The 71573-nt window shown below is 30.6% G+C and overlaps 6 protein-coding genes and 3 non-coding genes across 17 annotated transcripts in view; 4 read left to right on the plus strand and 5 right to left on the minus strand.

Annotated features, from left to right (window-relative positions):
• Window positions 1-1791: 1791 nt before the first annotated feature.
• Window positions 1792-4103, minus strand: LOC113860080 (transcription factor bHLH19-like). Its single transcript, XM_027492705.1, has 4 exons — window positions 4068-4103; window positions 3100-3645; window positions 2284-2652; window positions 1792-1866 (listed from the first exon to the last, which is right to left on the minus strand). Exons 1-4 carry the CDS (start codon window positions 4101-4103, stop codon window positions 1792-1794), a joined length of 1026 nt encoding a protein of 341 aa, XP_027348506.1.
• Window positions 4104-9398: 5295 nt separating this feature from the next.
• Window positions 9399-11252, minus strand: LOC113859206 (protein PLANT CADMIUM RESISTANCE 3-like). The gene is made up of 4 exons (XM_027492021.1): window positions 11113-11252; window positions 10885-10956; window positions 10561-10773; window positions 9399-9491 (listed from the first exon to the last, which is right to left on the minus strand). Exons 1-4 carry the CDS (start codon window positions 11162-11164, stop codon window positions 9415-9417), a joined length of 414 nt encoding a protein of 137 aa, XP_027347822.1. The 5' UTR covers window positions 11165-11252; the 3' UTR covers window positions 9399-9414.
• A 4973-nt stretch (window positions 11253-16225) lies between these two features.
• Window positions 16226-19722, plus strand: LOC113858444 (L-galactose dehydrogenase). The gene is made up of 5 exons (XM_027491105.1): window positions 16226-16395; window positions 16489-16717; window positions 16964-17263; window positions 17774-17902; window positions 19143-19722. Exons 1-5 carry the CDS (start codon window positions 16226-16228, stop codon window positions 19272-19274), a joined length of 960 nt encoding a protein of 319 aa, XP_027346906.1. The 3' UTR covers window positions 19275-19722.
• Window positions 19723-22705: 2983 nt separating this feature from the next.
• Window positions 22706-32523, minus strand: LOC113860240 (probable protein S-acyltransferase 23). 4 transcript variants are annotated; one of them, XM_027492944.1, is made up of 13 exons: window positions 32080-32523; window positions 31710-31850; window positions 30886-30998; window positions 30384-30463; window positions 29914-30077; window positions 28910-29048; window positions 28724-28823; window positions 25438-25495; window positions 24786-24863; window positions 24556-24654; window positions 24201-24279; window positions 23953-24101; window positions 22706-23344 (listed from the first exon to the last, which is right to left on the minus strand). In XM_027492944.1, exons 1-13 carry the CDS (start codon window positions 32302-32304, stop codon window positions 23249-23251), a joined length of 1521 nt encoding a protein of 506 aa, XP_027348745.1. In that variant the 5' UTR covers window positions 32305-32523; the 3' UTR covers window positions 22706-23248. The 4 variants fall into 4 exon arrangements, with proteins under 4 accessions (XP_027348745.1, XP_027348744.1, XP_027348746.1 ...); XM_027492943.1 differs by having other exon boundaries at window positions 22706-23071; window positions 32080-32515; XM_027492945.1 differs by having other exon boundaries at window positions 22738-23313.
• Window positions 32524-42322: 9799 nt separating this feature from the next.
• Window positions 42323-42442, plus strand: LOC113860498. The gene has a single exon (XR_003503949.1). It is a non-coding gene; the product is annotated as a U5 spliceosomal RNA (small nuclear RNA).
• A 2218-nt stretch (window positions 42443-44660) lies between these two features.
• Window positions 44661-44775, plus strand: LOC113860279. Its single transcript, XR_003503734.1, has one exon. It is a non-coding gene; the product is annotated as a U5 spliceosomal RNA (small nuclear RNA).
• A 3331-nt stretch (window positions 44776-48106) lies between these two features.
• On the plus strand, window positions 48107-48223 carry LOC113860266. Its single transcript, XR_003503722.1, has one exon. It is a non-coding gene; the product is annotated as a U5 spliceosomal RNA (small nuclear RNA).
• A 1021-nt stretch (window positions 48224-49244) lies between these two features.
• LOC113860242 (probable sphingolipid transporter spinster homolog 2) lies at window positions 49245-57580 on the minus strand. 2 transcript variants are annotated; one of them, XM_027492946.1, is made up of 16 exons: window positions 57509-57580; window positions 57045-57176; window positions 56299-56400; window positions 55090-55194; window positions 54897-54972; window positions 54024-54098; window positions 53488-53590; window positions 53356-53418; window positions 53047-53128; window positions 52767-52864; window positions 52490-52566; window positions 52168-52281; window positions 51197-51316; window positions 50173-50301; window positions 49766-49844; window positions 49245-49557 (listed from the first exon to the last, which is right to left on the minus strand). In XM_027492946.1, exons 1-16 carry the CDS (start codon window positions 57559-57561, stop codon window positions 49418-49420), a joined length of 1548 nt encoding a protein of 515 aa, XP_027348747.1. In that variant the 5' UTR covers window positions 57562-57580; the 3' UTR covers window positions 49245-49417. The 2 variants fall into 2 exon arrangements, with proteins under 2 accessions (XP_027348747.1, XP_027348748.1); XM_027492947.1 differs by lacking the exon at window positions 54024-54098.
• Window positions 57581-65356: 7776 nt separating this feature from the next.
• The window catches only part of LOC113858933 (K(+) efflux antiporter 3, chloroplastic), a 10106-nt gene continuing 3889 nt past the window's right edge, over window positions 65357-71573 (minus strand). For 2 of the 5 annotated variants that reach the window (XM_027491736.1, XM_027491734.1), the window contains 13 exons: window positions 70922-70990; window positions 70659-70709; window positions 69826-69939; window positions 69621-69722; window positions 69381-69515; window positions 68636-68817; window positions 68407-68542; window positions 67924-68001; window positions 67743-67844; window positions 67117-67278; window positions 66588-66677; window positions 66324-66485; window positions 65361-65902 (listed from right to left, as the gene is read on the minus strand). In XM_027491736.1, the coding sequence (XP_027347537.1) occupies window positions 65609-65902; window positions 66324-66485; window positions 66588-66677; window positions 67117-67278; window positions 67743-67844; window positions 67924-68001; window positions 68407-68542; window positions 68636-68817; window positions 69381-69515; window positions 69621-69722; window positions 69826-69939; window positions 70659-70709; window positions 70922-70990 (1677 nt within the window). In that variant the 3' untranslated portion in view covers window positions 65361-65608. Of the gene's footprint in view, window positions 65903-66323; window positions 66486-66587; window positions 66678-67116; window positions 67279-67742; window positions 67845-67923; window positions 68002-68406; window positions 68543-68635; window positions 68818-69380; window positions 69516-69620; window positions 69723-69825; window positions 69940-70658; window positions 70710-70921; window positions 70991-71573 lie in introns of all 5 variants that reach the window. The other 3 variants (XM_027491735.1, XM_027491737.1, XM_027491738.1) reach the window with 3 other exon arrangements.

The raw sequence follows: 71573 nt of genomic DNA on the forward strand, positions 1-71573 counted from the left end.
ATTTGTGATTATTCAAAATTACATAATATATACTTTTAAAATATATAAAAATAAGGACACTTTTATAACAATATTATAAATGCTTAATTTTAACAAAATTTGAAACATAATCTAGGTATATATATATAATTATAATTCAACCATTGAATTAATAAAAAATATTTTTTATATTAAATCATTAATTTTGTAAGTTATAAATATAACTTACACTTATATAATTTGATATATATAATTATTTGAAAAAAATATAATTGTTTATTTATTTATTAAATTCTACACATATTTATTTTAAAATAAAATATTTATATATTACACAAGAGTGTTAACTAGTTTTTTAAAATTCTTATGCTATTAATATAAACAAAAGAAATTGTCTATACTATAATCTCATTCTTTTTTCATTGAGCATTGTGTGCGTAGAAACGTAGAGGATCTGCATAAACAAAACATTTGGAATATAAAAATAAAAATAAAAATTAAAAAAATTAAACTTAATTATATTTTTAGTCTCTATATCTTAATATATGTACAATTTTAATTTTTTTAATTTTAATTCATCACATTTAATCTTTATGATTTTTCAATTGTTCAAATCAAGCTTCTCAACCTAAAATTTTATCTAATTATTAAAAAAATATAATAAAAATATGATATATCATTAATTTGCAAAGATTAATAATAATAATAATAATAAATAAAAAGTAAAACAACTTAATATAGCTTATACATTTCATTATAATTTTTTTAATTACATATTTTATTTAATAATATGTCATATCTCTATTATATTTTGTTAATTAGTTATTACGTAAAATTTTAGGATGAAAGATTTAATATGAATAATTACAAGCAATTAACCTTAAAGTATGGAGTAAATTTTGGTTTACGAAATATTTAAAAAACTGAACTAGCTAATATAAACTCTGAGGCATATTTTAATTTGTTTGATCAAATAATTTAATGATTAAAGTGGAAAAGATAATAAAAAATAATTAAACCGAAGACATAATTGATTCACTGTTTAACCAACACTGTCTGTTGGTTTTAAGTTTTAAAATTAATTTCAAACTAGTTAACATAATTGCGATGGGTGATTAATTAATTTTAACAACCAAGTTTACCTTAAAAATAAATATGTCAGGGATGTAATTCTATGCTAACCAAACAACTACTGAATTGTTCAGTTTAACCAGGTTTTTATAGCACTGTTTATGAGAGATCAATCTAACTCACATTTCCTCTATATATCATTGAGTTATGATAGAATGGCATTGATAATATTTGTTTTTGCAACATATCAGGTTCCGAGCGTCCTCCATCAATGTGACGTGTATAGGAAAAGTTTAAATTATACACATTTTGTAAGAGATACAATTATTCCATTAATGTCGATCAAAGTTCTATGAAGTATATATTTTTTGGTACAAGAGTTGCACGAGGTTTCGACTTAAAACCTCCTGCGAACTATTCAGACTCTTCACAACTTTTACCAATCATATTTTGTTTGAACAAAGAAATATCAGATTTAGGTAAGAAAAGTACACAAAACAGACCGGTTGAACTTTTCAACCTCCTGCCAAAAAAATGTCTAACCAACTGTATAGTCACTGTTGATACTCGAAACGGAGCCAATGAAATGGTCAACGAGTTAACCATGCATAAAGGAGAATATGGTTGAAGTAGATGAGATAACAGACATATATTAAGGTAGAACTTCAACTTTAAACTGCTATAAACTTGATCATAAACTTCTGTTCTTCTTATGTTTTAATATTAGCTAACCGAAGTTCCTCACATGAAAGATGTAAAAGTTGAGCGTAGGTTTCTCACAAGATCCTGCACTCCCATGCAAAATTCCATATCCATCTGCAAATTGCAGAAATAATTTCCATATTTAGAGAAAATTATAGTTTTGTGGGGGAAAAGATCATGAAAACTAATGCGTAGATAGCAATTGACAGTATGCGTATTCTACAGTGTCATAAACAAATGTTTCATGACTACTTCAGATATCACTGCAACGTAAGGAACTTAATTGAATAGTTTAAAGAAAAATGCTAACATGTGATACTAATTAAGGAGTTAAAAATAAAAATATTTGTTAAAAAACATAAAAATGAACTTATGTCTGTTTTTTCAATGCATTTTAACTTAATTTTCAAGAAAATTTTACTATTTACTGATTCCTTAAAAATAGTGAGATCCTACTTTTATTTTTATTTTTATTTTTTTGTTGATTTATTTGAACTCCCGGCTTTGAAATACAATACGTAGAAAAATTACCTGAGCAATAATTGTTATATCAAGGGCGCACCGCCCAAATGTCATGGCACTGCTATTGGTGACTTTCAAATGGACTTTCTCAATTGCATGGATTATGTTTTCTACAACTCCTTTGCTCTTCTCACAGTGAACTCTTATGAGGACATTTCTCTCACAAAATCTTGCTTCAATTTCAGGCAGTGCCTCATCAAATAAACCATCAGATTCAGAAAATGAGTTTTCAGCATCATTGGATAGTTGAGATTTTTTCACAATTACCACAGATTCCATATTTTTCTTCATGTTTTGTTCCTCCTCAAGAGCCCTCACTTTATCTTGCAATTGCTTCAAGTACTTGATAGCATCTCCAAGAACAGAAGCTTTGTCTGTCTGATAGTACACATTGAAAAATGAGACTAATGTATATCTGTTAGAAGCCTAAATGATAGACACAAATTAATAACGCAAGTACAACTATTATTAATCTATTTTCTTTTATGTCATTGGAATATCTAAAATTAACATTGTAAGTTATAATGGATACAATTATCTATATTAGTTTCAAGTTGAAATGAATATAGATCCATATTTACTTAAAAACGAGACAAATGTGTATCTGTTAGAAGCTTACAGGATGCACACAAATTAATAATCCAACTACAACTACACTATTAATCTGATATTAGTTCTGTGATTTGATCAATATCTAAAAATTGATACCGTATGTGACACCGTACACTATCTCTCTTATTTATTATCTATTTTGTATATATATGCAACTCAAAAATATTCTCCAAAATTAAAAGACCAAGATCATCATTGTTTTATATTTAATACCTTTTGTAGTCCAGGAACTAGAGCAGATAAAGCAATGAACCGCTGGCTGAGCTTCTCTCGCCGCTTCCTTTCAGCTATTATGTGGTCTTGAGGTTGAGAAAGTTTAGGACGTGTCTCAATCTTTTTGGTTTCTTGGCAGGTTTTGAAGACACAGTTTTGATTACACAAGGTTCCTTGGGTGATCATGTCTGGAGGAATTGTGTTATTGGTTTTAGGACAAACCATCTCATCCTTAGGCTTCAGAAATCCCAATGGATTTATGTGATTGGAATCCACAAATGAAAGGAGATTTGGAAAAGAAACAAATTGTGTCTCTGATGTTTGGGCAGTTTTGCTGGGATTCCAGCTGTTATTTTTGAGATGTTTTGTGGGTCTATCCATATCAACAAGTGCAGTTTCCATTGAAGTTTTGGGGTTCGAGTTTGGGTAAGTAAATGCATGATGTTGTAATGTTTCTCCAAAAGCAGCAGCTATTGGCAATAAGCTAGGCTCATCAATAGAATTCAAGTGCCACTGATGGAGAAAGGTAGGATCCTCCATTATTTCCTGCTCCTGCAAAATGAAAAAAACTCCATACTAACCGTAAACAACTTTCAGAATGTTCATAGGCAATTCATAAACCAAGCTCCAGCCACAAAGGTTAGTATATCCATCTCTTGCTAATTGCTATATTAGATATTTGCCTTGTTCCAAATTTGTTTTAGGCTCAATTTAAGTAAGTTTTCGCACGAAAACTTGCAGGACAAAAAGTAAAATAAAATAAATTCTTATAAATTAAAAATAAACTTATGCTTCTTTTTTTTTTAAAAATATTAATAAGTTTCAATTTAAAAAATGAGATGCATAAATTGATTTTAACCTATGCAAAAACTAATAAATGGCCCACAAGACCAGTATCAACTGAATGACCATGAATTAATTTACCTTAGACTGATCAACAATAACTATTCAAAAGACCTAATGCTTACCATATCAAGTAACCCTCTGATCGATGGAATCTCCATAAGTAAACTAATTCTGCAATCAAAAGAGCTCAAGGTTCCTGGAGAAGAGAAGTCAAGATCACCTAAATGCTGATAAGCTTTGGTACTTAAATTTCAACTAGTTGATGGTAACTTATGTAAATGACCATTAAATCAGAAATCATGATCAAACCACAACACTTCCCATACACGTGTCTAGATCAATTACATTGTTTGGCACATGCACTCATAGACTATAAAGATCTTAACCAATAATGTGAAAGGTTGATGGTGATAAGAAGCTTACTCTTTAAGCAGATATAGCAGCATTCAGTGTTAATTGCTGGTCCTCATCAATGTGAGGGTACTATGTCCCGGCAGCTGCCGCTTATATATTTCGTTATTGTGATAATTTTGTCCTACTTGACTTTCCTGTATCCCAACTTATAGAACAGTTACATTATCATGCTCACGGGTTTTATGATGTGAATCTGCTTAGACAACCTTAGATGCCTAATATTTTCAATCAGTGAACATAGATATAACTCATTTTATATTTAGAGGTTGCCTTCAAGATGGTAAATTAATTCCTCTAACTTCTGTTGTTTTGTGGACTTTGTGGTGTTCATCACCCACTAGTCATTGAAATCCTGATCAAAAGCTTGCAAATTAAAGGATCATTGTTGAGCAAGTGGTCCCTCACCATGTCCAAAGCCTCAAGGTACGTACGTATTTATTTGCTTGTTTCCTTAAGTTACTTTCTCTGCCCCTTCCTTCTCATCTTTCGTTTCCTTGGTCAAAGATCATTTGCAAGATAACAAAGAAGCCAGCAATTAGAGCTTGCTGGCCAACCCAATTAGCTATTAACAAAATAATAAAAGTCTATGTGATAATGTGAGTAGATACCCGTCATGGATAAGCATTGATTATTGCATTTTTCAAATATGAATTATGAGCTTAATTAATTATTCATTCAGCAATTTTGAGTGAAATGCAACAGTTTCCATTGACTTGTGAAGTTTTTAGCCAATTCCATAGTAGCATGTGTGACGGTGAAAAACATATCCTTGGATAATGGTGTGGCCCATTGAAATAGGCATATTAAGTGAACACACTTCAACTAAATGATATTCAATATTGAAATTATTATACTTTGTCTTTTGCTAGGAAGTAAGAAATGACGTTAACCAATTATTAGACAAGTACTATAATGATCATAGGCCATAAGAGAATACTAAAAAAAAAGAGTTTTCAAATATTTCTTGCATTGAGTAGATGTTTTTGTTGAATTTAGTTTTAGATAAATAATTTTTTATTTCTTATTTTTTAATTAATAAAAATGAATATTTTTGAATAATTTAAACTAAATATCCGCTAACTTGAAAGGTTTAAGATTGTTGAAAAATTATTCATTTTTATTAACTTTTAAAAAATTAATAAACATTATATTCAAAACAGAAAGACACAAATAAAATAAAATTTACAGAAATAATGGCGGGATCTATTGTAATTACAAAACCGTATACAATCACAATTGCATTTGATAATGCCATAAATTTTGGATCAATACTGAGACCTAATTAGGATCATTAAACCTTCACACCGGTAAACTGAGTTTCAGGCAAAAATATACAAAGCAAATAAATTAATGAAACATCTATTACACTTTGAATATGTCATTAGTTAGACTTAGAGGCTATATATTTATAGATTTTAGCAGTATAATAAACTTAATTTAAGACTTCAAATTAAAGGAAATAAAATTGAATGATACAAGTAAAAAGACTTCTAACACAGTTACAGTAAGTACTTAATCATTTAACATTTAATAAAATTCTTTTAATTTAGAAATATTAAAGCTTGATAATTATTTGCGGTCTTAGCTTAGTCTTAGAGAGGACAATAGATTATTTATTTTTAGAAAAATTAAAGTTTAAAACAATTTCTTTTAAGATATACTTTTTTAGAACAGCTTGTTTTAACAAGGGTTTTTTTTTAAAGAATTTCTTAGTATAAGGAACCGTTCCATCAAAAGTTTTTAGGATTAGAAGTCAACTAGGATTAAAGTAATATTAGCTAGCACAAATAATATGCAACCAATAACCATACATATCTTGCACAAGCAATCGTTTTTTATAAGATAAAATGGGTCCAATGATTTACCATATCTCACAACAGCAGTAATAAAAAATAAAAATAAAACAACCCCAAAAATACAATCAGAAATCGTCACCACAAATTGATTCCAAAAATGGTGAAATTAATGCCACAATTTATTTTGAAAAGGAAACCATAATTTCGGCTGTGGAAGAGAGGAAGAGGGTTACGCAGAGAAAAATACAATGTCATCATCGTCTCCATCATCAACACACACACTGCTGACAGAATAAAACAGTAGAAATATGTTTAAGATTAAAATACATTTTTAGTTCTTATACCTTCTTTTGAATTTGGTTGTAGTCTCTATATTTTAATAGTTTAATTCTAAGCCCATGTATTTTTTTAATAACGTCTTGGTTTAGTTCCTATCATTACTTTTGTGGTGTCAATTTTTTTGCTAGCATAGCTAACGTTGCCTATGTGACATTTAAATGAATAACCATGTGTCCTACTCACTTAAATTGATGTGGAAAAATTATATCGTATAATTCACCTTCCAGTATATATGACTCTCTTGTCATCTATTTAGCACATTTTTCTTATCCCATTGTTATTCTAGTTAAAGAACACAATTATCAAATAGCAACAATATTATGATGGGCCCAGGAACTGCATATGATAGTCATGTATGTTCTCAACTGATTTTTTATTTTCTCAATTGTTCTCTGTTGTCCTTGTATAACATTCCTTGAATGTTCATGCAGTGGACGATCTATGATCCATTGAAAAAATTTGGCCAAACTATGATTCCTATTAATAGGAACATATGTTAAAAATTTAGAAATAACACTTTCAACCATCAACCAAAAAAATTGTTATACGCTCTAAAGTTTGGACACCCCAAAACCTTCTTCTTAGATTTGTATCATTATTTGAGATACAAATCCTCCTCCACAACTATAATATCTTTGGCAAAGTGAATTACTTCGATCATTGTTACTATTCATATGCAATTGTACTTCTACTATGAACCTTAAGTCTTACCTTTTTTAAAGAAGAATGTTATTAGAACTGCAATGAATCTCTCAAATAAAGATTCATGGAACCTACAATTTACATAATGAAGTTCGAAAAGAAAGATGAGGAAGTTGTGGAGGAAAATGATGTGAATGACCAAGGACATTAGGGTAGATCACATGATTGTCTATGTAAGCGCCATATAGGTTAGCCACGTCGGTAAATAATTAATGTCGTTACAGACAAGAGTGTAGGGATTGGGAATCAATTTTTTAAATTACAGGGCTGAACCTAAAATTGAAGGAAATATAGGGACAAAAAAGTATGTTTTAACCTATTAGAAAATTTCTAAATATTTGGTAAAATAGTAGAAATAAATTTGTTGTTTTTATAATATACTAATATATGTTTTATATTTTTATTGATTTAAAATAAAAATTAAATTAAAAATTAATAATATGAAATAATTTGTGAGACTCATTTAATAGATTTTGTAAAGTTACGCCAGAGAAGAAAATTTATTATATTATATAAAGTAAAAAAAATGTGTCATGGTGAATTCCTCAAAAAATTATAAAATATAAAATTATTGAACATAAACATTTCAATAATTAATATAAGAAGAAATGTATCAAAATAAAACCTTAAATTTAATTAGTAAATAATACTGTAAGTACCTAAATAATTGCACGTAAGTTTTTTTAAAATAATATAAATGCTCTTGCATTATATTAATAAGGGTAATAGCCAATTAAAAGTTAATGAATATTAACACCATAACATTTAAATAAATAAAATTACATATTAATTTAGAAAAAAAATAAGATTATTTATTCAAAGGTTTTATATAAGAAAGAAAGTAAAGTAGTAGAGGAATAGGTCAGTTGAGTAATCATTCAACAAAAACCAAGTTCAGAATGCTCATAATGTCTAATATATGTTCATTACAGAAGCACATAATGTGAATTATTGCTTGTCTTTCATTCAAACTTATATTAAAAATCAAATAATACTGACTGTATTTTTTTAATTTTTTTTTGCCTATATGAATATCTTGCATTCAGTTTCATTTTTTGTCAAAAATAAGCACAATTTTTTAAAAAAAAATTTACTTAAGTAAATTTAAAACTCGCTTAAACTAATTTTCTCCAAGTCACTCATCTTCTCAATTGATGGATATTTTTAAAAATGTTAGAAAATAAATTGATGAATATTTATAATTTTTAAAATTTAAACAGTTAGTTTTAAAGAAGTTTAGAGATTTTTATCATAATTTTACAGGCTGAATTAACGGTTTCAATAAAACCATTAATTTTTTATAATTTAAAAACATTAGAGAATAAAATAATAAATATATCATTAAAAAAATATATAACATATTACTTTAAAATGAGAAGGTCTCTACTTGCCTTTCAAGTGATGGAGACTCTGTTTCGAGACTTACGATTTATTTATTTCTGATTTAGTTTTAAATTTTTAAAAATTATATTTTAAAATTATTTTAAAAATTAATGAAAAATAAAATTTATGTTAATAAATAATTTTTTTTACTTTTAAAAAAATTATTTTTAAAAACAGAAAGCCAACAAAATCTTGTAATCCAACAATCACGCTTCTGTCACTTTATAACTTAACAATTTACCATTAATTGCAGGGTTAAAAATAAAATATTAAAAAAACTGTTAGATAAATTTTTTTTACAAAAAGACTAAATTAAAGGGTAATATATTTATAAAAAATAAAAAACAAGTTTAAGTAAAATTTATAATATATTAGGCAATAATGACACGACATTTCATTCGTGGGAGTCATCGCTAAACATATTATTATTGTATTAACATGAAAACTAAAGACACACGTTAAAAAAAACACTTAGACTAAAATTAAATGAAAATTATAAAAACTAAAAAAAAAACTGATGTATTTAAAAACTTAAAAATATATTTAAATGTAAAAAAGAAAAAGAAAAAAACATCCGTTCACAGTAATAACTTATAATTACTTTTATTATGCTTTAATAGCCACACGCATAATTGTAGGAATATTTAGATTAGTGGTACAATTACTGTAGACACAGGACAAAAGGACTCGAGCACGCACGCATGACACGGTCGTGTTGTAATATTTGACAAGAGACAACGATTTATTTCACTATCAGTGGCTACTAGAAGCCACTAACGCTGATCGACGAGGACCAACAACAGCATCCACATTACTTGCATCAACCTACGACTGTCTAACGGCTCATGCCACCTTCCACTGCTGGAGCTGCCGTCACGCCGCGCGTACGCATTTGCACATTCCCTTCCCAACCTATTATATATTTCAACATTTCATCGTCAGAGTATATTTCATATTAAATTATTAAATTGTAGAACAATTATTCTTTCAAACTGTTAAAGAATAATTATTAAAATTTTAAAAAATATCTTCGAGAAAAGTTGTTATGTATTCTTTCAAAAATAAATTAAGCACATCATAAATTTTTATTGGACCAAATTTTACTTTATGATAAAATAATAATTTTTTATTAAATTTCTTAAAGATAACAACATTATAATTATAAATATCTGTAAAGTCGCACTATTATATATAATTTTATAAATCTAAATATATTAAAAATTGAAATTATGGGATAATTATAATCCTCAAATTGTAATGGTAAAAAAAAATTGCGCGTTCACATAGTAACCAATTATTAAGCTATTTTTTCTTTTTTTTTTTATATAGATTTCTTAAATATAATATTATATTAATTTATAAAGTCTTTAAAAAAGTTTCTTTCTGTACTATGTATTACACTGTTAAAGTCAATAAAATATTGAAAGAAAATTTTAATTTTCTTTCTCTTACGTGAATTTTTCTTTTGTATTAATGTCTATTTGATTACATATTCAAAAGATAGTATATAAGAATTAGATTATTAGAGTGTTTGTTGAAAAGGGTAAGAGTAGTAGACAAGTAATTACTACAAGCTAACATGTATAATACACTGTAGTTTTACACTGTTACCCTGTAATGTGAAAAATATTCTCAGTATCTACGTGTTGAAGAGTTTTTCTTGAAAAGTCTATTTTGTGAGTAACTCTAGTCACACTAGAAAGATGAGTCACTCAAAATTTAATAAATATTTTTTAATAAAATTTTACTATCATTATTATTAAAAATTTAAATTTAACTTTAAATACTGAAATTAACATTTTAGTAAGTAATACGATATATAAAGATGAAAATTTAAAGAAAAAAGGTAAAAACCAAAAAATGTAAAAACTGCTTTATCCTTCATTTGGTGTTGCTCCCTCTACTGAGAGAGAGATTCTTTTAATTAATAAAGGAAGAAATGAAGAAAAGCAACAGAGGATGAGAAATAATAGTTAATTACCAGCAGACATGTCGAATCCACGGGCTTTGAGCTCACGATACTCTTGGCAAATGGATAAGGGAGAGCAGAGGCAACTCACCAAACAATCCGTGCCCTGGTGTCCCTTAATCCCATATAGCCTCCTCAGTTTTGTACGATAAATGCAACCGTAGAAACCCGCAAAATGAGTAAACCCACCCAATAGGTAGAAAAGTGTTCCCTGTAGACAGCAAGCTGCATCCCGTTCCCGGTACAAACAAATTCAACAACGCTAACTTTAGTCATATTCAATTTTACTTATATAAATTCATGTCCCTTTTCAATCACACACTTTACCACACTTACAAGTGTTTCCTCTGTCCACGATCTCAGCTATCCTTCCGAAGCTAACACACGGGCACCAGCACGAGAGGCAACCTGATGAATCAAATTGAAAATTTTTAAATAAATTATTCGATCTTTTGCTATGTATATATAGCATATGTTTGTATAACCGTAGGTGGTAAAGATATTACAGCACGGGAAATTAATAATAAATTAAACGCATGTAGGATGAGATGTTGATATAGTTACATGCGCTGCAGTCAGAGAAGCAATCGCACAAGCCACTGGACCATGATGACATTTTCTTAGAGAATTTCTGGGTGTGAGCACTGTGGTGTTCTGCTCAGGTCGATCTAAAATTGATATTATTTAATAAAAGAGAAAAGGTGATGAAGGTGGAGGCCAAAGAATAATTACAATTTATATTCTTAGCATTTGTTTTACGACTTTTTCCTGTTGCAAGGGAAATGAAAAGATGAGTAGTGTAACATCAAACGTGTGATGTCATTGAAAGGGTTAAAAAAATGAATTGTAAAAAAAATATTATGAAAGCATAATATAAAGAGAAAAGGTGACGGGGGGAGCCAAAGAATAATTATAAATTATATTCTTAGACTGTGCTTTATAGTTTTCTTTCTATCAAAAGAGACATAAAGATAAACTAAATAACATAATTTAAAGAATAAAAAATAAATTGTAAGGAATGTTATAAAAATAAAATAACTCAAAAATAATTGGTGCGTAGCTTAGGTCACATCTAACAAATGAAAAATGAGATTAGTGCTTCTTACATACTTGAGTTGGTTGAAAAGAAATTTCAGAAAAAAGAATGATATTTGAAATTATTTGTTGAAAAGAGGATAAATTTTAAAAATAAAAAACGGTAGAAACATTTAAATTAGGTAAAAATAAATAAATTTTATCTCGCTTTAACAGAGTAAGTATGTTGTGTCTTTTAAGCATGCTAATAAGAATTTAATTTATATATTAATGAAAAAGATAACGCTTATTTGATAATTTCTATGCCTTAAAAAAAATAGTCCTTATTTATCCCCAGAAAACACACACACAAAAAAAGATTAAAAAAAATCAAACCTTTGATTTAAAAAATCTAAATCAAGTCTCAGTATGCTTGATTAATCTCTCGAAATAAACTCTATGAATATCATCATTACTTGGTGACTTCTTAATGTAACGTGAGGCTGATTTGAAAGTCATTTTTCTAAAGAAATTATTTTATTTAAAATTGAGAAATTTTCTTAAAAGACCACCATTCCTCTGAAGCCACACCAAAAAGTAGCGTAGTACCCAACCATAGAGCCTTAATAACCTTCTTGTTTATTCCAACATCTGAAATTAGCATGCTATAGTGTGTGCCTTTACATGTATAAATTAAATTATATCTACGTAAAATAACTTTTAATGGATAGTTTTATTATAAGACTATTAATTAAATTAAAAACTTCTATCACATAAATTATGTTTGCAAAATTTTAGATTAGTTTAAAATTATTTGATACTTTATTCAAATACATTAAAATTAATGTAAATATACTTTTGAATTATATGAAAATGAGATTCTTTAACTACATTATTATAGTTGTTTAAATTTAATAAAATTTAACACAAATAATTAAAATAATATATTATTATAATTTAATAGTGAGATTGAAAAAATTCATATTTTTTTCTTAAGTTATTAACAATGTAATTATTGGTGTAACTTACATAGTACTGATATAATATGATCTATTCTCAAATATATTTGAAAATTATGCTTCACTCTCTTATACTTTTTGTTATATGTAATTTAGATTTCAAGTTTTAAAATTTTGCAATACAAAAAAACTCTCAAATATTCAAATTGACCGTTAACTAGTATAACGAGGTAAAACTCATTTTCTTCCTTTTTAAATAAAACTGTTTTTATTTAACGAATTGTACACATAAAAAACACATAGATAGTTAACGATCATGTTAAATATCTCAACAATAAAAGAGTTTCACACATACACATACAGCTATTAAATGTATAATCTATTTATGGTTTAATAACATTTTTGGTCTCTCAAACTTTGTAATTGTTTGATTTTAATCTCTTAATTTTTAATCGCATAATTTTAGTTTTCATATTTTTTTAACTAAATAAATTTTGTCTAATCGTTAATTTTTTATTTAATATTTAATAGATGACGACAATCTTTTTCTTCCTCTTCTCCTCGGCTACAGCAAAAAGTTCAAAAACTCACATTCGTTCAATTATTTTAATGGCTCAAATTATGCCACGAAACTTACAGTAGACAGAAGAACATTTGCAAGCTAGACTTAAGATCATGAACCATGCTTAAGCCAATCTGACCCACTACTCTCTCTATTTGGGTGACGATGCAATTGCATAACTCCTCAGCTACAATTCTTCTTCTGCTTAATTTCTATGATTCTGTAATGAGTTGAAGCATGTGAATTCCACCTCAATGAGTAAAGAAAGCATTTGCAACGTCGGCTTTAGTTGTCTCTCCTTCAACCTCCTCCCTTCTTCCTCTTCATCAGAGAGCCTCTCCATTAAGCCCCACCACTCCTCTTACTTCACCTACTCCACCATTTGATCTGCCACCTTCTGCCGTAAGTTCAGCCTCATCATCTTCTACAACTTTCACCTCCTCATTTGCATCGACGTCGACAATATTGGTATCGTCTACCTCTACTGCCTTCGCGACTTCACCATGGAGAACTTCCACCGTGACCTCTCCTACTTTTATGCTATGAAGATAGTGGTATTCACTTAAGTGAGAGTGACTTTCAAATATTCCTACGTGAGTTATGGCATAATATGAGATATTAAAAAGGTTAACTTTCATTTAGTTTCTAAAATATGTAATTTGACAAAAGTTAGTATTTAATATTTAAAATTGTAGTTATTAAAATTAATAATCATTAATCATATTAGTTTTTATTATTTAAAATTAAACGATAAGTTTAATGACTTATTACGTTAAACTAGTTTATTTTGTATATAAAATGATTCTGTTTTAAAAAATTTTAAAAACAATTTATTTTAATTTTTAACATTTTTAAGTAATAAAATTATTTTTTATCTTTTATTTTACTTTCTTCTACCGTGTCTTTTTTTTTTTTTTCCTTCAATCACTGCTGCTATAGACTGTCAATTATAAGAACAATGAAACTAATATGATTATAATGACAACTTCATTACAATAAAAAAGGGATCAATATGATTATAGTAAATAAATGAATTTTTCATTTGTAATTCTAAAGGAAGTGTGACCAATAATTATAAAATTCTATAAACTCACATAGTTAATATACTCATTATCTTATATACGAGACTCTTTGACTAAATTCATTCACTCACAAATTTGAGACTTTGATATAGTAATGCAACGAACAAAAACTTAAGACAACTTTTACAGCATGAATGTCATTATAATGATGGTTGGAGGTAGGAAAAAAACACTATACAAGAAGGTGAAACAAAGGATAAGAAAGAACCTTATTATTTAAAAATATTAAAAATTAGAGACAAAAATGAATTATTTTTTTAAAAAATTATAAAACAACGTCATTTTGTGTTAAAAATATATTGTCATAACCAAGAACTTAGTCCAAGTGACAAGCAATTTGATATCGCTTAAGCAATGTTTCAGGTTTGAGTCTTGTATGCAAATAATTTTCAGTGGTAGACTCACCCACCACATCTAGGTATACGACTTGAGTTAGATCCAAATTAAATTGAATGAACAAAAAATATATCTATATATATATAAGAGCATTTAGAGTTTAATTAAACCTTATTGATCTTATCAAAGGATAGTTCATACAAAATGCTTTCATATATTGCAGCAATATTTTAACCTAGTCAACAATCAAGTAATTAGTTAAGTCAAAATTACTACTTTGGTTTGAAATCTTTTTCTATGAAAGTGTTACACTTTAATGCTTCATACCCTTAACTTTAATATTACATATAGTTGTGAAATCCTAATTTTCTGTAATGGTGAATATTCGATCATGCTTCAGAGGTTGGAAGCATGTGGAATTTGAAGCAATAGGTTAGGGATACAAGAGAATACAAATGCCAAATTAATAAAATTCCAAATTGATATTTTTAGAGCTAAATATCTATTACACCTTCTTTAGGTTGAATAATCTTGGATTCAAAATTTTGTTAGTTAAAAGGTGCTACAGTCATCGAATAGTACAATGAACTAAGTGGAGGAGGAAACTAATAATTCTAGAACTAAAGCACCACCAATCCTATGGAATTGTAAGACAAAAGTTTCTGTACAAAGGATCATTATATTTCTTTAAAAGCCAATAAATTACATAATTAAGTAAAGTTAATACAATATGCTTCGTATCAACATCATCATCATTTTCTAGCTTTCAAATGCACTAAAGTAGTGAAGAAAGTTTTTGGTGTGGCCCATAGACCAATACACTGGTGAATCATTAAGATGGGATGAACTGTTCGTTAGAGTGAAGAAAGCTAATGCTAATCAAATGAAAAGTTTTATACTAATTGTTTAGTAATGTAAAAAAAATTACATTAATAATATATTAAAACTAAGCTCATTAATCTTTGATATAAAAAATAAATAACCGTTTAAATTAGAGGAATAAATATGTGCATTATTATACAAGTATATTATTATTTAAGTTATATAAGTAAATATTTGCATCATGGGGTTAAGTATTTACATGACCCGTAAAGAAAATTTTATATGAACACACATTAGTATTGAAGTTACACAAATATATTTCCACATTAATCTAAAATCATTTCCTTCATATATGTTGAAATATGGATTTAATTTAATTTTGCATCCAACATTACATCATTTTTTATTGTATATTAATCATTACAAATTTATAATCTTTCATTTTCACAAGTATATCGTCCTAAACATTTTTATTTATTATCATTTAAAAAATCAGATATTCCTCTGGTGGAATAAATTTTTCCTGTATTGCATACTTTTAGAGTTACATTGCTTTATTTCGTAACTTCACTTTGTTTAATTTTAAAAATTTTAAATTAAAAAATAATTATACTTAAATATGGGTATTGCCATATAAAAGAAAAGAGTATCTATCTAGACGGAAAATTTTTCCTATGATGGTTTAAATGGTGCAACACTGGGGTTAATGTCTACCACACGAACCACATTAAACGGATTAGCACTTGTCTCTTTCATGGGCCACTGCCCTTTCCAAAATAATATTAAAAAACATTTCATTGGGCCTGAGTGAAAGAGTCCAGCCCCCCCCCCCCCCCCCAAAAAATAAAAACAAAAACTCAATGATTATAAATATATTTTGAAGATGAAAGAAACATGAATGAATGAGAAAAATGGAGTTACGTGAGCTTGGAAGAACAGGACTGAAGCTGAGCAGCGTTGGATTCGGAGCTTCCCCACTCGGCAATGTCTTCGGTACTGTTTCCGAGGAACAAGCCATTGCTTCCGTTCGCCTCGCATTTCAATCTGGCATCAACTTCTTCGACACTTCTCCGTATGCTCTTTTCTTTTACAATTTTTAATAATCATTTTTTGTTTCGTTTTGTTTTCCGACGTTGTATATGTTGTTTTGTTCTGAAATTTGAAGCTATTATGGAGGGACGCTGTCGGAAAAAATGCTGGGAAAGGCTTTAAAGGCTCTGGCTGTTCCTAGAACTGAATACGTTGTAGCAACCAAGTGCGGTCGCTACAAGGAGGGTTTCGATTTCAGTGCAGAGAGAGTAACCAGAAGCATAGAAGAGAGCTTGGAGAGATTGCAACTTGATTATGTTGATATTCTCCAATGCCATGACATTGAGTTTGGGTCTTTAGACCAGGTCCATGTCCTGTGTTGTATATTTCTAAACAAGAATATTAGCAACACACTCTATAATTGGTCTTTTTTAAGTTAAAGTCATTTTTTAATAATGATCAATTATGATTCAAGTGCTTTGACTTTTTAAAAAATTAACCAATTATAAAGAGTTAATTAAAGTGTGTGTAGGTAGCATTTTTTTTCTGAAATTGTAGTGTTATGTTATTATAACTGTGAAGTAATTTTTTTTCTTTTTTGGTGGAGACAGATTGTGAATGAAACGATTCCTGCGCTTCAGAAACTGAAGGAAGCAGGGAAAACGCGGTTCATTGGCATTACGGGGCTTCCTTTGGGAATTTACAGCTACGTGCTTGATAGGGTTCCACCTGGAACGCTAGATGTTGTGTTGTCTTATTGCCATCACTGTATCAATGATTCGACCTTGGAGGGTTTGATTCCCTATTTGAAGGCCAAAGGTGTTGGTATCATCAATGCTTCTCCGTTGGCCATGGGGCTTCTCACTGAGGCTGGCCCTCCGCAATGGCATCCAGCTTCGCCGGAACTCAAGGTGTGCTGTGATGTGGTTATTTTTGCAAATATATATTGTACTGATTTTGGTGTGCGTTACGTTGTGCATAGTTCTGTTCATGTTAGGTAATGAATATCTGATAAGAAATTTAAATCAGAAGTGATAATCACGGCAATGTTTGATTTAATCAAGCGAATGTGTTTGATTATGAATTGTACGCATACCGTCATTTGCCAAAAGTTTGTTATTTTTTATTAAATTTCTTCTACCACTGCAATTTTCATATCCAAACGGAAAATGCTTAATCTATGTGTAAGATTTAACAGTAGTTAATATATATATCAGTGGAGAAAATGTGAACTAGTTCTACTCAACATTCTTTTGCTAGACTAGGCAATTGTCTTTATTATTTTGATCATCCAGATCCAATTATTGCCTACTATGATGCTCTCAAACATCTTTGAACTACATCTCTATTGAATCTTTGTTTTTGTCTGGTAGATACTTTATCAAAACTAAATTGTTTCTTGGTATTTTAATACTTTGCAGTCTGCATGTCAAGCTGCTGCCACCTATTGTAAAGAAAAGGGAAAAAACATTTCAAAATTAGCAATGCAGTACAGCTTGTTAAATAAAGAAATCACATCAGTGCTTGTGGGCATGAAATCTGTTGAACAGGTTTGGCTTCATAATCTTCATGAATTATCATATTTAATTGTATATATCTTTATTCTGAAAATATGTGGAATTTTGTGGATGATGCATGAAACCTTGCTCAAAATATTTTGTATGGCTTGGTCTGTAAATTAGTTTCCCTCTATCTGTGTTGTTTTCATTGAAGCATATGTGAGAAGTTTCCCCTGTAAAATATGAACACTTCTTCCAATCTGTCATTTTCATACCTACCACTACCAGCTAAACAAAAAAATCAGTCATGACTCATGAGCATATAAATAAAGGTACAATGTAATGTGTTTTATTAGATACTGCAAGTTAAGGGACAGCACTGTAAGATTAAAATGCATCTTAAGGAAATTTCCTGGCTTTAATTGATGGTAGTCCTGCAAACTGTAGCTGTTTGTTTTACTACTGTCGCAGCACTCTTTTTCATTTGATTGTATGTCTTTTATCATATTCATATAATCACATATTATCTGTGTATTGATGGACCTTATAGAAAGTCTTTTTATGAGTTGGTGTTGCTGAGCTATGTAAACATTTTGTACTTGAACTATTCCTACACCCGAAGATGTGTGTGATGTGAACATTCAAATCGGATGATTATGAACCTATATTGTGTTCCAGTTTTTTCGTTTGATAGTTTTACCTTCAAGAAGGGTGCGGGCAGGGGGAGACAAGCTCTACCAGCTTTTTCTTTCTATTGTAGGGGCTTTTGAAACAGTTTACAATCGGCAGAAATTTTTATGTTCAAACGATTTGCACATAGTTCTGCTATTCATGCTTTACTATCCTTCAAGCAAAAGCTAATGCAACGTAATTAGGATGTACTATAGAAAATTGTATGACAAGGTAAACATGGTAATATCCTTTCTCGTGCTATCCACCAACAGTAGTATGGAAAATTCAATGTAAGCAGCTCACTAGATTTGTTCATGCTTACAATTTAAATAGGCTTAGGGTACGGTGAGAAAATCTCGCATAAACCTAGTGTAAACCAGTTGGGTTCATTAGTTCATTAGTACTGCAAAGTATTATTGGCACATCGTTATTCAATGATCAATTACCACGGTTAATTAATTATTAGCTACTATAATTAATAATGTGTCGATACATTATTGGCCTAGTACACCTACACTAGGCTTATGCAAAAATTTCTTAAAGTTTAGTTTTTTGTGCGATATGGATTAGTCACTTAATAAGAATGATCTGTTCTAACTTGGAAAATCTAACCAATTAGGTGGAGGAAAATGTTGCTGCCGCAAGAGAACTTGCAACTTCTGGAATCGATGAAGAAGCTCTGTCTGAAGTTGAAGTTATTCTAAAGCCTATTAAAAATCAGTCATGGCCTAGTGGAATCCAGCAGAGCTGATGTTTCTCCTTCTGCCTCTGCCCATGAAGACCTCCTCCATTCCTCCTGTTGAGGATTTTCGTTACTACTATAATCCTATTCAATAAGAGAAATTACTTTGACAGCTACTTATATCCAATATCCAATATCCAAATTATTTTTGGTTTATCTTCTAGGGTGCGTTAAGTACATTTCTTACCACATGTTTATTCAGTGTTCTCATCTCCAGCTTCTGGAGAGTGAGGACCCGTCTCCTAAGGTGCACCAGTTTTTTAATATAGGCTCTCTCATCATGGCTTTGACATTTATTTGGATAAAGCTGGAGTCTTTGGTGGAATTTGTCTGTAAAAGTACAATGTAAAAAAAAATGGCAATAATTTGTTATCCCATATGTAGGATTTTTATTTCCCCTTAAATGAATATTTCATAATATTGTTGACACATTATCTAAAACATGCAACTTCACGTCTCCGTAGGGTTGAGCAAAAAATTTAGTTATGCATGTCTAATTCATAACAAATGTTAAACTAGTTTTTTTATTTATTATATTAGTGTAATTGATTTAGTGTTTTAAATTCAGATTTTAAAATCAGATTTTACTTTATTCATCCAAATTCATATTGTGTGTGAAGGTATTATCTCATGTTTGATTTATTAGACTTCCGCGTTGAATCAGTTTACAAAATTTCTTCGTGAATACATTTTATGATTAATCTTTTTTTATTAATTTTAATTTTTATAATTAAGATTAAATATTTAATATATTCTTTAAAATATAATTATATTTTAGATAGAAAAATATAAAAAATACTTTTAAATTAATTAATATTATTATTTTTATGTTTAAATTTATTCTTTTATTTTTTTTAAATATTATAACTTAATGTTTTATTATTATTTATATTTATTTTTATAGTTTTAATTTTATTAAAATAAATTTAAAATAATAATGTATATTTTATAAAAATTTCTATAAAGTATAATATAATTAATAAATATTATTAAAATCTTTTTAAGACACTAATTCAATGTAATGTTGTAGTATAACAAATTAGTTTTACCTTAAAAATTAAATTTAGAAATGTATTGAAAATCAATTTGTCTTAAAAATTAAATTTAAAACTAAGTTAATGTAAAACTATATTCAAACTAACTAAAATGTAAACCATTGAATTTTAAAATGATTTCAACAAAAATTAAATTTAAATTTGATTTTAAATTAAATTTAAATTTTAAAATTAGTTTAAACTGGTTTTAAAAAAATAAAATAGATTAATTTAAAATTTAATTTGCACAATTAATTTGTGCAATGGATAGATAATTCAAAGTAAAATATATGGAAATATTTATTAATTTAATATAATATGTATAAAAAAAATTCATTATGAACATATTAAAGTATATACAAATATAATTTTATATTAATTAGTATGAAATTTAATTATTTTTAATATAATAATTTAATAATAGTATAAAAATGTTTATAATATATTTTCCCATATTTAAAATTGATTTAAAATATACCAAAAAAGTCGATTTAAGATTATTTTAAAATTGAATTCATACAATTAAATTTAAAATAGATCTATATGCAAATTCAATCATTTCCATTCTACGTCTAGGCAAAGAAACTCTAAATAACTTTCCATTTTGATCCAGGAACCACGGTCGATAATGTTACTAATGCCATCGGATCAAACTCTCAAATTTCGCTTTCCAAAATCTTCCTTCATTTTAATCATTGGTGGGTCTTTCCGCAAAGTTGTTGTCATTTAAGTTTCTTGAGTAAATTTTTATAAAAGTCTTTATAAAAGCAATTAGTATAAAAAATAATAATTTGTTAGAAGTTAAAAATAATATCTTTTTAAAGTTTATAAAAGTTAAATAAAAAATTTATAAAAAATAGAAAAGCATAAGTTAATTTGATTTTAACTTAAAAAGTAATTTGATATATTTTATTATTTAAATTTTTACTTTTATAAGCATTTGATGACAAGTTTATCCAAACTAAACTTATAATTTTTTTCATAATTTAAAAATAATTGATATCTTCAAATTTTGAAAGAAGTTAAATAAAAGAGTTTTGCAAAAACTTTCTTTATGGCATAAATCCAATCATATTATTACCCTCCAGTTTTGAGTTTATATAGATGCATAGACAGTATATAGAGAAATATTCCTCCTTTATTGTAGACTGGCTACTTGTTCATCAACTCTTGTTTTTGGCACCCGAGTTTATCAACTTTCTATTCAGCAGAAATGGACTTTTTGAAGCATTATATTTCTCCATTGTACTTGCATGATCACTCTATAATTAGTGGTTTAGCAAACTCTGTAAACTAATTAGGTACAATAAAGCGACTTTAAACCTACTCAAATTCAAAAATAGTTTGTTATCAATAAATTAGTAACCTCTCTTTGTTGTTTTCAATGAAACAAATAAGAGAAATTTCCTTCGGAGATTATGTACAGCTTTTACTTTATGTCGTCATGCCTATCAACTAAACAAAGAACCACTCATTAGCACGAGAAATTTCCTTCGTAGCATGACGTTGTGCCGCCACCAAATTCCATAAAAGCGGATGAAATCAAGCGACTACAATTGTCCTTTATAAGCACTTATATCATGTAATCCTACATGATAATGATAACTATCATATTCATGAGTCTGCTTAGAAAACACTTTAGGCAGATAAATCAGTCTGTATGCTACGGAGTTATCAGAATGCACTCACTAAGGATATTCTAATGAAAATTGTTGAAACAAATGCACTGTTGCTTAGATAAACCAGGGTCGTTGGTTGAATTGGTTTGTAAAGTCACAATGGGAGAAAAACTAGAAAAAATTTGTTCTCCCTTTATTTATTTGACAAGACGTGTATTAAGTGAGTCAACCACTGCAGAGCTGCTCAATTTTTCAGAACACTCCTGGTAGATTGGATACACTACATAGGGTGTTTGGATATTTTTGTATGATTATTGTAAAAACACTACTTTGTTCTCAATCCATTTCCTGCTTTCAAAATTATTACAAGGAAACACGAGAATCATCGGAGTTTTTTTTTTTTTTTTTTAACAGAAAGAGTCTACAAGTGACCGTAATCGCGTCAAAGGAGGATATCCTGGAGAAAATCACGAGTTCGCATTAGAAGTTCCTCTCTCTTAACATCAAAATTACACTCTTCTTAATTGTACACATCTCATCTCATTTGTCTACTAAAGGCAAATCGTACTCATATAGAGTAAAAACAAGACTGAAAATCAAAGGATGGCAAACGTGAACATCAAGAGAGTCTTAAAATTCATTGCCATTTTCCACATCTTACGCTTGCACCAATCCATTTTCATTCATACTAAGCATACCATTAAAGTCAAGATATTTGTTTTATTCCTTTAAATGCTAAAGTAATGGATATCCCACCAAACAATTGCACAACTGGCACACGAGTGCTGCATCAAATAATTTGTATTTTCTTATGGCCCAAAAGAAAATGTTTTATTTCTGTGCTCTGTAACAAAATGTACATGTGTCGGTGAATGTTTACAGCCTAGCTGAAAAATGACTATCATCTATATATCTATGAATTAGAGCTATGTAATACAATGCATACACGGCAAAAGAGATTTTTCTAAATCACCACCCGCTGTAATGGTGGCCAAGCAATAACATTATCATCTGTGTAGCCCAGAGAAAGAAAGTCAGCACAATTCTTCCAACAACCGTGGTTATATGGGTTTCTGAACCGCCCATCAGGACCACGAAGATATTCATAACGGGAGGAATTCGCTAGTTCATTTGTGGTGACATTTCGAGCTATCTGCATTACAGTTTACAAACATGAAAATCCTGAATGTGTGCAAAAGAGAGATGCTTGTATATTTCGAAGCTTTCTCTGAAACAAGCTGTTTAACTGAAGGAAAATATATCATTCGTGGATATCTCCTTTTTCCTAAATTTGACATTTCATTTTGGGAGAGAGAAAGGTAAACAACTCTTATACAGAACTTGTGAATTCTTGCACATGAAATGGTGGCTTCCAGCAGAGGTAAACTCGTCTCTCTGTTTTTCCCAAAAATGACACTATCATTTCCTAAATAAAAGCAGTAACACCTATTAAACAGATGACAGAAACTTGACTACGATGGTGAATGGTCTGGTAAAGTCAGAAGATGAACAGAGGCTCCAGAAAGGTGGAACAATGAAAGAAATCTGAGTAAAAGGAGTAAAATACCTAAAACAATTCAAGAGAAGTTACAAAAATGATCTTGCTTGTATTGTTTAACAAAAAAATGGTTAGAGAACTCTGGTAGCAGTTTGTCCGTGTAGTAATGGGATTAGGCTGGGTTCATGGTTGGACAAGGGTCAAAGTAGGTCTAATTATTTGATTCCTAATACTCAACTTCCACATCCAATCTCATGTGAGTAGCACATGGATACTGCATCCAGCCTAAACCCTATACTAAGTTGCAATAACAGAATAAAATGAAAACATTATTGGTAAATTATTTTTAAAAAAACCAAAAATATGAAAAATGAAGGAGCAAAATTCTGGTCATTCTAACAAAAATAGGCGCTTTTTCCTTCTCTTGATAAATTTTTATTAGTAGTTCTTTTTAGTAATGTTCCCTAGTATATTTGCTGATAATAACCTAAATGATTATTGTAATAAAAATTGGTGAGTATGGTTTCAGCAATCACCATGGAGGCCTGTGTTATCGTTAATGTTGTAGCTGCAATGAAAACAACAGCATCCATCACCAAAAACACAAGAAGACCTGGATATCTTACTAACACATGATGGGTCCACGTTTCTCCTGCTGGTAATGCAGGTGTAGATGTCCAAATTCCTGTCATGGAAAAGAAGGCTGTTATCTAGTTCAAGAGAAATAATAAATTATACCATTTCAATATGTGAACAGTCCAAGCAAGAGCTCTTCAAGTCATACTTTGAACTGCAATGGCAGCAGCTAGGAAAGAAGTCAAAGTTCCCATGCAGATAAAAATAAAGAAATCCCTCTTGTTCCTCTGCAATATGCATACCAAATACAATATTAAGGCTCATAATATATGTGGAATGAGAGAAAGAAGAAAGTGGCTCTTGGTTAGACTAGAAAAGTTGAATAGAGTATTTTATTTCCCAACCAAATATATCCATTGAGGAAGGAAAAACCTCCTCATTTAATTTATCACATATGCATCTATCACAACTTCATAAGTAGACCATAGAAAATAAAGGAAATTCATCATAGAATGCAGTTTTGTTCTAATGGGTAAAAATTTAAATAGCACAACACTAATTACCTTCCCAACACAGTTAGATATCCACGGACAATGGTGGTCAAACTGTTCCACACAGCGCTTACAAGTAGGACAATGCTTGGATCGGACAGGTCTTATTATCTGATGATAAATTTGAGAAAACCTGATAAGTGACAACTTATTTTGAGAATTTAATAAAATAAAACATAAACACAAGTAAATTGTCAGCATTATATTTTTATAATACTCATAAGAATGTACATCGCGTAAACCTTGCAGGTAGGGCAAAGTTGAGACCAATTTCCCATCCAAACAGAGGAACTATTCAGGTCAATATTCAATAAAGGATCCTGCAGAATACAAAATGTAAAATTTTGAGATTGTATTATGTGTGTACATACAAAAATGGTTGGGATTCAAAGAAATTAACACTGAATTTTATAGAGACACCAGCTCACACAACTATTACATTAAAAGGAAAAAATGACTCCAGAGCAGAATACTCAGAGAAACCCAGTTTCTCTGCCCCTCCTAATCCACAAATTCTGATATTCTCTCCCTGACCTCCTCACATCACCTTCCACTAATAACTAACTATGCCAACTCAGCTTCCAGACCCTTCTTTCTGTTCTTTCTTCTCTCATAAACCTTCCAAATCTCGGGCCTCTCTGGTTCCAGGCCCAATACTGGATCCTGGTCTTGGCCCTCACTCCTATCATGCATACATAATTATAAATATAAGTATATGGCAATGCTCATATGTTTATGCCTCAAAATACCATCACAAAGTCATTACTTGGAAAAGAGGACACATGTAATGAGTTTTCCCCTGATAAATTTTGGCTTGGGGTTTCCAGCCTTTTCTTCAAAACTATCACTTGCAAGCAATATTTTACCCTACACAGCCGCGAAAGGACTACATACCTCCGTATCACTTTGTGTATCCAAGTCTCCCGGCCGTTTTATATAACCTGGATCTTTACTGCACAGGATTGAAAGTAATATCAATAAACTAGTGTTGATGATGAGAGGTTTAGAAATAAACTTCCAAGAAAAATTTTCTTATGTATCAGGACACATTATGATGTTTAATAATATTTATAACACATATTCCACAGAGATGGACAGCAAATGAGAACTGAACATAACCTGAGAAAAAAATGGCATGGGAGTACAAAACAATGAAAGTAACAAAAACAATCTGCATCTTTAAAAAATTCAATGCATAAGGAAACTGCCCATTTATCCTTTCATCTCCATTTCTTTTTCTGATCTCTTTGTATCTCTCAGTTTTTTCTGGGTCCCTCTCGCTATTCCTTTGCTTTAAGTCACTGTATTCCTCTCTGTTTTGTTGAGAGTGTATGTTAAGATGTCCCACGATGGTTATGAATAGAGCCAAAATACTTCTTATAAAGGCTAGAGTAGTCCTCCTCCTACGACCTAGCTTCTGAGAGTGAGTTAGATTTAAGTTTCTTAACATGGTATCAGAGCCTATTCAATTTGAACGTTGGACTGTCCATAGATGTCCAGTCCTGTTGGGTCTACCCATGCAGATGTCCAATCTTGCAAATTTCACACACTAGATGTCTAATCCTGAGCGCGAAAGGGGTGTATTAAGATGTCTTACATTGGCTAGGAAAAGAGACAAAATACTCCTTATAAGAGTCAGGGTAATCCTCCTCCTACGAGCTAACTTTTGGAAATGAGTTAAACTCAAGTTTCTTAACAGTGTACATTTGGTGAAATTTATTTCTTACGATATATTTCTAGTTTACTCTTGATATATGTCATTATTTATTTTTTAACACATTCTGCAGTTTTTCAGAATACTTTTTGGATACATAATATGTTTACTATAGCTGCTATGCTTCTGCAATAGGCCGCAAAGCAATCTGCAATATTTTTATGGTGGATTTTTGGCTTGCCGCCATCCATCATTGTAACATTGCCTATATCTTCAATCTCATATTGAGGGAATGACAAGTAAAAGGCAGATTCCTAGTTCAGATTTTCAGTCACGTCAAATTTCTCGTAAGTTACATGATAAAAACCAAATAGAATTTGCAAGGTCTCATAAGTTACTGGAAACAATCCCAGGCCAATTAACGGGGCTGCAATTCATAAACCTTTACAGTTGTATCATTGTCAAAGTACAAAAGTCACCTGATACACCACTTCTCTACTTACCTTGCTATGTCAATGCAAATCAGAAATTAATAACTAAATAGAAAAAAAATTAAAAATCTAAATAAAAGTCAGCAATGAGTATAGAAGAAGACCTCCAATAAATAATAAGGTTTATAGTAAAAGGAATTGGTTGGGCATAAGGGAACAGTGTTGTTAAATGGCAGCCATGGCGGAATTCGGTGGCGGTTTTTGACCCCGCCGTTACAGCGTTACCGTTTTCTGGCCTTTTTCAATGGCGGCGCCATGGCGGCCGTTACGCGCATGGCGGTAACGGCAGCCATGGCGGAAAATGTAAAAAAATGGCGTTTTTGTGGGAAAAATTGAGTTGGGCCATTGATTGGACCTGCTCCGAAAAGATAATCCGTGAGCCCAAACCCTAAATCACATATTTTCTTCCTTTCTTCATTGCTGTTGTGCCGCAATGGAGTGGCGGTCCGCCACCTGCTGCTGCTGTGAAGTATTTCTTCGCAGGGGTTAAGCCCTAGTTGTAGTGTCTTGGTGTGCGTGTTGAAGTGTAATAGAGAAAGAGAGCGAAATTCCAATCTTGCCCTTGTTTTATGTATTTTAGGGTTTTTTAAGGGCAAAATAGACTCTTTCCACTTAAAATTTTTAGGGTTTACCTTCTCTTCTCAAGCGGTCAATTTTCTGAAGGGTAAAATATTTAGGGTTCTCTACACTGTTTTTCTTCCTTCTTCTCTAAAGCCATTTTCTCCTTCACCATTTTCGCCGGAGAAGACATCCTTTCCGGCTGTTTTCCGGCAACTGTGAATGGAAGGCCCTATTTTCCGAAGTCCATTTTCTATTTTGTGTCTCTGGACTCTGCCCCTCTTTCTTAGTTTTTTCCTCTCCTGTTTTTTTTTTCAGTTCTGTTTTTCCCTCTCCCACTCTGTTTTACTCTCCCATTTTTTTTGTTTTTCCTTATTATTTTGTTTTCTTGATTCTATTTTTCTGTTTTCACTTCCAAGTTTCCTTCTCCATATTTATTTTAATTCTCTACTTTTCTGTTATAACTTCAGCTTATTATTCCCTCTTTCTTAGTTTTTCCCTCTCCTTTTTTTTTTTTTTTCAGTTCTGTTTTTCCTTCTCCCATTCTGTTTTACTCTCCCATTTTTTTCGTTTTTCCTTATTATTTTGTTTTCTTGATTCTATTTTTCTGTTTTCACTTCCAAGTTTCTTTCTCCATATTTATTTTAATTCTCTACTTTCCTTTTATAACTTCAGTTTTTTTTTCACTATTGTACAACCATTTTATTCTTTTTTTCTCAAAACCTTCTTTTTATATGTAGTTAGTTTTCTAATTTTATATCACATTTTGCAATATATATGACCGCCATTATTCCGCCATAACCCGCCATGGCATCCGCCATAATTTTATGGCAGTTTTTTTGTTTTCCGCCATGACCCGCCATCTGCCATTGATAACATTGTAAGGGAATCAAGGTCTTAAAGGCATTTTTTAAGTGTAACACAGAATGCTGACTACAGTTTGTTAACTAGTAGAGGGAAGGTTATCATGAAAAGGGAGCCAAGGGAGGGGATAGTTCCAGGTCTCTCGAACACGAACACCTAGGTATCCATTTCAGTTTACACTTTACAGTTTTTCATTCCTACCCTATTTGCGTATCAGGTTGATACAGGCTTGGGGATTTAGAGTTCCAAATCCAATCAATAAAATTCAGATTCTCTGTTTATCTGGTCTAGTTCTGTCAGTATTTTTAGTAAATACTAAATAGTAATGAACAGACTGATGATAACAGAAATGGTTATTCTCCAATACTTCTTCAGTGAAATAGTTCAAATATAGCACGCAAAGAAACACTAGTCAGGATGCAGTTCTAACTTTTAGATCCTAGTTCCTAAAGAATTTTATTGGAGCATTCACATGCATGATGAAAACAAGTATGCATCAGTAGAGGGTATTCATTCAAAGCACACAATATCACACAAATACAAAGAAAGGAGAAATATTTATAATACCATATCACACACAAAAGCAGAAAGAATAGATGACACAGAACATTACCTACTACACCTATAAAACATAATCAGGGCACCAACTGTCAAAGAAAGAGCTGTCCATGCCCAAATTCCAACAATTGCAGTAATCTTTTTAAGGTTGGGAGCTGGAATTAGAGGAAAACATTCAGTCAAGGTAATTACTCAAGTAATACATGTGTCAGTTGCAAATTGACATAAAATTCTGAAGTACCTGCAATGACTGAGTTGATGAAGAGGATCATAAGAAAGACTATAATACACAATAAGATGGGAGCATAACCAATATCTGTCACCATCCCATTACAAAGTTTACCTCTCCAGTATTTGCTACGACCTCGTTGTTGATTAGACTGCAGAAATGTAACACTATAATCAGTTTCAGAGCCAATATACCTATAACTGCATAAACAACAAGCAACAAAGCACTGTTCCTGTGTGGTTTCCAGAAGCAAAATTGTTTGTTCAAACTAACAGTATCATCAATCTCAAATTAATTTAACAATTCCTGCCAGATACAATATACACTCATTTTTGCACCCAACTAACTTCAGAAGAGTAAAGAAACTCAAAATACCACTATGGTTGATTATTCTGTCAGTCAAGAGTGTACAACATAAAAATGCAAAGTAATGGAAAAACAGATCAGTCTATCAGTAGTTCATTACTGTGAATCTATGATGGCATAAATCTGTCTACCCTCGATTCTATTGAGTTTAGCAAAACAAAAGGAAAATAGATTTTCTCACCAGAATGACACTGTTTGGAATTAGGGCATCACTTTTGTTCCCTCTCCGCTTTGTTGCAGAACACCACATTTGAAATTACGACACTCAAATCACATTGCCATCATAGGATTTGGTTTGTTATTGTGCTTTATTTCGTTATTGTTGATTTTTAAATATTATTTTTGCATGAGGTTTATGAGTTTATGATTCGAATTTACAAGTCGAGTTTACAAACACTCCACAAGTTTAAGTAAACTCTCAAGTTCGACAACCTAGATTTTGTTAGATCTAAGGAATTAAAGATCATTCATGTGCATTTACTCAACAGCTTATGTTTTCAGGAAAGTTGATTCACAAGATGTGTTTACCTATTATCTCTTGCACTTGACAAAACTAAATTTGACAATGATTATTAATTGCTAAAGTCTCATCAAGATTGTTATTGAAAGAATTACACAACCAACAGCCTCGTTAATACAACATTACGTACAAGGAAAGAAGTGACATGCCGATGACCTTTATCATATGCAAGTTGTACAGGAGTGAAGCCAGCATTATCCTTCACCAACAATTCCTCCTTTGTGCCTGCATGTACAAGCACAGCACATGCCTCTGCATGTCCTCTTAATGCAGCCCAGTGCAACGGAGTACAACCTAAATCAGTTTTATTGGGTATTATCACATCAAAAATCTAAAATGACCAACTAAAACTACAAGTTAATAGCAAAAAGGACCTGTTTCAAAAGTAATTAAAATAATTCAACCTAATGTAATAAATACAATAGCATTCAAATAGATAAAATCTCAAATGTTGAGAACATAAAATCTCAAATCTGTTACCCCAAACAAACTCTTGAAACTGTAGGTGTGTCTTGACCAAATGCTAAAATATGATATAAAGCATATACAATTGAAAACTTATACAAATCTAAAGAGAAACTAAGTGCCAATTTGGCATACCATCTTTATCTTGTCTTCCTTGACTTGCATCTCTAAATAGAAGCAATCTTATCGTATCGGCAAATCCCTTATATGCAGCCCTGGCCATAAGAATTACAAATCAAAAAACCAAGTAAATACAAAAGCAACTTCTTCAACAGATTTAGTTAGCCTAATACAAAAACATAATTATTAGAAACAATTATTTAGGGTGGGCTTCAATAATTTGACACAACACATTTAAAAACCTAAAGTACTTCAAAACTCTTTGAAGTACAGGGAGACATTCCATCAATTAATACTCCCTTAAATTAATAAGTTTCGGGTAAAAAAAAAAAAGAATAACAATTAGCCAAGGCATAATTTTCATTATGCATTTAGATGAGAGGTTTTAACTAATTGTTTGAGTGCATTAAAAACAGAAAGTAGATATAACTGGTGGAGCTAGGACATTGACAATCAGATCACTATCCAAATAAGGTTTCCTAACCCCTGCATAGCAATCAAAAGCTTCATGACATACCAATGAAGAGGACTCCTTCCATCATTATCAGGCACATCAAAATCAGCATTGTACTTTACCACAACATGATTTAAGAAAGCTGTCTGTCCATATTGTGCAGCAACATGAACTGCCTGCAGGAACCATTTAACTATGAAAATAGCACAATACTGGAAACATTTAAACAAGTAGTAGATAGGATAAGTTCATGATTTTCCTTATACAGAAATGAGTATTGATCAATTTCACTCAGAAAACCACACGCTCACCTATTTCTTGTACCCAAATACCAATACAATTTATAAGACTTGTATTTATTCAAAGAAAAAAAGCAATAAATTGATGATAACTAGTACATAGATAGCTTTTTATCATCATTAAAAGCAAATATTGATACACTCACAACTCACAGTTTCATAAAATCAAAATTTTGTCTTGCTTCTTTTACCCAATATATATTACTTATAAGCTAAAACAACATAAACACACTTAAATGTTCAGAAAAATCATAATATAAGTATGGTGTAAAATTTTGATACTAAGATATCCAGATATCAAATAAAGAAAAAAATTGGGTATACAGTTACCATTCAGACATACAGATTTGGATATGGAAATGCCTGGGGTATGAGGTGACAAGAAGTCATAAATCAAATTTGGATATTGACTTGGATGCAAATAATTTTAAATGGATGTTAAAACCCCAACCCATGTCTGCCCTACTGACATCCCTAAATACAAAAAAAGAAAAAAGAAAATCCTGCTGAAATTTGATGAAATTAATAAATCGATCCAAACAACTATTGACAAGCATGTAAGAATGCATTAACAAAGGAGCACAATACCCGATATCCATTTATGTCAGCAGCTTCAACCCGAGCACCATTCTCCAAGAGCACATCAGCTGCCGCAGTTGAACCACGAACAGCCGCCCAATGCAATGCCGTTTGTTGCATGTTGTCTTTAGCATTGACATCAGCTCCATGCTTCAAAAATCAAGTACAGTTAAATTCAACCCAAATCAATTCATTATTTCAGCACATAAAGACCCTGCTGAAAGATACAAAAACTATTAATTTCAAGAACGACCCACAATCACCCAAAGAAGAAAATTTCAAACTTGCTGCACAAGAAGACGAAACCAACTTAAATGTTTAAAAAATATGCCATCAATTATTAGCTAACACCAAACACAAAGCGAAAAAAGGGAAATACCTGAATGAGATAGTGCACAATTTCATGAAAGTTGTTAAGGGAAGCCCATTGAAGAGCATAATAACCATTAACATCGGGAACGGAAACGGAGGCGCCGTCATATTGAACAAAAGACCTCAATTTGTGAAAGTCGCCATGAGAAGAGGCAGTGAAGACGTCGAGTATTGGAGGACGGTCATTGGGTTTGGAGTCCGATGAAACGACCTCAATCTCCGATGAAGCCATTGGAATTGGGTTAGGGTTTGAAAGGGTCAAGAATCAATAATACAAGATTATGATTATTATATGTTATTTGGAATTGGAATTGGAAGTTGAGAGAATGTGTTGGGTAGTTTCAATCATTCTTTCAGAAGCTGATTTCCCCACTTCCTCTCTCACTTCATCCTTTCACAACCCTTTATTTCTCCTTCAATTTATTGATTCTTCAAGAACAACAATTGCTCTGCCCCCCAAAAAAAGACTCCCTCCCAACATATACTTTTACCTCCTGGCATTTTGAATTTAAGTAAATTTTAATTTAAAAATTATATAATTAATTTAATAATCATTTAAAATTAGTTTATTATATTTAATGACAATTAAAAATATATATTCAACATTGACTAATAAAATTATGGAATTTATTTTATTCAAATAACTAATTAAGAAATAAATTAACACTAATTTGATTTTATTTAATGTAAAATTTTATTACACGTGTTACAACATAAAAAAAGTATGATGTAACCTTATAGAGATCAAATGTGAAATCTGAAAATTTTCGTATAAATATAGATATAAGTTAAATTTATAGTTAGTTATTTATTATTTATAAATTTTGTGGTATCTTTTAAATTGAGTTACTTAATAATTTATTTCTTTATTGTATTAAATTTAATTTCTGTATTTAAATATTCATTATAAGCTTTCAAATTGAATAATATTACATTCTTAGAGAGTATGAAAATTAACTTAAAAAAGCATTCTATGTTTAAAGAATACTTTTAATTTTATCAAGTATGTATCAACAATAGTACTCTTAGTCACATAAAAAAAATAGTATTACTGGTTTTCATTGTATTTTATATGGTGTTGGGACTTAATTCAGACACTAAAAATATGTTTGATTTCTTTTTTAAAAATAATTTTATATTATATAAATGGCAGTTTTACCCTGTTTAATTTAAAGGGTTGACATTTAGTTTTTCATGTTTCCTTCAAATGAATTCAAAAAATTAAATCAAAAGTTAAAAATAATTTTACTCCCCATACAATTAGTTGCTGTGGATAACTTCCAATAAATTTGTAAAGTTGTTTTACTACTTTAAAACTTAACTTGCTAAAGTTGATTTTTTTTATTAGATATAAAATGAATACAAATAAAAATCACAATAAAGAGACAAATTAAAAAAAAAATCCTACATGGCTCGGAAATCAATGATAATAAAACTTTGGATTATGTGCAATATGGCCAAAGAAGGCTTCGTAATCATCAAATTATGAATTATTACTATTATTTATAATAAACCTAATTATGATTATTTTTAAATTTGTAATAAAAACAAGATTCTAAACTTTAACTTTTACTTATAAATTGGTATCTTCAATAAAAGGTATCATATTATAAGTGTCATTTTCATCTTATGTGTAATGTGTTAGGATTAATGCTGGAACTTCGTATCTCGGTAGATAAGGATTGTCTTTATGTTAACGAGAGATGTTAGATTCTTTGTAATTCTAATAGCTAACACGAGAATAATTATAATGGTGTTTTTTATTATTATTATTATTAAAAATACTTATATTAGTTATCCTTAAGTTATCTAATTACTATATTGTTTATCTTCAGAGAGAGAGAGTGCCAATTTTTTTTCAAGAAAGATAAAAATATTATTTTATGATTGGCTAATTAGAAATTTTAGAGATAACATTGAGAAAGAAGTTTTAGAAGTAATTTTTTTTATTTTGTTAGTTTAAATAACATGTATTAAGAAAGGTAATATTGTTTGAATAAAAAAAACATTTACAGTATGGCGAAACGAACTCTTAGTATGAGATTTCTCCACACACACGAGTCAAACCCTGTGCCATGTTTAAAGGGGATCGAGAAACCATCAATTGACAAATTTCAAAGGTAAATAGGACACTAGCATTTGTCATCATAACTATGGCAAAGGACAAAACAAACAAAGAAAATTTAAAGATAAACACAAAATTAGCTAATGCATAATAATTTAAGTAGATGACAAGATTGAAAAAAAAATTAATAAGGAGGTAATTATTGTCTTGATATCTAAGTTAGAGTTTTATTATCTTTTTGTTATTGAGTTCATCCTTAATTTAAAATTTTAAGGGTATTATGTCTAATGAACATCCTATAAATTTACTATTTGTAAAAGAAGGTCATCGTTATAAAGAAGTTATGATACTTTTAGATGTTCTCAACATGATATAAGGACAGTGGAAATTAATGAACCAATTAGTGAGAATTTATGAGTTTTTTTTTTCTCACTTTCCTAGTTTGGTGATGTTATACTTTGCCCAAGTTCTATTAGTACCTTAAACATTATTAGTGTGGAGATGTGGAAGGAAAAATTGAGGGGAGAAGAAAGAAATGATAAAAAAATCCTAAGTTTGTTATGTTCAACGAGTAAATAAAATATAAATTAACAAGTATTATTACTATGATAGTATAGAGAAATTTAAAAATAGGCTAAAATAAACTTTTGATTATATGTAATTTTTTATTTGGTCTTCTTTTTAGAAAAGAGAAAAAAAGTCATCCAAAATATTTTTTAGACAACTCATTTGTAAGTGATCTTTTAACTTTTTCCTTCCTACTTATAGAATAGCTAACTTATGTAATATGAAATGACTTTTACATAAACAATGATATGACATAAACACAGATTTTCTATTCGTATCTCCAAATTTTAATTTCAAAAACTTTGCCTCATATTATTATCTTCTCCAAATTCAGATTCACAATTTTTTTTTTCACTTTACTTCTTCTTTTATTTCTTATGAGAAAATTTAGCAATACAATTTTTCTAAATTTATTTAAAAAAATATAAATTTCACTTTTAATTTAATTATTCTTCCTGGTATTTTTATATTTTTAATAAATTTTAACTAATAATTTAAAATAAGTTAAAAAAATATGTTTTCAACCTTCCTATTTCTTATTCTTCTTTAATCATTCCCTTTGTTAGTATCTATTCATTAATTAATTTCATTTTCAATTCTTCTTCAAACCCTTCATCAGTTTTTATTTTTATTTTTGTAACATCTTTTTTTTTTTCATGTCAAAACATAGACTGTGATTTGTCATAAACTAAAAGTGAAGCTGTCATGGTTCTTCTCACATCCAATGGAATTCTACTCGAGGAAAAAAAGTTTTAAAAAAAAATCAAGAAATGCAAATTAATAGGTGAGAAGCTAAGTGAAAACTAGGGATGGCAATGGGTAAAGTACCCAATGGGCATCCGCAAAATTTACCCATAATGGGTAGGGTATTTACTCGCTATACGGGTACGGGTATGGGTGTGGGTAAAAACCCGCAAATTTTAATGGGGATGGGTGCGGGTATGGGTATCTAAGTACCCACCTCGCCCCATACCCGCATATATATATATATATATATATATATATATTACTTATGTGAAGTTATATAAGATTAATATAAAAATATATTTAATAATAAAGTAAATCAAAAAATTTATTTTGGTTTATTTTTTTAATAGAAAAATTTATTTACTATTTTATATCATTTAATTAGGCTAACACAATTTAATTATTACATAGTTAATATAAGATTGACTTTTTTTAAAATATTATTTATATATGACACACATAAAATATTTTTGTTAATAAAATCATATTGATGTTTAAATCATAAAGTGAATGATAAATAATAAATATATTATAAATATTTTATAAATTTTACAATCACCTACTATTACCGTAAACTTATTATTTATTAACAATATTTAAATTTTATTTTTATATTTTAATTTAAAATAATATTTTTCTATGTAACATATGTATTACAAGCACAACTATAATCTATTGAATCTAAATAATATTATTCTTACTATTTATTCACATTCAAAGAAGTTTTTGAAAGGATATAAATATAAAAAATTATTGTTAATTTTTATTTGTTAATTTTTTTAAGATAAAAAAGTATAATTTTTTTAATATACACGTATATTTCTTTATTATAAAATTTTATTGTAACTATTTATCTTTTATTCAAATTCTTTTTTTTTAAATTTATATACATTATAAATATTTAATTCACTAAAATAATTTTTCAAAAATTTATATTTTTGATAAAATACTTTCGTATAGTATATGAGTTAAAAAATACTAGTATTAATATATATATATATATATTAATTATATTATATTATTTTAATTAAATTTATTATTTTTCTTACAATTTCAAATTCAAAAGTTAAAAAAAATATTTTATGTATCAACTTTCTGTTATTAGTATTGAACTTCTCTACTTTAACTCTATTCTCATTCTCAATGTCTGTCTCACTAAAACTTAATAACTATGAAATGTTATTCATTAGAGTTAGTTGTTAATGCCGTCACAAGAGGTTACTAAGTGATCCCACACGAAGGGACAACCATTATATAGATCTATTGCGTTGTCGTTTTGACATTACCAACAATCAAATCTCACACAAGATAGAATTATCACTCACAAATAACTTGTGTGTTTAGTTTTTACTTATTGTTTCTAAGAATTTTAGTTTAGAAAATTATTATATTAAGATACATTTAACATTTATGATCTTTGAATATTTGTTTTTTATCTATATTTGTACCTTATTCGGCAACTACATATTGAATTTTTGTATTATTATACTACTTATGTGAAGTTATATAAACATATTTTTTTTTATAAATATTTTTTTCTCAAACAAGCGCGGGTAATGGGTACAAGACGGGTATGCGGGTACCCAGAGGGTACGGGTACGGGAATTAATATTCATACCCACGCGGGTATGGGGCCGGGTATGGGTATTTTTTTAAAACGCGGGTATGGGGATGGGTACTATAGTACCCTACCCATTGCCATCCCTAGTGAAGACCACTCTTTAAAATGGATTTATGAATAAAATGTATAAAAAAGATGAATACGGATTTGTATTTAGGATAATCGCTGAAAAAGGAACAAAGAGTTTTGTAAGTGACTCATATAACCAAGAACAATAGCGACGACAATGGCTTAAAATCGTTAAAAAAAGTTGTTAATATATCAATTAATTATAATACATGTGCAGTCAAAAACACATGCTCAATTTCATATTTCACTTTATGGTCCAGAGGCTAAAATATATACCGAACTAATTAGAGAATATAAATCACCCTCAATCATCGTTTTAAAGTAGTAAATGACACTATAATGAATTTGATGATAAAGAATACATGTATCATGAAATGGATAAAATAATATTTTTTAAAACTAGTTATATAGATAGCCCAAGCAGAAAACAAGTAACATTATTTAATGGATTGAACAAATAATAGAATACTCATTTATTTGTTCAATTTATAAACTCTGAATAATGTAAATATGAAAGAAAAAAAATCTAACATTTAATCCAGTTCTTAAAAAATATTCTTATTAAGTAATTATTCCACAAGATGTGGTATGCTTGTTCAGCCAAAAAAAAATATGGTTTGTTTTTATTTCCATTATAAAAAATATTTTTTCGTATTAAGAGTAATTTTTTGGGCAAAATGCCACATATTCTCTTTTACAGCTATATTCAGGATATTAATGACGTGCACATTGTAAAATAAAATTACCCAACATCCTCGTATCTTATCTATCATAGTTATCTATGATAGTTTGTAACATTAACTGCGTGTGACGTGTATAAGAAACTTTAAAAAAAGAAGAAGTAAAAATAACGCTTTAGAATATTTGGATTGATTTTTCGTTTCAGTTTCATAAATTTCAAACTATAGAAGTAACAATATAAATACTTAGAAATTTTTAGTTTAAAAATATAATAGGTCAATATCAAATAGGAAAGGGGTTTATTATAGGAAAGGTAAAAGGATTGTGCATGTTCTGTGACAAAATTTTTACCCCCGGTTACCAACTCAAACATAAGCGCGCTCAAGTGTTTGTGATGGAGTTGGATGATGAATACGAGGTAAATGCCGACTTCACTGTGCATAAAGACCATGACAATGTGATTAAGAGTACGTCTATTGGTACTACCCCACAACTATCCATGAACGTCTTATCAAGACTGTCAAACTATGAGAATTGGCAAATTGCACAATAAGAAGTTGTTGCACATTCTTATTGATAGTGACAGTACCCACAATTTTCTTGATTTGGATGTGGCCAAAAAGCTGGGATGTAGATTGGAACCAATCTCTCCTTTATCTGTAACAGTCGTAGATGGCACACGAATTGATGCTCAATTCATGTTCAAAGGGTTCCAATGGAAATTACAACAAACCTTATTTCAATCTGATGTCATGGTCTACCACTGGGATGCTATGATTTGGTCTTGGGCATACAATGGCTGACTACCCTGGGCCCTATTGTATAGGATTTCACTAAATTCCAAATGGAATTTACCTATTCTGGTAACGCTTTATACTACGTGAAGCTCAACGACCCTCCACGAAACTCATAAACAACAAAACTTTCAACCAGGCGTTGCAGCAAGGAGCCCCAACTATGTTTTTTATAACCTAGCTCGGCGGCAGATCCGTTTATGATTCCTACTTGCAACATTAGTTTTCATCCGACCAGGACCAGCATTCATCAATTCTTCCTCCACTTGCCGCTTTACTCCTGGACATCGATGATATTTTTTCACAGCCCACTCATCTACCACCTTCGCGAGGTATATTTGACCACAAAATACCTTTAAAGGAAGGCTCCTTGCCTATTAACCAAAGACCATACCATTACTCGGTAGTTCAAAAAGATGAAGTTGATAAGTTGGTGAACGAAATGTTAAGTCAAGGCATTATACAGTACAATAACAACCCTTATGCCTTTCCCACTGTCCTTGTCATAAAAAAGAATGGCTCCTGGAGACTATGTGTGGATTATCGCTGTTTGAATTCTCAAACAGTTAAGGATAGGTTTCCTATTCCATTAATTGAAGATTTAATGAATGAGTTGGGGGGATCAGCAATCTATTCCAAGCTTAACTTACGTTCAAGGTGCCATCAAGTCAGAATGATGCGTGGTGAGGAGTTTAAAACGGTATTCAAAACACACGTTGGACATTTTGAGTACCTTGTAATGCCATTTGGACTCACAAACGCTCCAACTTCGTTTTAGGCCCTTATGAATGCTATTTTTAAAGACTTTTTATGGAAGTTTATCGTAGTCTTTTTCCATGATATATTAGTGTACAGCCCATCTATGGAATCCCACCTCAACCATCTCAGAATGGTGTTCGATATTCTCCGACAGCATCAATTATTTCTCATTAAAGGCAAGTGCTCCTTTGCGGCTGATCGGGTTGACTACCTTGGTCACTTTATTACAAAGGAAGGTGTTTTAATTGACCTCACTAAACTTTAGGCAGTCGCTCAATGGTTGCAACCCACTACTATAAAACCATTAAGAGGGTTTCTTGGGTTGGCAGGATACTATAGGCGTTTTGTGAAGAATTTTGGCAAAATTGCCAAGCCTTTAATGGACATGCTAAATTACGATTGTTTTCAATGGTCCCTAGCTTCCATTGCATCTTTTCAAGACTTAAAGTGCGCACTAATTTCTGCTCCAGTGTTGGCCCTTCTAAACTTCTCTCAACCTTTCGCAGTGGAGACCAATGCCTCAGGCACTGGCATTGGGGCAGTTCTCATGCAAAACAGACACCCTATAGCTTACATTAGTAAAGCACTTGGTCCATGCCAGCAAGCTATGGCAGTGTATGAGAGGGAGCTTCTTGCTATTATTTATGCGGTACAAAAATGGGGGGCTTATTTGTCACACAATCACTTTACCATCAAAACGGACCAAAAGAGCCTTAAATACCTTCTAGACCAACGACTTAATACTCCATTTCAACAAGTCTGGGTTGCCAAATTGATGGGGTTTGATTTCGACATCCAATACAAAGAAGGCGTTACTAATGTTGCTATGGATGCCTTATTTAGACAACCGCATGTTGAGTTGTTAACTACACTATTGACTGCTGTGGGTGATGATCTATTTGATAGGATTAAAGAGTTGTGGGCCATTGATCCACAATTGCAAACGCTTATTGAGGAATTGCAACAAGGCTCTCCCAAGCATCCCAAATACTCTTGGTATAAGGGTGAACTTAGGCGAAGAGGTAAGCTAGTTGTGAGCGCTATACCGGATCTGCGACTTCACATTCTCACATGGTTGCATGATTCACCTATGGGGGGCATTCAGGTAGAGATGCCACTACCACAGGAATTAAGTCGCTTTTCTATTGGAAGGGAGTGCTGAAAGATATCCAAAACCATGTTCGAAACTGTGATACATGTCAGTGGTGCAAACTAGATAACGCTGCACACCCTGGTCTCTTACAACCCCTACCTATTCCCAACAGAATATGAGAAGATATCAGTATGGATTTCATAGAGGGATTACCCCCTTCCTTTAGCAAACAGGCTGTTTTGGTGTTTGTTGACAGGTTAAGCAAAAGTGCTCATTTCTTGGCTCTATCACACCCATATACTGCTTTGGATGTCACTCAAGTTTATTTTGACCATGTTTTCAAGCTTCATGGCCTCCCAAACACGATCACTAGTGCCAGGGATCCCATTTTTGTCAACAAATTTTGGAAGGAACTTTTTCAGCTTCAAGGAGTTGTTCTAAATCGGTCGACAACATACCACCCACAATTGGATGGACAAATAGAGATTGTGAATAAGTGTTTTGAGACTTATTTACGATGTATGTGTTCGGACAAGCCTTCTTCTTGGTACAAATGGCTTCCTTTGACTGAACGATGGTACAACACCACTTTCCACTCATCCCTCCAAGCTACTCCCTATGAGGTGGTATTTGGACAAACCCCACCTATACATCTTCCGTATCTTCCTAGTGAAGCCACTATACCTAGTGTGGAAAGGAGCTTGCTAAAGAGAGAAAGAATGATTCAATTGCTAAAATTTCACCTTTAACGTGTCTAAATTAGATGGCTCAATATACTGATAGTAGAAGGAGTGACAGGATGTTTTCCATTGGTGATTTTGTCTATCTTAAACTGCAACCCTACTGACAATTCTCACTTAGGAACCAATATCATCACAAGCTTCTCCCTAAATACTATGGCCCATATAAGGTGGTGGATACCATCGGCAAGGTTGCTTACCAACTACAGCTGCCGCCTACCTCTGACATTCACAACGTGTTTCATGTGTCCCAATTAAAGATATGCAATGATCCATATGCTATGCTTACAGTGCATATTCCTAAACAGTACATCCCCAACCTGCAACAACTACTTCCCGAAGCTATTTTAGACAGAAAAATGGTGAAGAGAGGTCAAGTTGCTGCCACTAAAGTCCTCATCAAGTGGCAAGGGTTGCCCGCGGAACAAGCCACATGGGAATTTTACTATGATTTTTTGAAAAAATTTCCTAATTTTCACCTTTGAGGACAACGGTCTTCTCTAAGAAGGGAGTATTGTAACAACAATAAACTGCTTTATGATTTTACTATTTGCACGTATTTTTTCTGTTATTAGGTAACAAATTTTGTTAGGAAATGATATGATAACGCTAAAATCATGGTATATATCAAAATTTGATTTTCTTAATTTATCGCCTTGTAACAAATCACACCATATATGGTCTGTGATATCATGCTGTTTTGAAAGAGACAAAAATAATTAAGAAAATCTTCTGCTCTTATTTTCTTTATTTTTCTTTTCTCTTTGATCAACAGAAAGCTTTCTAAGTTTAGTTTTTTCTGTTCATATAGTGTTATTTCAACGGAGTTACTCAACTCCCTGAAATCCAAACATCTTGTTACAAAGTAACTAACTAAATACAAGTGGCTTACTCGAACAAAGATGATAAGATCAAAGGTATATATACAATTTTGTGTGCCGTCTACTCAAGCAAAAAAAAAGGAGCTTAAAAAATCATAATACTAGTTTTATTGTCAACTGAATGTTTCGTGAAGTTGCATTTGCGGATAAATAAGTCCCACATTGAACAAGAATAAGAAGCTCACGTGATTAGCAAATATATATTGCGCACTTCAACTATGTAAGAATCACGGAACCGTGTGGTGAGCACAGAGCGAACTATTCTTTCGCCTTTTACTAAAGAATACCGTGTGCTCGCCACATTACGCGGCATACGCTAATTTTTGGAAGGGATACTTTCCTTGTGGAAGGTTCCTACAATCTTTTATAGAAACTTTTTATTACTTATTATCCTGGAGAATAATTATTACGTTTCGGTTAACTAGTTCTCGCAAGATGCACCTAATGGCAAGCGGATAATTCTATGTTGAATTGTTATTAATTTAAGAAAGTGTAGCAGCAGTGTGAGGTGCAGCCTATTTAAGGCCAAACGACATTGCCATTGACGACCATCCTATGTATATGTATAGTTGTATACTCTACTTAATAGGCAAGAGATCTCATATATTTGAGACAGGGAGGGTAGTGTTGGAAAAGCTCAAGACAGTCTGTGGGCGCTGATTTACTGGTTTCTTAGAATGATTGTTTAGCAAAGGTGGAAATCGCAGAGGTTTTAAACTACGGAAAATGGAAACTGTCGACTGGTTTTATCTGTCATCAAAATGAATTGTCTAAATTTAAACAGTAGCTTTTATATGTTCAATGAAATCTGATTAGATGAATGCTATATCGTGAGAATTTTTTTTTTACAAGAATTGGATATTAATTAACGTGACCAGACTTCAGTTAACCAATTAACCAATCAATCAAATGAAAGTACGAATACGCATTCATACTATCTATAGCAAAATTCATGTGTTTTATAGTTATACAAGATAAATAAATATTCTGAAAAAAGTTAACAATACGATGTTTTTAAAAATATTTTTTAATGCACTTTTTTAAATTAGTTTATTTTTTAAAAAAATTAAATACTTATTTTATAAATTTATTATTTTTTAAAATTAAGTTAAATTACCAAAAACAACATTGAAAAAAAAAAAACACTATTTACATTTCAATGGCTATGGTTGTCCCGAACAAATTGTGTCAACATTTCCTATTCAGCATCTTTTGCTCTTCTGGGACCTTCAACAATATATCTAACAATGAAGGAGGGTGATTATCCTAAACTTGAGTAGTCTCTTTATTTTTTATAATTTTGATAAGACGATCCTACTTGTATAGACTTTATATCTTAACACTTCTCATAAAGTCTTATTGGTAGATTAACAACACATCAAAGGTAAATAAATAAAAGGGTCTCAATTCTATAATTGTCTAAAATATTATAGATAAATAGACTATTCAAGCTTTAGTTCAATTACTCTCTTTCTCACTGTGGGATTGTCATTCTTCAATTCTTTTAGAGTAAGATGAAGCCTGGCAATTCCAGAATTAAGATTACAACTACAACTTTGTAGGTAAAACAAAAATTCTTGCCAAGTTACTGAAGTATGATGGAAAAAAATAAAAATGTACACATTTGCAAGCCATACCCGAGGGAAGTGTTCACCAACTTATTGAAGGAGTCACTACAGGTAAATTAGGTCACTACATCCACCTAAAACCTCTTAAGGTAAAAGGTGGTGGGACATCATCCATTTATATACTACTCACCTTCCCTAGGTATTAGACAATGCATAGCCTCTTTTTCTAAGTCACTACAAGTGGACTAAGTCACTAGATCCACCTAAAACTGTAAGATAATAAGTGGTGTGACACTAGCTTTTATACACTAGTCATCTTCTGGAAGTTTCCAATACTTGTCAAATATGTCCTTTATTCATCCTTTCTCTAGCATAAGCCTTTCTTTAACATCACACGACTCTCTCAAGTTTAAGTTTCCAATACTTATCGTTAAATATAAGTCCTTTATCCATCCCTTCTCTAGCGGAAGCCTTTCTTTAACATCACAAATATGGTTTAGTGTTACAAACATCAGAGTTGTTTGATGTTACAAATATTAGAGCCACTAATGCTTCTCTTGTATGGATACATGAATGATTCCTTAGTTCGAATCCATCATCGATGCAGTATGATTCCTTCACTTGAATCGATCACCAGCAAAGACTGTCAACATAATTAGGATTCCTTCACTTGAATCTATCACTAATGTATCAAGGGATTCCTGTGGCTCTGATACCTCTATTGGGTCAGAATAGAACAAATGAGGAGGGAACAAAGATAGTAAAAAACCAAAAAGTTCACACCAGAATTTATTCCAGATAATATATAATTTTGCATGCCAATTTCCCCAAGTGAAATTAACACTTAAATTCGGTAAAATTAGTAGTATAAGTGTTGCTCAAATGTATGCAAAACTACGGTTTTCTAGCTAAATACTTAGTCCCACATTAAACAACAAAAGGAAGCTAGAGCGATAGCTGCAGTACTATATAAACCGACGCTTGCACATAGATTACCTCGAAGAGCTGTGTGGTGGGCACAAAGCGAACTATTCTTTCGCCTTTTACTAAAGAATACCGTGTGCTCGCCACTTAATGCGGCAAATGCTAATTTTTGAAAGGGACCTTAAGAGAAGGCTCCTACCAAATTCCAGTTTCAAGTAATTTGTTCATGTATAAATGAAATGATAATAAGAAGCATCATTGGAAAAGGGTGGCCATGGAAGATTGTTATTTGTACATAATATTATTAACAAATATATACATATACATGAAATGCACCACACCCTTTGTAAGAGAAGTTTAACAGGAAAGGAAAAGCTGAACAAACAACACTAGCACTAGCAGCTGCAAAGTTGAAGGGCTTCTTCGAACCTCTTATCTACAACAGAAGGATCAGCCACGCAGCGCGTCTGTGTTAGAATCATATTATTATCTGATCTGGCTTTGGAAATGGTATTGTATTTGGCAACCCATTTTGGTGCAGAGCCTTTAAACCACGAATTAGTTGATACAGATGATGAAGAGGGGGGAACAGTTACTGATGGGGTCTGTGTTTTGCCGGTGTGGCAGAGCAAGAGCATTGCTGCTGTGGGTGCCATTGATAAACCAAAGTTGTTTTAGACAGTGATAGATATCAAGTGCAGGAGAAATTAAGGTTTTGTGACTTCCTATGTATACTTATAGAGATAACGAGGATATGAGAGCTTGGCGTGTTTGGGGAAAAGCAAAAACAGTCTGTGGGCTGTACTTTACCAGTTTCTAAGAGTGATTGTTTAGAAAAGGGTGGAAATCCGATGAATTTAAAACCATGGACAATGGGAACTGTTGACTTGTTTTAAATTAAATAATTCTAAACTCTTTTCCTTTTGTATTTATAAATCGTCTTAAATATTAAATGATATTTATATTTTTAAGATAATAAATACTTGTACTTTTTATATTTTTAAAATTTTAATATACATTCTATAAAATAATAAAAAAAGTGCGTGAAAAATTCTTGTAAAGATATAGCAAAATTGTCTCAGATTCCTCTAACTTCTGTTGGTTTAATAACGAATGCCATAATAATTATACATAATAAATGAATATTCAAAATAATTTTTTTCCGAATTATATGATACGACTCTTCTCAGGAAAAAAAAAAAACGAAATTGTTTTAAGATAAAATATAATAAAACTCGACATTGTTGAGAAAAATAGAATAGTGAATAGTTAGACAAAAGCAACGGGCAACTTACACGCACACAAAAAAATGGTATAATTTCCAAAACGAATATTAAAACAGAATCCTATTTACATTCCAATAGCCATCATTGTGGGAAACAAATGGTGCTTGGATACTACGCAAAAGAATTTCTGCAATAAACAATATATTCAAAAAACTTTTCCTTATAATATACATTTGTGATGACATAGAACTTTTAATGTGAGGTTTGGACATGATTTTCTATATGTTGCTCAATCAAGCAATATCCCCCTTACTTTACAAAAGTTAGTAATGTGATATTTTTAAGCAAATCAACGGGAAGATGCCATAATAATTAAGAACACTGAAACACAATAATTCATTAATATAACCTAGAAACTTCAAGAAGATAACTTACAGAGAAATACTCGAACAAAGTATTCAACAGAGCTAATTCAATAATCCTCGCTTGAATTTTTTTATTTTTTTTCGGTTCTGAAAACACTTCGTGTTAATAAATGGAATTTACTTGCCGCAGACTTCGATCAATCAGAGTTTCCCAAATTTCAAGAAAAGATTTATATTAACTTTACACATCCAAATAATTCAAAAACTGCAATGATGATGTTATAATGTTATTGTTCATACACTTGCCTTATCGTAGGCTTGTTGGTATCTCAAGTGAAACAATTTAAATAATGTTGATTAAGTTATTATATTCTCAAGTACATCACATGTCTGATCAGTGATCAAAAGTAATATATACCACAAAAATTATTGAGATACAAGATCCGTTTAGCAATTGTGCAAATTCCATTAGCTATGACGTACCCGGAAACAAAATCTGTCTGTTCAGCCAGAACATATACTGCTAACTTACTATTGATGTCCAAAACAAAGGATTTTAATATGAGTCATAATTTCAATCTTTCTTGCAAATTGAATCATGTTCATTTCTTATTTATAAAAGATAACAGTTTATGTTAGGGGTGATTAAGGCAGAGCAGTTAAGAAATTTAGATCAAGACATCAAATTATCTGACTTACATTAGTCATCAATGTGCTCAACAAATAATAAGAAAATAAAATAAAAACTGCATAGGATATTGTATAAACATGTATAAAAAATGTACTAAAATTGATCTTTGAATTCAAATACCAACCCTATATGCATTTGATATGGTGTCAGTCATGAAATTAAGAATAAAGCCTCCCGCAAAAGTGCCTAATTTTCCACATCCGATAGTAATTCTTCTAAATATCATATCTGCATTAGTCTGCCAAAATAAATTGTCCTTAATAGTTAATATAATTATTAATATAGGAATAGTTCAGCAATAACATTGCATTTGACCTGTAAATTATAAATTACTTACCATATATTTATATTAATCAAGTCAACAAAATATTAAATGAAAGAAGGAACAGAGCTATGCTAATAAAATCTTATGCAAACTTTGAAACAAAGTCTCACCATGTGAGATATAGGGTCGGTTTCAGTAAACTTACAAAAAAAAGTTTGTAGGAGAAAAATAATTAGAATAAAAAATAAATTATTTTTTTCTTATAGAAATAATTTATATATATTTTTATTTTTAAAATATTTTTCTTGTTTAATTTATTTAAAATTTAAAGAGATAAATTATTTCTTATTTATAAAAAGAATTTGTTATTTTTTTATTGTTTTTTTTTCACTAATTTAAAAGTTTATTCAAACTACAACTAGCTTTCACGAGGTTGTATGCTGTGTAACTTACAGACATTCATGCAACACAGTTAAATAGAGACACGAATCAACAATATGAATGTTGAAAATATATGGGTGGAGTTATACGGGTTGTTATATTGTAAGTCAAGTTAGCAAGTTTTAATGGATAAAAGAAAGTACTCAAATTTAGAATTCAATTACTATTACTATTATCCACCAGAAGTGTATAAATTTGAAATTGTCAACAAAGGTATTCTGCAATTTACAATGAAGGATTTGGTTCACAATCATAAAAATGTTACAACAGGTTGCTCAATCCAAATGAAACTAGCGAGATACAAGTTGCTTAATCCAACAAAGATAATAATAACAAACAAGCAAGTTTACAGTAATATTTGGTCAACATAAACATATAATTGTGAGTCGGTAGTATAAATCTGCTCAAATGAATACAAAACTATCATTTTCCTGACTTGAAACAGCTGCTAATAGTCCCACATTGAAAACAAAAGGAACCTAGAGCAATTGCTACAGTAGTATATAAAGCAACGCTTGAAATTTCGTAAAATTATGGAGCCGTGCGTTGAGCACAAAGCGAACTATTCTTTCGCCTTTTACTAAAGAATACCGTGTGCTCGTCGCATGAAGCGGCATACGCCTATTTTTGGAAAGGAACCTTAATTAGGGTCCTACGCAATCCAATTTCAGTTTAAAGACTTTGGGAAATGAATGCATATAAGGAGTCTTTGTTTTGACAAGGGTGCCATTGGTAAAAGTTATGTGAGAGAGATTTAGCTTAACATGGTTGAAATTTAGGTTTGTTTACTTTCTGTATATGTTATATGTTACTTCGACAAAAATGAGCATATATTAATGAGATGACAGTGGACAGTGTTCCGGTAAACGGTCAAAACAGTCTTTGGGTTGTTGTGCCTTATCAGTATTTATGAATGTGTCTTTTGCAATTTGCTTAGGGTGGAAATCCAAGGGTTTAAAACCATGGAAAATGCAAACCGTTGACTTGCCTTTGCCTGTTATAATCTTATCCTAAAAAGTCGGTCTAAGTTCATTTAACATTGGTTCGATAATAAATGTCATAAGAGAATGAATTTTGTTTTAGACGTAATAATTGTTATATGCAAGACTCTTTTCTCACAAAAAAGAAAATGAATTTGTCAGGATAAAAATATAAAATTTGACATGTTGAAGTCAGGACAAATTGAACTTATAAGAGAGAAGTATAATTTTTTTTGGTAGATATCGATACACTACCTTCTGCTTTGATTATAAAGTATCACATAGATAATGAATAAACTAATGAAAAATAAATTATAACGATACATGACATGCTATTTATTTTTATCCCATGTTGTGTTAGTAATTTATCGGCATCAGGTTTTCAATTTTTTGTATATTATGACGGTTACTTAAAACAATTTTTCTTTTTTAAAATAATAATAATAATACACATATGGAGATGCCAATACACGAGAACGTGTATTTTTAAAAATGAACATGTTTCTGTTCATATATGCCAACAAGAAATGAAATCTTGGGATACAAGATCGAAGATAACGGAAATGATATATAAATTTATTGGAGAACAAAGCGAAAATATTTGGGTAAACTGTCGTGTATTCCAACTTTATGCCAAGAAAGGTGGAACATAAATCTAAGCAATATACTTTCATAATCTCTAACAGAGTAGAGGGTACATTGCCAAGATAGACTCTTGTAACTAATTTCCTTCAAGAGAAAGCAGAAGGCTAATTACAAAGAAAGAAAAGAAAAGAAAAATGCAAAATTTCCGAAAAAATATTTTAAAAAAAGAATGTTATTTACATTTCAATTGTGCCTGGACAGGCATCAAATATATATAAGGAAATCAGCATTGTTGGGATTGCCGAGAAGCTGATGTTTCTGCAGTCTTCTCGTCAAGCAATGGTGCAGTGCTTGTCCTTTCCACCCTTGATGTTTCATGCTCACTATCTTCATCAAATCTATCCACACTATGCAAAAATATTCCTGCAATATATTACGAGTTGACGATGACCATAGAACTTTTAACTAATTCTAATATACTTGTTCTATTTTTTTAGGTTGGGTTTGGACATGATTTCTATAGCCAGCAATACTAAGCACACTTGCTTTTATAATAATGACACTTCAAAGAAATTACAAATGTGATATTTTTGTAGCATATCGATGGGATGTGGCCATAATGAACACTTACCTATAAACCATATTGCAGCTGCTGGGAAAAATATAGTTGTTAGAATCAATGCGGTCGTTCTCCAGTTGTTAATATTATCCTGGATACCAATATGTACAGAACTATGGTCAGAATATTGCATGACATCATACATCATGTTATTTACTTATTTTCTCTGCCTACCTGTCTCTCGGTTTGATAATAAACATTTAAAGTTGCAATAATGCTATAATGTAAAGGTGTCAACACATTTATCATTTATACACTTTAAGTTGACCCCCAGAGTGTTGATTAAAAGTACATAAGATGTGAAAAATGGTCAGAACTGCTGCTTTAACTTTATAAAAAAGGAAACAGAAAGAATAGCCAAGAGATGATTCCCTGAAAGTTTTGTAAATTGTAACAAATATAACTAAAACAAAGCTAACCTGCATAACTCCAACAAGAGGAGAGGAAGGCACGTCTCCAAATATGTGAATAGCAACAGTAGACATAGCCATAGATAGCGGCCTCAAACTTGGTTTAACACAATGGAGACATACATAATTCACAGGACCCTAAAATGAAGATAGCAGGAAGGAAAAAATAATAAAATAATTTAGACCAAAATTCTAGTTATCAAGTAACAGAATTTATCTTTCGACAGAGTATTCGAACTTTATTTCCTTAAAAAATGATTTTTAAGGCAATATATTATTCAGTTAAATCTTGATGTAAAGAAACAGGAAATGTATCCCTACCAATAGGCAAAAAACAAAGGATAAAGAGTGTTCACTTTGGAAACAAGCACAAAAAAGTGTGTATGGAAATTCGTACAGATCATCTCTGCACTGTGCAACGACTGTTTTGCACTATGCACCATCATTTTGGTGTCAAAATAATGTTTGGTCACCTACAGAATTCATTTTGGACCATGTAAAGTGTGAAATTCAAGTTGAGTTATCTGTTCATGTGGTCAAATTTTATTCAGACATATTTCCCATGATTTTTCAATTTGTCCTCTTTCATAATATTTTAAATTAACTTTTATAATGCTTTGGTAGTAATGATTTCATACTTAAAATTAAATTTGCCCAAGTTAGCTAAAAAAATCCCCGTTCTTACGGAACGACATTTGGAGAAGGAAAACTCATTCTCCCAAATTTAACAATTTCAAAATCCATTATAGTCAAAAGTAGTTATACATTAGTGATCCAAGCACACTCAGAGGTTTGGAAGAGTAAACTTGTGTTTAACTTCCGAAATGTATCAGTGGTTTTACATAAGATCACTGAAATACAATAATTGATCTATATATATATAACTTAGAAACTTCAAAATACTCAACTAACAAAGGAGGAATAAAAAGGAGTAGCTGAAATACTAATAGATGATAAGCAACTATTTAGTTTAGCACATTATGTTATAAACAAGCAAACATGAAAATATTTTCCTTAGACACAAGGGATGTACCTGAGTGGCAAAAACTAGTAGTTCACCAATAGCAAAAAGAGCTAGGAAGCCATACTCGTTTCTAAATAAGAAGGCACCAAAACAAAAAGCTCCACCAATAAATGTTGTCATTGAAAGAAGCTGCAAAAGAATTCAGTGTTCAGGAAAGAGCAATGGAATTTCTAGGTGAATTGTAGGAGTGACATTTATGTATGGGCTACCGGTTTCATTAGTTAGCCCATTACGGATACAATTGTTGTGTACACTGTACACTTTAGGCGCGTGTATTATAGAAAATCCTCACTTAAATCTTTTCGTTTTTTGGTTGTGAAAACACTTTGCATGGTTAACAAATAGAATTTACTAGCAGCAGACATTGATCAACCAGTTTCCCAAATTTTAAGAAAAGAATCATATTAACCTTACACAGGCAAATAATTTCAAAATTGCAATGATAATGTTCAAAACTTATTGTTCCCACACATGCCTTAGCTGAGGTTTGTTGGTGTCTCAAGTGAGACAATTTAAACACAGCAATATTGATAATATTGTATTCCCTAGTGCATCATATGCATGATCAAAAGCAGTATTTACCACAATAATTGAGATACAAGAGCTGTTTAGCAATTGTGCAAAATCCATAATGCATTAGATACCGAAAAACATAATTTGCCTATTCAGCTAGAAGCCTAGAACATATACTACTAACTTACTACTGCAAACTAGTACAAACGATTATAGTACAAGGCATAATCTCAATCTTTTTGCCAATTAAATCCTGTTCATTCATATTTATAGAAGATAACAGTTAATGCTAAGGATGATTTAGGACAGGAAGGGCAGATAAAATGTGTACATCCAGTTATCTAATTTATACTAGTCTTCAATGTGCTCAACGGATAATAAAATAAAAACTCCATAGGACAATCCATAAACATGTATAAAAAATGTGCTAGAAACTTGGAATTTCTCTCTGAATTCAAGATACCAACCTTAAAAGCATTTGAAATGGTGTTAGTCATGAAATCAAGAATAAAGCCTCCAGCTAAAGTGCCCAATATTCCACATACGACAGTAATTCCTCCAAATATCATATCTGCATTAGTCTGCAAAGGTAAATTGTCCTTAATAGTCGATAAAATTATTAACATAATAATAGTTCAGCAATAACCTTGTATTTCGTTTCACCTGCAAATAAATTACTGGCCATATACTTATTTTAAGCAAGTAACAAGACATTAAAAAAATAAGGAACACAACTATAATAATAAAATCTTGCGCATACTGGTTTCAGTAGATGAATCAAAGGCTCACCATGTGATATATACTATAACCAGCTTTTGGACCCCAATACGAGTAGGCACCTATGACGAAGTTGTATGCTATGTAACCTGCAAATAGACATTCATGCAACAGAGTTTAATGGAGACATTAATAAACAATGTTATTGTTTAAAATATATAGGTAGAGGCTAATGACTTATTTCATAAGGAAGTAAGCTAGCCAAATAGCAGCTTCTAAGATTAATTTAACAACACAATTAAATCAAAAGAAATAAGTTTAGTAGCTGATCAGTAGGAAGAAGAAGTACCTAAAACATTGACAACATAAACCTTATCAAGTAAAAGTTCTTTCATATCTTTCAGAAATCTTGAAAACTGATCCAGTATTGTGTTTGCAGATTTTGATCTAAAACAAGATGAGAGCCAACAAAATAAAATTATATATGTCAGTAATAAATCAGTAAACAGAACAAATGCTGAGAAACAATGGCAGGAACAACTGCCTCTACAGGCCCTGTAATGGCCAAAGGGTCATATACTTGAATTAAAACAATCACTATAAATTTAGGATAAGGGTACTGTTCTCACTTGGGAGGTTCATGGGAGCTTTTATCTCTTAACTCTGCCTTCATGGTCAACGGTTCATCTTTTCCATTTGAAGATTGCACACCTTTTAATCAAATAAGTAAATTTTGTTTAGTTCAACCACAGGATATTGTGAGTCAGAAACAGAACAAAACTGAAGCCTAAAATTTTTGGTTAACTGAAAGACATTAATTAAAAACTGAGCTTGTCCCAGAGAAAAAGTTATATTAATTTTGACAACTATGCTTATATCATGGTCAATTATAGGAAATTTCTTGAGCTATGTAGCACCAATCTAAAACATAATGGTACCTTGAACTCCAGACACAACTGTCTCAACTGCCAGTGCCTTTTTCGAATCAGCAGGTACAAAACCTGGATCCACAAGTAGTTTAGAGATGGCAAACAATATTAGGGAAATCGTTATAATAGAAAAATGTGCACCTTTCATCTGCAAAGGCTTCATAACAAATCCCAAAATAGCAAATGGAAGCATCAATATAGCTTCCACCCAAAAAGCATAACGCCAACCAAGATGACTTCCAACCTGTTTATAAACAAAGAAAGGATAAATCATAAAGGGCACTTTGAAAAAATTAAAGAAAAGAAGCAAGATACACATGATTATTTCTAAAGTACAGATACTGCTAAAGAAAGGGAATTCCACAACTTGCCATCCAAGTTTTTCCTTTACCTACACACCCAACCTTTTGTTTCAGTTGTGATTGAAAAGGGAGGAGAAAATTTTCATTCCAAATTTATTATCAATCGACTGCTTACACCCACTTTCTATTTTCAAGCAGCTCCCTGTGTAATATTTTCCTCTTATCCAAAACAAAATTTACTAATCATTCAGTTTTCAAAATTTTGATGGAGAATTATGCTGCTACCCTAGATTTAAATAAAATTTATGTCTTTCCTAAGAATCTTCATTGACTCCTAGATTTTAATACAGGAAGTAAAATCAAAGGAAAACTTACCAAACCACCATAGACATAGCCAATTGCATATCCTGCTGGTATACACATGTAAAATATAGCAAGCCACGCCGTTTTCTGACATATACACCGATATAAGAAAGGTTTCCACCATAAAGTAAACAGACAAAATTACAATGACATACAACATTCCAACTACTAAGAACGGTAAAGTAAACATCAGTCAGTTTTGTCAGAATATATCTTTAAACCATTAAAATGTTGAAAAGAAGCAAATTTATGTAGTTTAAGTTACCATACTGATTAGAGCTAATCTTCCTCATTAATGGTTAAAAGCATTAAATAAAGTAAAGAGTTGAGTCAGTTTGGCTAATAATCCGTGCTAGCATTAATATTCTCCAAACAAAACACTAGAAAAGCATTTGTTTCAATATTAGTTATGTAATGTCCAAGCTGACTTAGGTTCTTGACACAAACTATTCTTTTTTATTTTAGATCATGATGTTTTTCCCAAAATGGACAACCAACAAAAACCACTGACAACTTAACTTAGTAAAACAAATATTCTCCCATGTGTAAGTTTAAGAATAGCCTAATGGTATGTGATCTATGTAGCCAGCTTAACATAGTAGAATAAAGTGGTTGTTGTTGTGTAAGTTTAAGAATTGAATCCATAATGCAACTGCGCAAAGCAAATAGCATCACATGTTGAAAGGTATTTATGACCCACGAAAGGTAACATGTTTTCACATCGTACTTGTAGATGGAGCATCAACTGATCCAGGATCCCACAAAAGAAAATTATTCACAGTTCAATAACTAAAAAGTGTATGATGGCTACATATGAGCATACTGTACAATAGAAATATTCTATTGTCTGAAAGCATGAGATGATTGCAAGGGAAAGAAATAAACCTGTGCAACTGGTGCATTGTCATCAATGAAAGGGGCTGCAAGACTTATAAATGAAGCCTCGCCAACACCAACGAGCCTATAGAGAATAACAAAATGATAAGGAAAATAAACTACATAATTCTTATAATTTGTACTATAATGCTCGAACAAGATTCAATAAAAAACCAATGCTTGAATAACTAAAGCCTCTTACATGCGACAGACTGCAATGGACCAGAAATTGAAAGAGAAACCACAACATAAGGTTGCAAGAGTCCAAACTGACAATCCAACTCCAATAAGTCTAAATGGGTTTACACTGCAAAATATACGAAATATGGGATTATGTAATGATTAACATTTATCTAAGTCAATGATAGCAATTATAAATCACATAAATGGTATGTGTATGACAGAGGTAAAAAAAATTCATTATTAGATAATTATGTCTAACAAAATAGGAACCTAACTTTAAGGGAAAACAGGTTTAAAAAATTGTTAAGCTAAAACATTAATGAGTGCAGTTTAATGTATGCTGCAAAACATTTTAGACATATAAAATAATTTATTTAAAAAGATGAAAGTCATGCTGAAGAATATTTCTTCAATTACTCTTAATACATTTATTAATGAAGCTATTGCTTCACTTATAAATCAATGAGGACATTGTGGACTTCAATACAGTAGATCAGTGGTTGTTCAAAAGCTGATTCAGCTTTCATAAGTTTCATAATGTCAGGAATTGACATAGCATGTTTTCAAACATTAATAGTTGAATATTTAGGGTAAATAAAACTGAAAGAACCCAATGAGCAAATGAGTAGTTGCTGATGTCCAAGTTCGAGAAAATGAAACTAAACTTTAATGCCTATATCATATAAATCATTATGTTACTCTTTTAACTGTAACAACTCTAATTATATGGAGAAGCTAAAAACCATAAACTAACAGCATAACTGAGTCTAAAGCAGGATGAGCACAAAACTGGATTGGCTACGTGGCAAGAAAACTAAAGTAAACAATGTCCCAAGTAGATGATTTACTTTGATCACCTTCATGCCAAAGGACCTTCACATGCATGCCAAACAGGTGGTGCATAACACAAAGTTGCCATAAAATATATATTTTTTAAAAATATACTTATCAAAAGGAAAAATTGTAAAATCTCATGATCATCAGGGACAGTACATCAAGATATGGATGTCTGAGTTCATTGATCAGATTTAATAGAGAAATGTATATTTCAAATGATAATATTACTCTATTTCACTCCCCCAACTCCCTATGATCCCTGTTGCCAAGATAAAATCTATCCAGTATCATGAGATATTAAGACTTAATCATGAAAGATGAAACATGTGTCTTGCTAATTAAGGGAAAAGTTATCAAAGAAGGAATGTGTAACAACAATTTCAACAGCTACCTCTTTGCTAGAGAAGCAAATGTCGGAGAGGCCAGAAGAAGTCCAACCATAAAAGCAGATGACAGAACTCCATCCTCAAAATTGTTCAAGTTAAAATCCCCCCTGCATAGAAGGAGAATATGATGATGTCAAAAATACAACTACTAAGCTCAGAAAATTTAATGCTCCATATTATAGTACAATATGTCATGGAGCAACACACAAGGAAAAGTTCAGACAGGCAATAGCAATTTGCTGGGTATAAATTGAATTCTCCATCTAGGTGGTTGATGCTTCTTTTGAAAAAAATCCATAACAATTTGGGTGCACGGGAGTAGATTTTGTCAACAAGATCTCAATTCCTTTCTACATTTATTTTAGTAACTTGACTAAATCTGGCAAGAATACTTTTCCGGTTCACTAAAGTTATTTTTTTCAGGATAAATCATAGAGATAAAGATTCGCATAAACTGTGACAGCATCCTTTGTTTATGGTTTCAAAAAGAGGAAAGACCCAAAAGCAAAAAATAAGAGGTATTAGTTTAATAAATTAGTTTCTGTCAGTCATGCAATAAATATTCTCATCCTTGAGAACCATGTAACAATGACGTTCTGAATAACACCAACATAAATCAAGAATGGAGAATTAAGACAGTTTGAAAACCAAATCCAACAATTTAAAGACTCTGCAATAAATGCCAAAGTTTAAGACAAATAGATACATTTCCATTATTTATGCCATAGATCCTAGAATATGTTACGCTTACTGTATTCCAGTTCTAGATTTGCAGGTACCACCTTCAGTGCAAGTTCCTCGACTTCCATTAACACCATTGCTTGCTATTGTTCCTCGGTCCACATAGTTTAACAAGTTAATCACACAAAATATAACCAGCAACCTATAGAACAAGATAAAACAAATTAATAATTTCCAAACGCATAAAAGCATTGAATTTTCAAATTTCAATCTAATCTGCATTGATCAAACATTAATTATAGAATATTCAACAGTCATTTACTTAACATTAAAAAATAGAAACAGAACAAAACACACCCCACACACTACACGGGAAAAAAATTGAAAATTTTAAAAGAATAAATAAATAAATAAAACACACTCCTCTCTCCATCTGAGACATACCCAAATCATGAAAATAAAAAATTTCCTTCCTTTACCCACATTTTTTTGTACGGCAGAGATCCAGTAACATATAAAAGAAAACAAGATAACCTCTTTGGTGTAAACCATGAAGTTGTCGGAATCATGGTGGAGTTGGTGGACATGTCTGGCTCCACAGAAGGCTTAGGCTCGAGAGGAGAGGAAGCCTTAGGTTTTGTTTCGTGTTGTGCCATGTCAGTAGTACAATATAGTATAATAAAATAATATATTATATAATTTGACAATGACCCTTGAAAAGGTAACTAAAGGAATGAGAGAGCAACAGAAGAGAAAGAGGTGGCTTTCTGTTCTTCACATAACCCAGTTTTCTTGGCACAGATGACACTTTGTTTTGTTATTATAAATAATTGAATTTGCATTTTATAGATGACATAATTTGAAATCCAGATGATACGGTTAACAGCTTCCAGATTCTCCGAATCCATATTCTATCTGTGCTATCTTCTTTACAAGTTCAGAAGTGTAAGGAATAATTTGCCTAATATTTTAATATTTTAATTCCGTTGAATTCTAATTAGTTAGAATATGCCACTATCCTCTCTTTAAATCAAGTAACTAATTCATATTAGAAATGTATACGAATTTTCCGAAATAAAAAACGTTATTATATCATTAGTTAATAGTTAAACAATTAATCAAATAAAGAAAACACAACAGGACTTTTGGAGAAAATCACGGTAACAATAAGAACTCAGTTGTTGTATGCAGTACAAATCCGTATTATTTAGCATTTTATATTTGACTCATTATTTTTTAATAATTTTTAATAAAATATTATTAAAATAAACCAAATTTTTTGTTTGTATTTTTTCTGTTATGTCAGCCCGCAATTACATATTTAACATAGACGACGACAAACACTATTTTATTTTGTTTAAGATTAATTTTAGATTAATAAAACAAATTTTTTGTTTGAATTTTAATATTGTGATAATGATTAATATTTTTGTCTAATATTAATATTTAACATGAAACATGGATGATGATAAACACTAGCTAATTTTATCTGAAAAATATAAAATTAAATTTTGACAAAATGTAAACTCTTATTCTTTTCATTTTTTTCTCTTTTCTCCTCTTTCTTTTCTCTTTTATACTTGCTTTGGCATGTCTTTATTTTCATTTTCTTCATGTTCATTGTTGGTGGACAGCATCTCCGCTTCCTATTTGTTTTGTTGTTATCACAACTTATGTATTTTGTCACGAAAATCATCATTTAGTTAGTCAAAAAATATTGTCACTAAGGTTTTTTCTTTAATTTCTTTATTTTTTAATTTAAAAATATAAATTTATTTTTTAAATTAGGTTTAAGGTATTATGTTATTTATAAATTTTCTTAATATTTATTTTTCATTTAAAAAATTAAAATTATTTTTATTTTCTCAAATTTATGTTTGTATTTAGATATACTTTAATAATTTTAAGCATAAAATGATTAAAATAAAAATCATAAATTTTTAAATTACAAATTAAAATATTAATTTGAAGAAATTAATGTTAATTATACATGTGTATTTACATTAAAATAAAATTCTTTTTTGTCTTACAATTTGTAAAATTTAATAAAATGTTTTACATAGAAAAGTAATGATCAATTAATAAATTAATATAGATAAATAAACATAAAATTAATTAATTATACAATTTATTACATTTAAATTTACTGGTATTAAAATATTATTAATAATTTTAAGTGTAAATTGATTAAATAACAAATATAGATACTTAAATTACATTTAGCAACTACAAATACTATATTTACTTCTACCTATATAACTTCAATATCCTTAATATTAGTTTTTAAAATCTTTTATATTAGTTAATTAAGAAAATACATTTTATTTTAAAATGTATATATTCATTACACTTGTTTAAATAAAATAAACTAACAAAATTAACATCTAAAATTAATCTTAAATACAATATTAAAATTCTTACTAACTTTGAAATTTTTTTTTAATATTTTACAAATTCACTCTTTGCAAGTTAATCTAACATATTTTTGCATAATTTTATTACAATAAATTGTAACATTACTTTAATCAAAGAATAAACACACCTATCAACAACTAAGATGACAATAGGAAAAGATGGGTAAAGTACTATAGTATTCATTTTCATATCCGTGTTTTAAAAAAATACTTATACTTGCATAGGTAGTAATTTTAATCCCTATATTTGTATCCTCTGGGTACCTGTATACCCATATTCGCCCTTATTACCTGCATTTATCTAAGAAAAAAATTATGCTTATATAATTTTACATAAATAACATAATAATACAAAAGTTTGATACATATTTTTTGAACAAAGTTTAAACATAAATAGAAAATAAATATTTAAATATCACAAGTGTTAAGTATATCTTAATATATCAACTTTATAAACTAAAATACTTAAAAATTATAAGCAAAATTTTACACATAATTTTCAAAATATCCAAAATAACCAACTCATAAACTTGAAAAATCATGTACTGTCATTCTCAAAGATCTAAAGAAAAAAAATATTATTTAATTATTTATTATACAGTCAAAATAATAGATATATTTAAGCTATTTTACCTCTTTATCAAAATTGTTCTCTAAATGAACGCTTATTTTTTAGGTTTATATATTGTATTAGTTCAGCAATATTAGTAGAAAGTAAAACATACAATTACAAGACAAGTATTAAGTTTTATACTAACTATGTAATAATTATATTATATTAACTTATTTAAATGATATAAAATAGTAAATAAATTTTTTGATTAAAAATATAAAAAAATTATTTTTATAGTTTACTTTATTGGTAAATATATTTTTATGTTAATCTTATAAAATAAATTTAATTAGATAGATTTTTATATCTTTAAATATGCTTTCTTTTATTTGATTAACATAAATATTTATATTAAAAAATTTAACCTTTTATTTTGCATAGAAAAAATTTTGAAAACAGAGAATTATAAATTGAAAGATAACATTACTCAAAAATTCAAAAAAATTAATTTGTCCATTCAAAAAAAATTAATTATGCCTATAAAATTTAACCTATACTTATTTAGCAGGTAAATACCCTACCCGTTGATGGTAAATTTTGCCCATTGTCATCTCTAAACAACACACATGTTTTGTCTTTACAAATAAATTTTTTTAAGACCATGTCATGTGTCAATATCTTGTGAGTTTTTAAAAGGAATTATACAATACGTTAAGATTTGACTAAGGTTTGTTTTACCATAGATAAAATTTATAAAATCATTGGATGCGTTAAGATATGACGACTTTGTCTCTATCAAGAACAAAACTCGTATCTTGACATTGACAAGATCTTAGGAATTTTGTTTATATGTAGGACAAACCTTGTGTTACACCTATGGCATGATTTTCGCGGTTTTATTTTTTTAGCAAACAAAAGTATTGACATGTGTTTGAATCTCCTGGTTTCATCTTTATGACAGCCAAACATACTCTGGTTGTGACAAATATCATTTTCCTGGAATATTGTCTTTTTATGTGACAAAATTTGTAAGTAAAATCAATTATGTGATTTGTTCTTGTTAAATATGGAATTGCTTATTGATAAGAGAGATAGTTCCAGGAAGATTATCTAATAAAAGAACTATGGGAGAACTAGGAAGTCAGTGATCAAAATGACTGCTAAGGTTGTTATTAATGAAGCTTTAGGAAAGGAGAAAAACTACAAGTGTTCAAAAATTCATAACAACACACCTTCCCCTCGAAAACATCCTTGATCTCAAAGATGGAAGGATGGAAATCTCTTGAGCAAATCATAGTAGAACTCCCAAGTTGCATATTCAAAAAGTAGGTGCTTCAGCTTACCAGAACCTTAGTGACAGCTCGGCCCTTACGTCTTATAATTATACAATCCAAAATAGATTCAAGCTCTCTATTGACGTCATCTCGCATAGGAACTATAGTGGGAGTACCAGCTTGTCTTGTATGTTTCTTTAATGGAGAAACATGGAAAACATTGTGAACTGTTGAGTGAAGAGGTAGATTGAGCTTGTAAGCTACTGTTTCTATGCGATCCAACACCTAAAATGAATTATAATACTTAGGAGTTAACTTGGCATTGCTTCTATAAGCAACAGAAACTTGTCTATATGATGTAACTTCACATAGACCATATCCCTAATTTGAAACTGTCGGTTTTGTGCTTGTCTGCTAATTGTTTCATTCTATCTTGAGCTCTTCTTAAATGAAATTTAAGTACCCTTAACATTTTCTCCCTCTTCCTTAAGCTCCTGTCTACCAATTCAATTTTGGATTCTCCTAGAAGGTAAGGAAGATTCATTGGTAAGGGGTAGCCAAACATAATCTCATAGGGTGTAGCTTGAATAGAAGTATGAAAGGTAGTGTTGTACCAACACTCAGCCAAGGGAATCCATTTGGATCATTGTTGGGGAGAGTCAACATACATACATCTCAAGTAAGTTTCCAAACATCTGTTGACAACTTTGGATCCGTTTAGGGATGGTACGTTGAAGAAAGTTGAACTTGAACCCCCTGAAAAGCCATTAAAGCCTGCCATAATTGGCTGACAAAAGCAAGTTCCTTGTCACTGGTTATAGTGTTAAGAAAGCCATGTAGTTTAAATACATGATCTAAGAAGGACTGAGCAACATCTAAAGTAGTATAAGGATGAGATAAAGCCATGAAATAAGCAGCTGAGCCTATCAATAACTACAAAAATGACTTATTTACCCAAGGACATAGGCAACCCTTCAATAAAGTCCATGTTGCCACACATAGTCAGGGATGGGAAGAGGTTGAAGGAGCCCAAGAGAAGCAGCAGTATCATATTTACATTATTGACAAGTAGTGCATGACTAAATGAATTATTTGACATCTCTTGTCATGTCCTTCCAACATCTATTGTCATGTCCTTCCAAAAGACCATAACTTTTATTCTCTGAAATGTAGCATTTTGACCTGGACCTCCTGTAGGATCAACATGCATCCATAGTACGATATCCATTCTCAGATTAGTGTTATTACCAATCACCAACCTCTCTTTTCTCTCAACTCGTTTCATTACCAAGTGTACAGTTTATGAGAAGTTGGATTAGATTGTGCTTCAGTTATTAATTTCTGCAGATCAGCATTAGATTTTCAAGACTTATGTATTCTCCTAATCAAGTTAGATTATAAGTGATGAACTTGCAGAATTTGACATTCCGTGGTGAGTTGTCTCTATGCGAGAAAGTGGCCACATTGTCCACTCCTTGTTTGTATTTAATAGAAAAGTCAAATTTTGTTAGTTTCATAAGCCACTTCTAGCATAAATTTTAAGTTTTTATGATATGTTTTTATCACAAAATGTCTGTTCAACAATGAGCTTTTTTTCATAAGTGGATAAGGATTTCTATTGTTATTCAAAACCTTGCTTATGAAAGCAATTTGGTGGTGGTCTTGCATTATAATAGCTCCTATGCCATGGCTTAAAGCATCTACCTCCACCGTGAAGATCTTTGAAAAATCTAGGAGTGCTAGAACCAGAGTACTAATCAACCTTTCTTTAAGTTGCTAAAAGGCTAATTTAGCTGCCGCAGTTCACTCAAAGTTGTTCTTCTTTAGCATGTTAGTGAGTGGTCTAGCAATTAACCCATACCCCATTACAAATCTTCTATAATATCCTATCAACTCCAAAAATATCCTCAACTACTTAACAGTTTGAGGATGTGGTCATTCCTCAACTATTGTAATCTTAAGAGTGTCTATAAAAACTCCTTCTTTAGTTATAAATTGACCAAGATATTCAACTTTAGGCACACCAAAACAGCACTTGATTTTCTTGACAAACAAACAGTGAGTTCTCATTGTAAGAAAAACTTTGTGCAAATGATTTACATGGTCTTCTACGCTTTGACTATAGATAAGTATATCGTCAAAGAAAACGAGCAAGAATTTCTTTAAAAAGTTGTTGAATACTTGATTTATTAATCTTTGAAAGGTAGCTGGAGTATTTGTGAGGCCAAAGGGTATCACCAAATATTCAAAGTGATCTCTGTGTTTTAAAGGCTGTCTTATGGATGTTAACTGAATCCATTCTCGGATCTAAGGTCAATTTTTGAGAAAATGCTAGATTCATATAACTCATCTAGGAGATTATCTACTAGAGAAATTAAAAATTCCCATAATTCATCTTTCTTTCCCATTAGCACTACAGAACTGGCATAAAGACTGGAACTATTCTGAATTAATCCAGAATTAAAGTACTCCTGAATCAATTTGCCTATAACATTCTTTTGTTGCTTAGCATAGAGTGGAAAAAAACACCAAATAGCAAAATTGTTTTATTTTAGTAAATTTTATTAAAAAAATAAATAAGCCTTTATATTTTTCTTTGACATATATTTAAATTAAAGTTAAAATATATATTTAATTGTTATAATTAATATTTATTTATAATTAACTTTTATATAATTTATATTTTAGTTCTTTTATAAATATTTTATTTTATTTTTTGTTATTATAACATGGTAATCAATAGAATTATCAAAATGTAATAAAATACTAAAACATAAATTTTTTAAATATAAAAATTAATTTATAAATAAATATTAATCATAAAGCATACAAAATAATAAATTTGGTTATATATATATATATATATATTATAATTTATTCATTTTTTAAAATAAACTTAATTCTTAATTAATAAAGAATTTTACTTTGTTTTATAATTATACCATATACAAAATTTGATTAATATTCAACACAATTTTTTGTAGAATATATTAATTTTTATAAAATATTTAAAAGATAATTTTTTTTAATAAAAACACAAAAAAATTACTATTTTGGAATATAAAACTACACCACAACATAAAATCTTAAGAGATAAAATGTAAGTAAATTTTTATTTTTTTTATTATAATACAAATAAGTAATTCTTATTATATTAACTTAAAATTTTATTAATTAAAATTTATGAGACTTTGTTAATAAAATATTTAGTTTTTCTTTAATAACAATAAAATTTTTTTGTTATATGCAAACTTTTTTTTAACATTTTATTGATTATAGTTATGATTTTTTTAATCAATTTATTTATTTATTAAATCAATAAGAGTTCTATTTATCAATATATATTATTTTAAACTATAAATAATTATCTTTGACTTAATTTTTTAGCATCTTAAAAAATTTTAACTTTTTTATTGATACTTTATTTGAATTTTTTTTATTAAAAATTCACTAAAATTCTTTTTGTTTATAATTCTTATACTAATGTTTTGTTATACTTTAATTCACAATTTTTTATAACATTGTTATCAATAAGAATTAAAGTATAACAAAACTTTCATATAAGGATTAAAACCTAAGTATCTAAGTATAGAAATTAATTTGCAAATGAATATAGTAAAAATTAAATGTATATTTTAACATTTAATTAATATTCAATAATTTAAAATTAATTAATTCTATAAAAAAAATTCAACTTTAAAAGAAAGCTTTCAATTAAAATAATAACTTAGTTTAATTTATACTTCACATATTACACGCTATTTGGATATGCGTCGTCCGAAACTATTATTAGCAAGGGAGAGAGTCACCTTTTCAAACACTACACTCATCGAAGTTCAAATTTATAAGGGAAGAAGAAGTGAGATATTATACTTATTTTCATTTTAATTCTTCAATCGTTCGAGTCCAAAATCAATTTGCACTAATGCATTTGAGATATTGATTTTCAGAAAAAGAAGCCTATTACCAAGAACCACTGCAAATTAATTTTAACAAATGGGTCGATAATATTTTTCAGTAAGTTTATTATTATACTTCATTGACTGTGAAATGAATTTGATGCATTATCATTATAAAAAATACTTCACATTACCATCTACCTAATTGTGCGTTGCTTCATTTTAAACATTACAGTTAGATAACATCTTAAACTGTTTATGGGCGTGTGCAATAAGTAAAAATTATTCTCATGGTATTAAATTACTATACATTTGTGATTTTCAAAGAATTGAAAAGAGCATCTGAGTTGGAATGATGCTGTTCTACAAACTCTCTTGAATTGAGATGTTAACTATATATATATATTGTTAGCTCTGCTATAAAAATGACAACTTCGTGAATCTTTCAGAAGCTATAGGGTTAGAGGAGCAAAATTAATGGGAAGAAGCCCTAATTAGGGTTCCTCTGTGGCAGTGTGTGAAGTGATTGAAGGGTCTACTTGACTCTTCGGTCTTAAATCTTGTGATCCAACTATTGAGCTTTCTTCAGTACCTTGTTTGCTAAGTAAAACACCATTTCCTTCTAAATTCACAGCTTGATTTAGTTCATGATCTTGCTCTTCAGGATTTACTTCCTTCTGAATTGTAACCAAAGAAGCTTGATCTTTCTGGTTCAGTTCCAACAATTCAGATTCTGGTGTAGTTGTTGCCACTGGTACACGTGTCTCCTTCATGTCAGCAACTTTCACCTAACAATATAAACACCAGTTTCTTTTATGTAAGTTGTTATCCCAGGAATAAGGAGCAAAATAATAAATGGAGAGTGATGATATGAGAAAGTTATCTGACAGATATATGTTAGTTAATTAGGTTAGTTTGGTTGATATTAGGAAGTTTTAATTTCCTTCAAATTTCATTTATAGGCTATGCATGGCTGCTATATTCTAATTAGGTTAGAGGAAGTAAACCACAAAGCACCATATCAATGAAAATAATCCCCAAATATTAAAGTCATTACTTGGTACATTTTTTGAACAGTTACAATTAAATTAACCTTTCTCCCATTTCTTTATCAGATATTATCTTAAATTCAGATAAATCCACATGTCAACCCACACAGACAACCATACTTCAGCATTTACTGAAGACAAATCATTGTTATTGAAGTACCTGCAGCGGTTTCATAATATCTAATTCGCGATATTCAGACTGGGTGACTGCTTCTTGAGCTTGGAACTCCATGGAATCTCTAATAAGCTGACTCAAAAATGCTACATCATCAGACATTACACCAAGGCCTTTCAGCAGCTTAGAACCCAGATGCAAGCTAGTCTGCAAGAATAAAATATTTAGCTCCAGTTTCCACTGAAATATTTAGTAATGATTGTTACAAGTTGCCAGCATAAGGAGAGGGAAAGAAATTGTTGACAGTACCTCAGCATTTTCCAAAATGGCGTCTGTTGCGCCTGCTTTCTTAAGATCTAAAAGATGCTTGAGATCTCGAGCTCTGGCATATATTGGGATCTGAGGAATTTTGTCACAAAGTGTGCAATTAAACCAAGAGAGATGAGAACAGAAATAAAGAAAGGGATGAAAATCATTTAGTTACAAATTTTATCTGTCAACAACCCCCTAATAGTACAAGTCCTTGTGCATCAAATGGCCTTTTCTTCTGCTTATGTAATTTTGTGTGTGCTAAACAGGGGGTATGCTGTATGCAAGAGATTTCAAATTAAATAAACGATCTTCTTTTAAGCTTCATAAGATTATATTGGAGTCTATCACCATTGGTTTTATAAAGAAATTAAAACAAAGCTAGTCACATTATACTACCATAGTTTCTTTCCATTACAAAATCCTGTTACTTTCCCACTCTTACGCACAAACATGCTCTTACAAAGAAATATTGAGATAAGAAGGGAAGGAGCTAGCTGTGAGTTAAGGGTGGGGAAGAGATTATTACTGCAGGAAAAATCAATCTTAGCCTCTGAACAGCTTCAATTGTCTTCTTCTTCCCAGTGTACATAATCATAATAGCTTTAGGGGAATGAATACCAGCAGAATGAAGAACATCAGGACGCGATCCATCCCCATAGAGAATGGGAAAACCAAGTTCTCTAGCAGTCTGTCAAACAGTTAATGATGGGAGTGTAAATTAAATGAAGGGTGGATAAAAGAGATTTTGATATGAAGGGAAATAAATGACATGAAAATATTCTTTCACTCTATAAATAAAACAAAAGGAAAAACTAAGAACAAAGAAATGTTGAATGATTGATGAGTCAACTCTCAACTGGAAAATCTATTCTCAAATCCCATGCTACTCACAAGTCACAAGATCTATGAATCTTTATTTATTCTTTTAAAAAGAGAAAACAGTACATTGGGGAAAAATATAAATAGAGAATTTTTCTGTATAAAGAAACTTGTCTTTGTATACAATGCCTCATGTAAAGCATCAGACAACATCTAATCCCCAATACCAAGTTAAAAACAGTAGATCTCTATTTAAAAATTTCAAACTCAGAAAAGGTAAAGAATGTGTAGATACTAGCAGAGAGTGGTAATACAATGCTCAAATACCCTGACCTTTACTACTGTGGGGTCAAGATCAAATGCCACATAAGGCCATCCTACTGCATCACTATCTCCTCCTGTAGCCAATGGATTGGACAGGAAATTTGCAAGGACCTTCATACACAGAACAAAAGGTGAAATTTAGAAATGAATAGTATAAATATCAGGGTTTACAGTGAATTGATTGATCTACCTGGCCCATTTGTCCAAATCCAAGGATAACAACAGGTTCACTAGCATCATAGTTAACCGTCTCAGAAATTTTTTGTTTCTGCAAGTAATTTAGTAATCAGCCAATGTAAACTTGCAGTTAAAATAAAATAACCATGGCATAAGACCACCATATATATCTTAAAGAAACAGTTAAAAACTGTTCTTTATTTCCCAGAGTTTCTTGCATAACACCTCAAGTTAATAAAAGAATAATACTTGGAAAAAAAATTGACAGCTAGATGCATAGAATTCAAAGAGAATGAAATTTGCACCAAAAGCACCCACTTTAATATAGCTTGTGAATTTTCTTGTATTTTTTAGTTACATTTCTTTCGTAAGACATTTTATTTCAAATACACAAGTAATCCATCATCATTACTAAGAATCCTTATATGCATGCACATGCGTGTGTCCACATAAGTTCCCAAATTGTAAATTGAAAAAAAAAAAAAAAAAGGCATACATTTTCAGCATCAAATTTGTCTTCAATAAAATTAGCAGCCCTTCTTCCAGCTTCATTCAGAAATGGGGTTAATGCCATTGACAATACAACAACAATTATGAGCAGCTTGTTAAGCTCAAGTGGAAGCACCCCAAGCCTGCTTACAAGAAGCCACAATTTTTATAATTAAAAACAAACTGAATTTTCCCACTCAAAAAGCATCAATGCATCGGGTTAAATAATTATTTACCTATTTGCTAAAGAGAAAACAACAAATCCAAACTCGCCTCCTTGGGATAGAAGCAATCCTATTCTTACACTTTCTTGTAAGGTAAGCCCAACACGAGGACCAATTGCAGTTATGATCAATGTCTTGATGGCAATTAAACCTCCCAAGAGTGAAAGTACATTTGGCCACTCTCGCAGAAGGAGCTGCAACAAAAAATTAATAATAATTACACAGGGGAAGGTGGCTACATTCTATAATGTCATCCAAAAAGCAAGTTGGTACTTGGTAAGGATATATATTCCTTAACGCATGGATCTAACATCACTATCCATTACATGTCATAAATTCATCGATCCAAATGTGTGAAAACAGATAAATCACTTGGATGTCATTTAACCAAGGATTTTTTTCTCATAGAATAATCTGAAAATGTTGGAGCTGGTGAGGGCCTGAGGGGTGGGTGGTTGTGTATCTTACTTCAAGAGATCACAAGGCAATTACTTGACTATTTGAATTTATCCAAATTGCATGTTCAGTATGTTGTGATTTACTAGAACATTGCATCACAGGTGATCCAATTCTCAAGCCACTATAACATCTAGTATGATGAATCTGATAATTGAAGTTCGATTATATGCACAGACAAAATGGTCCAATTAATATATAACCATGCTTAGAAAAACAAAATAACCATGTCAATGTTACATATATACATACATATATATATATATATATATATAAATATCACAAATGATAGTAATATTACCTGCATGTCAATTGAAGTTCCCGTAGTAAGAAAAAACAAACCAAGCAGCAAGCCTCTAAATGGTCTTATGTCAGCTTCAATCTGGGTCCTGAAATTTGTCTCTGCTAAGATTGCTCCAGCTAAAAATGCTCCAAGCTGCATGATTTCATACAATTGTCATGTAAATATTCAATTCAGTGATTCTCCACTATTCTATAAGTATAACCAACCCAAAACCCTCAGCATTGAAAAGCAGAGAACCGTGTCACTGAAGCCCAAATTCTGTGTGACTAGTGAAGTTCCAGCAATAGTCAGCAAGCAAAGAGCAACAAAAGCCTCTGAGCTCCTTGTATCTGCAACAACCTGAATTTCACCAACAATTTACAGGCCTAAAACATATAAAAAATGAGTCTGGATGCACTTTACATATTGGATAAAACATTTGTAAAATATATTTAGTACAGACCTCAAAAACTCTTCTGAGAATGTACTTTGCACCAAGAGAAAGCAAACCCAATCCACCTAATGCCTTCAAACTTTCTTGAGCAAGCATGGGCCAAATACTCTCCTGAGATATAGTCTAGATTCAAAAACAAGAAAAAGCACAGGATGAACAGTCAAATAACCAATGTAGTTTATTACAGGAATTAGGAAATATAACAGTAAAGAAAAATGCCATAATTGTAAGCCTCAAAATTACAGTATGTGGAAAGTAAAGCAAAAAGGGAAAATTTCAACAGTAGTCAGTGGAGTCAGATGGCCTAAAAACTGCACCTTCAAAGAAGGAAAATTTTCAACAGTAGTCAGCAAAGCTGTTAAGTGGAAGCTTATGAGCAGTTTTATAACAATGCACCAATGCTACCGTTTTGGACCTTGAATTACTCTCTCTCATTCACACACACACACATGATGACAATACAAGAAAAGACGTGCACTGACTTCATTAAATTTCTAACTATTGTATTGTACATTCAGATTAGAAGGATAACAAGTATATTACAAATGTTGTACTTGTAAGCCAAGCCCATATTAGTACTAATACATTAACAATTACAAATAGTTTAAAAAGCATCATCAAACAAAAAATTCCATTTTGCATGTATGTCAAACTGGTAGGTTGACCATGCAATAGTTGATGACTAGAAAATGTTAAACATAATTAAAGCATGATAAAATTCTCTACTCAGCCAACAACTATAACTCCCATTTTAACAAGAAGCAACCAGAAAGTCAATGCATTAAATTAAAAACAGATAGCATAAGATAAATGTTAAATAGTATTCATAGTTTACATCTCACCTGACTCTCTAATATTGGAAGTATGACTAAAAGGGGAACAACGGCTAAGTCCTGGAGATTGCAAGCAGAAAAGAAACAAAGTTTAATTATATTGAAGCCTTTCTTGACCGGCATCATATCAATCTACTAGGCTGTGTCAGAAGACATCAACAGGTAAACTAAAACATAAAATGATTTCTAGCAACTGCATATTTTAGGTGATAAAAAAATTATAAACTTGGAGGATGAGACAGTGTAACCAAGCAAGAGTGTAAGACAAAAACCTGCAAAAGAAGTATTCCAAGAGTTGCTGAACCAAATCTTGTAGGAAGTTCACCTTTTTCTGCAAGAAGCTACAAAAATATACACGCTTGATAAGTTACATTATCCACACTAAGTGTGACATATGATAGTGGTTTCATTCATGGGGAACACCCAAAACCACTAGCATAAACCAGACAAAATTTTCACCATGATTTCTGTCAATTAATACAGAACATATAAACAAAGTAATAGCATATAAAGAACAGGGCTGGAAAAAGAAGTTTATAAGCCAAGAGATTGCTTGCAAGAAGCAAACAGAGCAACATGATGTAATGATGTGGCAGGACTAGGGGAGGAAAATCATGTAATTATTAACTATTACTACTAAATCAATATTATCTTAAAACAAAAAGCAAAGGGACCCAGAATGGATTGTAAACGAAGTAAGGAATGATGCAAAGAATTCCAGCTATCAAAATTAGCAATATTTTTTTTAAATTATTGTATTAACTATGAAATTGAAAAATGCTGACCACAAGCTCAAGCTTGTCCACTGAGACTTTTCTCCAAAACTTAAATACTATGTTGAAATGTGAATATCTTCAAAAATATTTTATAAAATCATGGGTGTGCTTTTTAATATTAATCTAAACAAATTAACACTCTTTATAT

The sequence above is a fragment of the Abrus precatorius genome, unplaced genomic scaffold (genome assembly GCF_003935025.1).
Source record: "Abrus precatorius isolate BTA unplaced genomic scaffold, Abrus_2018 Scaffold2, whole genome shotgun sequence".
NCBI classification, from domain to species: Eukaryota; Viridiplantae; Streptophyta; class Magnoliopsida; order Fabales; family Fabaceae; genus Abrus; species Abrus precatorius.

What these genes read in the sequence shown, in the direction of transcription:
- LOC113860242 (XM_027492946.1), bottom strand. Translation starts at nt 57,561, where the DNA reads ATGTCCACCAACTCCACCATGATTCCGACAACTTCATGGTTTACACCA. An exon ending in ACAATGCACCAGTTGCACAG is followed by an intron (nt 54,099 to 54,896) that starts GTTTATTTCTTT and finishes TGTATATGTCAG; the next exon opens with AAAACGGCGTGGCTTGCTAT. An exon ending in CCATTTCAAATGCTTTTAAG is followed by an intron (nt 51,317 to 52,167) that starts GTTGGTATCTTG and finishes ATTCTTTTGCAG; the next exon opens with CTTCTTTCAATGACAACATT.
- LOC113859206 (XM_027492021.1), bottom strand. Translation starts at nt 11,164, where the DNA reads ATGTCATCATGGTCCAGTGGCTTGTGCGATTGCTTCTCTGACTGCAGC. An exon ending in CGTGGACAGAGGAAACACTT is followed by an intron (nt 10,774 to 10,884) that starts GTAAGTGTGGTA and finishes AACGGGATGCAG; the next exon opens with CTTGCTGTCTACAGGGAACA. An exon ending in TGGATTCGACATGTCTGCTG is followed by an intron (nt 9,492 to 10,560) that starts GTAATTAACTAT and finishes AATATATAATAG; the next exon opens with GTTGGGAAGGGAATGTGCAA.
- LOC113860080 (XM_027492705.1), bottom strand. Translation starts at nt 4,103, where the DNA reads ATGGAGATTCCATCGATCAGAGGGTTACTTGATATG. An exon ending in TCAGAGGGTTACTTGATATG is followed by an intron (nt 3,646 to 4,067) that starts GTAAGCATTAGG and finishes TTGCAGGAGCAG; the next exon opens with GAAATAATGGAGGATCCTAC. An exon ending in ATATAACAATTATTGCTCAG is followed by an intron (nt 1,867 to 2,283) that starts GTAATTTTTCTA and finishes TGCAATTTGCAG; the next exon opens with ATGGATATGGAATTTTGCAT.
- LOC113858444 (XM_027491105.1), top strand. Translation starts at nt 16,226, where the DNA reads ATGAGAAAAATGGAGTTACGTGAGCTTGGAAGAACAGGACTGAAGCTG. An exon ending in CAGCTTCGCCGGAACTCAAG is followed by an intron (nt 17,264 to 17,773) that starts GTGTGCTGTGAT and finishes AATACTTTGCAG; the next exon opens with TCTGCATGTCAAGCTGCTGC. An exon ending in GCATGAAATCTGTTGAACAG is followed by an intron (nt 17,903 to 19,142) that starts GTTTGGCTTCAT and finishes CTAACCAATTAG; the next exon opens with GTGGAGGAAAATGTTGCTGC.
- LOC113860240 (XM_027492942.1), bottom strand. Translation starts at nt 32,304, where the DNA reads ATGGCTTCATCGGAGATTGAGGTCGTTTCATCGGACTCCAAACCCAAT. An exon ending in GGAAGGAGTCCTCTTCATTG is followed by an intron (nt 30,464 to 30,885) that starts GTATGTCATGAA and finishes TCTTATGGCCAG; the next exon opens with GGCTGCATATAAGGGATTTG. An exon ending in CATCAACTCAGTCATTGCAG is followed by an intron (nt 28,824 to 28,909) that starts GTACTTCAGAAT and finishes CTCTAATTCCAG; the next exon opens with CTCCCAACCTTAAAAAGATT.